Here is a 72,089-nt window from a genome sequence, read left to right as displayed (position 1 = left end):
AATGTAATTCGTGAGCATTTCAGTACGAATGAGAAAAGCAGACCTACTTTAAAAACTATTATTATTTAAAAAGTAAAATAAAGAATTAGCTCCCAACATTTAATTTTTGTAAAGCGATTTTTAAAAAAAAGAACAAAACCATAACAGGCAGAACATTGATGTATTTCTTACCCATGTATCTATTACAATGATTGTATTAAGTTACTCATGGGGTTGGCTAAAGAGGTTTATATGTAGATTCTCACTTCATATTTTCTTTTGTTCTTTGAAAATGTGCATGGAAGCCATATTATACCTTATTAGAGAATGAAAACATGAAAAATCTTGACCATCCTATCCCTCAACTCCTGGGATGACTTACCAAACATATAGAGATTGTATCCACACATTCGACTTGCTCTTAGTGGAGATACAGATGTTACATAAGATAAATAATCACAGAGAATAATTTTTTCCCTTTTTTGATTGTTTGTCAGATCCATCAAACATAGGGCAAAGCTTCAAGTATCTTTGTTTATGAGATTCTTGGATAATTACATGAACGCATCCCTTACTGTGAATAATCAACAGATTGAAATATTTGCAATGAATGACATGAATTTTAGACTTCTAAATCCTAAAAGTTGCATGCTTTTAAGGTAGTCATTTTTGCCTGATAATCTTTCTGTTAATAAAAAAAGGTACCACACTATTTTTTAAAGAACATGATAAATGTAAATTAAGCTGCTCCTGAAGACTTATTCCTGTCACCATGAATATCAGGTTATTATTTTTTGTTATCATGGCAGTTGTAGTTGTAAATATTTTCTCATATGTTCCTCACGGATCGTAGAATTGAATGAATGCTGCACCAGGATATAATCCTGAACTCAATTTGAGGGAGAACAAAACTAGCAACAAGACCCTTCAGCAACATACAAAAAAAGAATGTATCTTCTTTTAAATTTTGTCTCTTGAAGATGGAATAAAGTATATACTACTCTCTGAGCTATTGGGTAGTATCACGCGGTGACTTTTATAAAGAAATATACAATTAAATTTCAGGATTAAGGAAACATTTTTTCCCAGCCTTTTAGAAAAAATAATCTTTGCTGTCCTTATCCTTGGACTTATCAGATATACTCAAGCATTATCTATTATTTCTACATCAGCAACCACTGGTATTATGAGCAAGCTCTGCCTTTTTCAACCTACATTTTATCTCACTTGTATTTCACATGTTGAATCGATATGAAGGAGCACTACTAAGCATTGATCATTTTGAGAACAAATAGAAATTATTATTAGTTATCATAATAAAATTTATCTAATAGAAAAATGTACCATCATTGTTTGTAAATTAGCATTTTTGCTTTAATGCCATACCATTGAAAAATGAACATTTTTTAATATCATAGAGATAGAAGGTCCATATGTAACCTACAAAATGGAGAAACTTCCCTCTGAAATTATTTTGTAATAATACACCCTATTTTGAAAAATACCTTTCTATAAGGCTAGATACATTATAATATTATAACATTAAAAAGTAAGATAAAGTTAACAGTACTAAAAGGGCCTGACTAGTCCTTCTGTTTATTAATTATTTCAGTGATACAATCAACATATTCAATTAATTACAATTATCTTCATAATGTGATGTTAGGCACTCTGGGACAAAAACCAATAAAATTTGGAATTCCTAGCTCCCAAACTCATTTATTGGTAGATCCTGAATATACAAAGATTTTTTTAAATTAAAAGAAAGCGTTTGTAATGTAAAATAATAGAAATATAAGGTTAGTAATTATTAAGATTGGACAAGACCCAAGAATTTCAAAGAAATCGCTGGATTGGAGTAGTTAGAGAATTCATAAAGAATTCAGGGTCGATATTTCCCTTGAAGGACGGACTGGGTTTGGTGGAGGATAAAAGGGGCATTTTAAGAGTAAAGATATGAAAAAGATGCAGTTATAAATGTTAGCAGCATACAGCATTTATTTAGTATAGCTAAGCTGATTTACTTAAAGTTTAAGGTAGTTTCTTTACAACATTTTCTACCATCATGTAAAATTGAATTTGGCATTGACAGGCAGCATCCCTACAGCATACACATACAGACACACACACACACACACACACACACACACACACACACACACACACATAAATAATGAAATACAAGTTTTGGAAAATAATATTTCTCAATACTATGTACTATGTACACTGACATTTTTCCTCTCTTGTATTTGATTTTCTTAAAGTTGGTTACAATCCATTAAATTTAATTTATGACCTACATATGGATCAAAATCTATACTTGAATTGTTTTTTCTTACAGACATTTGACATTTAGTCACACTTTATCTCCTGTGCAAGAATTGGTGTAGATACTGATTTCAGGACACCTTTCCTTTAGGGAAAGAAATATACTGGTACAACCTCTGCCCACTGGAAAGACTTTTGTTTTCCACTGCTTTACAGAATCATCCGTAGTGAGACCAAGTTATGTGGGCGAGAACCTAGAGTTTTTCTTTCCTTGTCCACTGGGCAGAAGGAATCCCCAAAGGGGCCATAGAAGTGGGAGAGAGGAGAACCGCAGTCCAGCAGAAATTGATCATTCCTCTTACTAAACCTTCTAAGTCTGCTTGTGACCAGATATAAATATGTTATTTATTTCTTCTAGTGGATGGGTGTTTCTAGACATACCCTAAATATGGCCAGAGGGCTCATAATATGCCAAAATCATGCTGGCCAAGTCAGATCACATGGTTATCTGATGTCCTGTGGATAGTAATTCAGTTTCTAGACTTAAAAGCAATCTGGAGATATTCATCAAAAAGAGAATAGTTATTAGAGAGGTCATATTAAATGCCTTCCATCTGCCCATACAGGTCCACTCTGCACCATCTACATTCTGCTCCATGTCCCCTGACCCAGGTGAATTTCATCAAGGGCCCCCTTGCCCTCTATTTCCAGTTGGCTGTAGCAAATGAAGAGTATCACAAGGGAACAGAAGAAAGGAGGGAAGAGAACTTTCGTTCCATAGCTGTATCTCTTTTTTTTTTTTTTTTTGAGACGGAGTCTTGCTCTGTCACCCAGGCTGGAGTGCAGTGGCGCAATCTCGGCTCACTGCAAGCTCCGCCTCCCGGGTTCACGCCATTCTCCTGCCTCAGGCGCTCCGAGTAGCTGGGACTACAGGCGCCCGCCACCACGCCCCGCTAATTTTTTGTATTTTTAGTAGAGACGGGGTTTCACCGTGGTCTCGATCTCCTGACCTCGTGATCCGCCCGCCTCGGCCTCCCAAAGTGCTGGGATTACAAGCGTGAGCCACCGCGCCCGGCCAGCTGTATCTCTTAATTAAGTTCTTGGTACCTATCAGGAAGAATCTCTCTTCTTCTCTTCTCTTCCCTCCTCTCCCCTCCCCTCCCCTCCCCTCTTTTTCTCTCTCTCTCCCCCTCTCATCCTGATTGTGTTTCTAGTATCTTCTCCCTCCTTACACTTCTTTGTGCACAGAAGAAGTAAATAGCACTCCTGATTACTGCAGTTTCTGGGCATCACATTTATAAATAGCCCTTTGATTAAACTCTTTATTTGAGCATGCCATCTATTACCTGCTAGGACTGTGACTGACATAGGAGTGTGATTTACTTTCAAACTCTAAAATATTCCGCTAATTATCTTTTTTGGGGCTTTCCAGTAAAAGTGAAGTACCATGCCTACCAAGGAAAAGAAATCCTTCCTCATGTGGTGTGCTTTTAAGATTAGCAAACCCACATCAACTCAGAGTTAATTGCCCCCTCCTGGCCTGATTAGCAGAGTTTCTCCACTTCCTGCTAGGATAAAAGGGCTTATTTTGACGGCAACTTCAGTTGAACTTCTAGCATTCTAGATTCCAAGCTTTCCAGAATCATTGGATCTGCCAGGTCACACAAGACAAGAGGAAAATCTGCTTTTACCTACTGGAGTGCCTGCTTCTGATCTGGGACTCATTCAAATGTGTAGCTTTTCAGATACAGGTAAGTAGGGCGATTAAGACCCCAGATACTGCATATGTTCCCTTCAAAATCCAAGGGGGCCTATGAGATAATGTACTTTCTTTCCATTGTTAGGGTTTGTAAAGTCCGTAATTTGTTCTTCATTTTGAAGGGGATATCTTCACATGTCCCCACTCATTGTACCCAGGAAAATTTACTATGGTGACTGGTATTGTGAGTGATAGCACAAACTTTGAATATACAAATGAAACTTTTCCATTTAAAGGAACTGAATTGCAGGAAGATACTTCTTTAACAGCCAGTCCTACATATTTTATATTACATCCGAGTATAATACCTGATATACTCCTAGATTTACCTTATGGTCAGCAAGGGGATGAAGATCCTCATGACAGTTAAGGAAGATTAAATGAGGAAGATGCATAATCATAAATTAGCATACTTCAAAAATGCTCTTTGAAAAGGGTAGGCATAAGTATATGAGAAAAGACCTACTAGCAAAATATTTAGAATTTATACAGAGGTTTCAGTATTCATCTAGGGGAAGAAAGCATCAAAGATCTATAACAGAATCATAATGTTTGTCCTGGAGAGAAAATTACTATGACTTTTCACTTTGGGCATGTTACTTTTGCCATTACTTAAAAAAGAAATATCAAAACCCGCAATTGCTTTTGCACCAACCAAATAAATATGAAGTTCTGCTGACTATTGTGAAGCAGTCTTCATTTGTAACATGCTTCTTTATTTTTGCAAGATTTAACTCCTGCCATTTGCACATTATCTTACCAATCCATCTAGAATATTTATTCTTTCCAACTTAATTCATAGCAGCATGCTGCTGTAAATGCTGTAAAACTTTATAATGTCTGGAGGCATGTTGAGGGAGCCGATGAATTAGATTGCGACATGGAGTCAAAACATTGGTTTTTTCTGTGTCTAGGGTAAAAATGAAGTACCATGCCCACCAAGCAAAAGAAATCCTTCCTCATGTGGTGTGCTTTTAAGATTAGCAAGCCCGCATCAACTCAGAGTTAATTGCCTCCTCCTGGCCTGATTAGCAGAGTTTCTCCACTTCCAGCTAGGATAAAAGAGTTTATTTTGATGGAAACTTCAGCTGAATTTCTAGCATTCTAGATTTCAAGCTTTCCAGACCAAAAGAGAATAACCAATAATGGAAATTCTGATTTATTTAGAGAATCATCACTCTATTGTCTCATAGCAGAGATGAAGGGAGAGGTTCTGAGGTGTACTCAAGAGAAGAATGGGCAAGATGTGAATAATTGCTCTTACCTAGCATGCCTGAAATCTTTGACTGCCTTCCCTTTATATTAAGGTTAAATCTCTCTGGCCATCTAAGGTACTTTTTTAGCAATATTTGGGTTCAGTTTTCATTAATTAAATGAGGAAACTTGACTAGAGGTGGAAAATTGAATTCAGACTTTCTGGTGAATTCATCCTTATCAAGAAATTATAACATATCCCAAATAAGATTCCATCCTCTTAGAAATTTCATTCTCCAAAATCTACTTGAACAAACACAATTCTATGTTAATTATATAGATTATGGTGATTAATTCCTGAAACTCTCTTTGGGTATGTTTCCTTTTCCAAATTCTGATTATGCATTTCACCCCATAGACTATTACTAGTTTAAATTCATTAATTAATCAATGCTTTCCTTTAGTCAACATGTTTATTAAATGCTCAGCACTTTATAGATTCTGGGAATGCAGCAAAGAACAAAATTGACAAAAATCCGTGTTCATGGAATTTACATTTCTGTGGGGGACACAGAAGACAGTAATGTTTTGTTTATCTACTGCTGCATAACAAACCACCTAATGGTTTAAAACAACAATCATCTTATTCCTCCCTGATTCTCCCAGTGGTTTGACCATACTTCTTGTGGCGGTTCTTTTGCTTTATGAAATGTCAGCTTGAGGGGCTGGGATGTCTCCACCACATGTCTAACTTCTTCGTGGAAATAGTTGAAAATTGGACTCAGGTGGGATACTGAATGGCTAGGTCTCTTTCTTTCTCCATGTAGTCTCAAGGCTTCTCTCTTCCCACATGGCATCATCTCTCTCCATGGTCTGTCAGGGTAACCAACCATTTTATGTGGCAGCATAGAACTCTCCAAAGCACACAATTGGAAGCCACCAAGCCTTCTTCAGGTTTAGGCCAGGAACTGACCCCACACTATTTCTGCCACATTTTAATAATTAAATTGAGTCCCAGGTCCAGCCTAGATTTTAGGAGAAGTGACTACCCAAGAAAGTGAATCTTGGGAGGTATAGTTAATCAGAGGACAAGTTTTGGAACAAAGTATACAAAAAAGTAAAATGTATGTTGGATGGTGATAAATACAATAGAAAGAAAGCAGTGAAGAGTAATGCATAGTGTTGGGCAAGGGTTGGAATTTTAAATGCAGTAACCAGGCAAGGCCTCCTGAAGCAGGCAAATGCCAGTGATCAAAAGCCTGGGGCAGGCAAGGGAGCAACTTATGCGGTTACCTGGGGAAAAGAACATTACAAGCAGAGAGAGCCATGAGGGCAGTGAGTGCAAAAGCTGTGAGATGGAAGTTTCTAGCAAATTCCAGGAATAACAAGGAGCCAGTGAATGAAGTAAAGAAAGCAAAGGAAAAAAGAGGAAGAGATCATCAGAGCAATGAAAAATGAGGCCTCATTGAGGTTTGGGTGCTAGAGGAATCATTTTAGTTTTCTTGTGAGAGACACTACTTCCTCATACAAGGGACGCAAAGTACGAACGTTGATGAGAGGTTTGGTGATTCAGGTTTTCTGGTTCCTAAAATCCTTACTAATAAAACTCCTAAACAGCTGATATCCCATTATTATCCTCAAGATTCATGTGAGATATGTGTCAATTCACCTTATCAAATTTAACAAGCAACATGATTCATTTCTGAGTTTGGTTTTCATCAACCTCCATCCTATGACAGCTGTCAAAAGAGAGGCATAGGGCATGGTGACAGGAAGGCTCTAGATTTTAGTCCCTGCCTCAGGTTGAAAATTTTAACATTGAGCACATCATTTTCTCAGTTTAATTTATCCATCTATTGCAACAACTACTAGCTCAGAAGAATTTCATCCTTAGTATCCCAGGCAGTCCAGTCAATAACGTTATTTACCGGCTCTCCACTATATATCAATAGCCTCTTAATTTCTCAGCTTAAAACATTAATATCAGTCCTATGGCTTTTTTATGACATATTAGCTCAATAATTAATTCCATTCTCCACCCTTATGCTTTTGCATTCAGCATTTTTTGACTGCAAGCAATAGAAACTGTTATTCTCAAACTGAAGTTGCGTGTGTGTGTGTTTGTGTGTGTGTGTGTATAAAGAATTTTCCTAAAAGGATATTAGGTTGCTCACAGTATTGAGTAGAGAGCCGAAGGAGGGATAGAAGATCAGGAACATTGAGAAAGATAAAAGACACATGTACTCTGAGCATCTCAGCATCTCAAGAATTTCTCACATGACTCAGTTTCAATCAATTTTGGTCCCTGTGTGTCTTTGCATTCTTGGGATATTCCTCCTGAGAAAGCAACTCTGGTTGGCCTAACTTGGACTGTGTGGCACCCCTGTTGTCCAAACTTGATGGTCTTCAGATTGCCAGCTGTATTAGACTGTTTCTCACACTGCTAATAAAGACATACCAGAGACCGGGTAATTCATAAAGGAAAGACGTTTAATGGACTTGCACCACATGGGTAGGGAGGCCTCACAATCATGGCAGAAGGCAAAGGAGAAGCAAAGGCACATCTTACATGGCAGAAGGCAAGAGAGCATGTGCAGGGGAACTCCCTTTTATGAAACCATCGAGTCTCATGAGACTTATTGACTATCATGAGAACAGCACGGGAAAACCCACCCCCATGATTCAATTATCTCCCACCAGGTCCCTCCCACAATACGTGGGGATTATTACAATAAAGGCAATATTTGGGTGGGGACACAGAGCCAAACCAATCAGCAGCCCATCGGAATCAGACAGGAATGGATTAAGTAGGGCAGTTATTCAAAGAAAGGCACACTTATAGAAATAAAAATGAAATATTAAAAATGAAGTATTAACATATTAAAAAATTATTTTAAATATTCAATATTAAAATATTGACCAATAAGAAATAGTAGGAAGTGCACTTTGACATGAGTCAATGTCTGTCCTGTACAGAAATGTGAATGCAAAGAAAAGGAGCTTATTAGGCAATGAAGAGTTATTAGTATTTCTACTAAGACTGAAGTTAGTGACAGTGTTTACACTTGAAGAATTTTAGTCTGTCACCTGGAAGTGGCTTATAATATAAATTTGAATAGTGAAGCACTTAAGATGGGAAGGCAATTTAGGAAGTTATTGGAATTTTCCAACTGAGAAGTAATGAAGGCCATTTGGATCTGTCATAGATTTTGCCTCTGGCCACCCAATTATTTTCTCACTCGATTATTGCTTTTTCTCTGCTTCCATCACTGTTGCCATACTATTTGCTTTGTGATCCAAGGAGATCTGACTTAATAACACATTTTGCTTCATGCATTGGGGGCCTAATGTCATACAAAGTGGATACTGCTCAGAGAGTAAAGCTGATTTTGAGAGCTGACAAGTTGTCATAAACTTCCTGGTGTCCTGCTTCCATATCCCTCCATTCCCATTAACATAAATCAGGTCACCCAGACTAGAAGACTCAGTCACAGTGTAAGCTTTGTGAACCATCCTCTCCTCAGTTATTTAAAATGATCTGATTTAATGGAAAATTCAGCATCAAGCCAGTCTTCTGTCATGCTCACATTGTGCCCCAGGTATAAGAATTAGGGTCATGTCTTATACCTGAAGAGGATTCCAGCTTATTACCCTTTTCTACTCTGTCTTTAATTAACTTTCTTATATTCTGCCCAGTATTCTTTTTTTTTTTTTTTTTTTTGAGACGGAGTTTTGCTGTGTCGCCAGGCTAGAGTGCAGAGGCACGATCTCGACTCACTGCAACCTCCTACTCCCTGGTTCAAACTCAGCCCAGTATTCTAATCCTTATAAGACTGGACTCTGTTCCTTCTTTTAATTTCCCTCCCCTCAGGTACCTTCACCAACTCAGGGGCAGGTTTGTTCTGAATCCCTTACCAGCTCTGGACAGACTTGTGTGATGTAAATTTTATCTCCAGGTTTTAAGGTATATCTCTGCTGTATTTTTGCCTGATCTTAGAATACCTGCTGCCATGTCCTCTGGGTTACATTTCACTTCTTGTTGGACTTCCTTGATATCAGCTTCTGGGCAACCTCTGGCTACTCCTCCTCTATCTTCTAGGTGCTGGGTTCTGGGTTCTGTCTGCTCTGCTGGTCTTTCCTCCTACAGTACTGTCTGAAACTCCGTTTCCTCCCTCCTAATCTACCTTTCTTTTCCTTCCTTTTGGCAACTTTCATTCCTTTGTGGAGCTCCCTACTTCCAGATATAAGCTGTTCTGAATCTTCCCTAACTACTTGAATTTATCTCCTTCATCTTCAGTTGTGTGCTGAGATAGGGAATTTATTTTAATGGAATGAAAATGGACAAAAGAGAGAGTAAAGAAAAACAGAAAAAGGGGATGTAAAAATTATTAATCTTGTCCACAAATACAACAATAGGAACCATTTACCTAAGAATCCTAGAGATACATAATACTAATTAATAGCTGGAGCTCAGTGGAGACTTTTGGAGAACTAATTTGATAGAGAGAGGGGTGGGAGTTGCTAAAACCAAACTGCTAGTTGTAACGTATGAGTTCTGAGCAGTTTTTGCTCCATGATCCGCTTTGGCAGTCTGGAGAAGGCGACATACCCCTTCACAGAATAGTGTTTTTAAATGCTAGAGATAAATTATATCGGATTATAAATTATTTCAATGACATTGAAATAGAGTTGTCACCATATTAAGAAAACAAATTTTTGATAAGGAAATATTTTGCTTCACTATTAACACATGAAATGACAGGGTCTAGAATTACTGAAAGTAGTGATACGTACAGATGGTACTTTTATATATATTTGTGAAAACAAATCTTGTGTAACAAGATAATCTACAACTTCTAGGTATGAAAAAAATAAAAAATACCATCATGGTTTATTATCCACATTTGCAATGGAAGAAAATGTTGAATCTCAGTTTAGTTAGAGATGAGTGAAAATGAGCATGTTTTTCCCCCCTGCTTAAGTCATGTGCCCCAAATTCACTTCAGGTACCCATTAATTAAGAGCCCTGTTCTAACGAAGGCCACAAGCATAGGCAAGACTAGAGAGGTGTAATGCAGCTATGTCAATTGCATACTGTAGTGGTCCTATTCACTACGTTTTCAGACAGGGGCCTGCCTTTTTTTCCCCAAACACTAGCCTGTCTTCCATGCCAGGCCCCAAATATACCGCTTTCTTTTCTCCTTAGTGCCGTTGGTTCTTCTGTCCTCTTTGTACTAGATTAACCATAGTGTTTTTTCCCAATTCTTTTTTTTTTTTTTTCTTTGAGATGGAGTTTCCCTCTGTCACGCAGACTGGAGTACAATGGCACAATCTCAGCTCACTGCAACCTCTGCCTCCAGAGTTCAGGCAATTATCCTGTCTCAGCCTCCTGAGTAGCTGGGATTACAGGTGTGTGCCACCATACCTGGCTAAGCTTTGTACTTTTAGTAGAGATGGAGTTTTGCCATGTTGGCCAGGCTGGTCTTGAACTCCTGACCTCAAGTGATCCACCTGCCTCGGCCTCCGAAAGTGCTGGGATTACAGGCTCTTCCAATTCTTTAGCCAGCTTCCTTTATACTCATTATTCTGTGTTATATATTGATTTAGTTGTCAACAATTTTTTGCTCTAAAAAGGTATGTTAAAATCTCTGTTAAGGCTAGATTGCATAATCCAATCCCCATCTGACAATTCTTACACTTTACCATCTAATTGGTTAATTCTCAATTCTTAATTCTCAGTTGAACATTTCTCATGTTCAACCTTTTTAATATATAGAAAGTTAGTTACAATTATATATTATGTACATTTGCAGATGTGACAACTTCTGGTGGGTGGACATTAATAATAGTAAATAATAATATTTAAAAATACTTTTCCTTTCCTATAAATCAAATTCTATAATAAATTTCAAAAATGTAGAACGCTTTGAAAACAATAATAATAATAACTTTATTGAGTGCCTACTAGGTTCAAAGTTCTGTTATAAGTACGTATTGTGGATTATCTCTTTAATTCTAATAACAATTCTGAGATATGAGGGCTAATAAAACCTTCATTTTATAGTTAAGAAAACTAACATGCAGAGAGGTTAAGTAACATGTCCGAAGACACTCACAACAGAAGAACATAGGAATTGTATCAATAATAACATCTTGGTTGCTTTTCCACCCACCATTATGTGAAATAAAAATTGTATAAACTCAAAGCTATACAAATATATACTATAGTAATTAGCCATATTTAAATCAAGACCACTGGACTCCATTCTGTTAGTCACATATAAATTATTAGGTTGAATAACAGCTATAAAACACAGAATAAGAAAATGAATCTTCCAATGACCTTAAATAGGTAATATGTACAAATATCAACCTTCAACTGTATCTGTGCAGTAACTTCCACATTAATATGCCTTACTGCATACACTAATAGCAGCTATGAATTTTGCCATATTATATTTTCTGTTGTACTTTTTGTTTGTACTTTGTTATAAACATGTTTATGTTCTAGTTTTTAAATATAAAGGAATTGTCTTCACTTCAATGCTAAGGCAAAAATCATGAATTATTTTACAATAAAATAACAATGATTATTTGTTTTATTAGGTTAATTCAAGGATTGTAGACTAGGGAAACAAGATAAAGAAAAACTACCTACAAATTATAAATGAGAATTAGATTCTTAGTAGAAGTTCTGTCCTTGTTTCTTTCTCTTTTTTTATTCATTTCTTTTTAATGGATCTATCAAAATGAAAGTATATTCGGAAAAAGCTAATAACTCCTCAATATTTTCTTGAGGTAATGTTAACATTTTTATGCATATTCTTCCAAAATATTCCCCGTGTATACATATATTCAGTGGCCCTGAAGTATGCAGCCAACTCGGATTGGAACGGGACATTCTGCGAGATCCAGCCAAGTCATCCCTGTTCACACTGATTCACATCTTAAATATGAATTTATCTTCTCTGCTACCCTCATTATTCAAGGGCTCATAGAATTCCTGGTTTACTGACAATGCTTATAATATTGCCTCAAAAAATGGACACAATTCTTAGCAAAAAACAACAGGCACTACAATGGGTGAATCACCACAGGATTCAATGGTCCTAAAATATATACCATTGTCTGAAGCTGTTCATCCAATAGAAGCTTGTAATCACTTTTTAAAAGCTTAGTTAAGGTGTACACTTAGGGAATATACCTGTGGAGTTTTAGCACAGAATTCTAGGACATGTAAGGTGCCAGGTTTAGCAAATAAAATACAAGATGCCTAGTTGAATTTCAATGTCAGATAAATAACGAATGGATGTTTTAGTATAAGTATGTCCTCATTGTTGTATGGAACATATTTATACTAAAAAATTATTCATTGACTACCTAAAATGTAAACTTAACTGTGCATCCTGCATTTTGCCTGGCAACCATGGGATATAGTGTATAAATTGAAACCACGGTCTTTATATGGTGCTGTGCCTCTGTGGTGGCTGAGAAAATGTACTGCTCAGATACTCTGCTAAGGGGAACATGATGTAATACTGGATAAGCAAGATTTCAATAACTTGCGGGAACTTTCTTGGGACAAAGAATATAACATCCTGGCAAGAATCCCAGGAACCAAACTCACTGTTAGAATGGCTCTTAGAACCCTGTAGAAAGCAAGGGTTCAGTTCACAATGAGTGAAGCAAAAATGTCAGAGTTTTCAAGACAGATAAAAAAGAAAAATATTGAGAAGCTTAGAGAAGTATGAAGCTGAAATTAATATGATATGTGAGACCAGACAAGCCACAGAGGATCATGTTATGCTTTGGGCCCATGGGACATGCCATTCACCAAGGCCGTCATGAATGCACTGGTAAGAGGAACCAGCTTCACTGCAAAAGTCAGTGACTGCTCATGCTTAAAAGCCAATAGCCAGGAGGATGCAATTACCTAATGATGAGAGAAGCCCAAGGGGAAACCAATTGGACTCTACCTTCAGAGAATTTAGGAAATGGTTAATGGAACCTGGTGTGCTTAGCAGCAAAATTGTAAGGTAAGCCAGGTGACATCAGAGACACTGAATGTCTACAACCAGGAAAAGTTACGAATAGAAGAGCTGGGGGTGCTTGTCCCTCAAAATAGTTATGATTCCTGGTTCATTTCCTAAATCTCAGCTAATTTTTATATTTGGAACCCAATAACTGAAAACATGTTCAGGCCACTCGACTCACTTGAAGGAAATACTTTGCAACACTGTGGTAAGAAAAGACCAGGATGATCCCTTTAGTTTTTCCTCCATTGGACCTATGGGCACTTAAAAGGGTGACCATCATCATGGCCCCTTGCTTGAGTTGGGGCTTACAAAAACAAGTAAAAACTGGTACCCTGGATAAAGTCTGGGTCACAGAAGGACCACTGCATCTGCAGACCCACCCAGTGGTCATTTTCTGAGTCCCAGAGTAGAGAGTTAAAATGGATACCCTTAGCAGTTGAAGTAATCCCTACACTGAATTCTTGGGCTCAAGTAAACACTATTTGAAACTGCCCTCCCACCACCATCAATACAGTTGATCAAAACCAGAGTTACATTCTCAAAGGGAATCATAAAGAGTATTGCCACCATTGTAATCCTGAAGGACGTGGTACTGGTTCCTACCTCTCTTTATTTTGACAGTCTGCCCCACTCCCTGCTGCAAAATAAAAGGACTTTGAACAATTATTGTAGAAGACTGCAAGAAGTCCAAATTGAAGCTGGAGTGCCAGACCTAGGGTCATTGTAGAGCAGATGAATGAGGCCACATGTACATTGCAGGCAGCCATTGATTGGACAAAAGTTCTTTTTGATTCCAATTAGGAAACAAATTAGAAAGAGTTTGGATTTGTGGAACACATACTATTCATTTATAGTTTTGCCACAGGACTGTATAAATTCTCCCATTCTCTGTCATAGTCTGAAGGAGATTTGGACTCCCTGGACATCCCATAGAATATCAAGCCAATCTTTTATATCAGTGATATTGAGGAAACTAGGCAGGATGAACAGGAGGTGGCTAGCATGTGGGAAACCTGCTAAGACACTTATATTCCAGAAAGTTGGAGATATACCTTATGAAAATTCAAGGAACTGCAACTTCAGTGAAGTTTTTAAAGATCCCATAGTAAGGGGCTTGTCAGGATATCCATCATTCTAAAGTGAAACAAATTATTTCATCTTGCATCTGCTACCACACACACACAAACACACACACACACAAAAGAGAAAGAGACATGGTAGGCCTCTTGGGTTATGGAAAATACGCATATTCCACCTAGCAGTTACTGTTCAGGTCCATATAGCTAAGCCCTATTTATTAGAAAAGGGCTTAGTAACAGGTCCAGGGTGTAATGCACATGGCCCTGAAGCTTGGGCATTATAATCTTGTGGATGCTATGGCAGTGCAAATGTATGTCTAGAGTGAGAAAAGGTGTAGTAAGCACCTGTGGAAAACTCTAAGGAAAGAATTACAAGACAGGCCCTTGAGATTCTGAAGCAAGGAAATTCTTGCAAATTTGTCATATAAAATTTACGTCCTTACTGATAAAGTATGGAAGTTTCCATTACTCCTTTATTTTGTCAATGCTTGGTATTGTCAAACTTTTAAATTTTCTTAAGTTATGAATATAAACTAGACTTTAAAAAATATTATACTATTCACATAGAAAAATAGCAAATAAACTTATTATCCAAACATCTTTGTCTCTTGTAGATGGCAGTCTTTTATTAGATTGAGGAAAAGTAGCTAAGGTCCAAGATTCCTTCCACTAAAATAATAGTTGTTTTAATGAGGGGAATAACTTTTTAATATGGAAGGAAAGAAACTTCAGAAGTTTTTATAACCTTTATACTAATTGATACTTTATAATTGTTTCTTTTCCTATAGTGTATGATTATTCCTACCCCAGATTCCTTGAAATATACAATATCCCAATTCTTGAGGTTAGTTGCTAGGTAGTAAAATGGAAAAAAAGAAAATAAAAGAAGAAAAAGAAAATAAAAGAAAGAGAGAGAGGAAAGAAGGAAGCAAGGAGAGAGGAAAGAAAGAAATAGAAAAAGAAAGAAAAGAAAGACACAAAAAAGGAAGAAAGGAAGGAGGAAAGAAAGAAAAAGAAAAAGAAAAGAAAGACAAAAAAGGAAGAAAGGAAGGAGAGAGGAAAGAAATAGAAAGGAAGAAGAAAAAAAGAGAAAAAAGAAGGAAGGAAAAGAAGGAAAGAAAAAGGAAGAAAAAGAAAGAGAAAGGAAAGAAAGGAAGAGAGAAAAAGAGAAAAAAAAAAGGAAGGAAGGAAAGCAAGCAAGCAAGAAAGAAACAGGAAACTGAGTTGTTTGGCATTCAAGACATTCAGGCCTATTGAGGATTACTTGCCCCTTGCCCCAAGTATTTGGTTATGTCTATGAGATATGTAAGTCTAGAGGATGGTAGAACATCTGAAAAAAGTAAAAATTATATTCACATATTAAATGAGACAATAGATAAATGACCATATTCTTTACCTTTCCTTTTAATGCCTGTTTTTATATTGAACAACTGTTTTTGTGGCTGAGATTCTTCCACTTTGCAGGAATCTCTCTTCTCTAAAGCAGAAGTCCTAGACATTCCCCCAGGCTCTCACGGACCATGTTAACAATGACACTTTAATTAAGGAGCACACAGATTCTTTCTATGTGTGGGATATGGTTAGTTTAGTCTGAGGAAGTAGATATTAATCTCTACATAAGACAGAAAATTAATTTCACATCAAAGTGATTATTCTTGCTTGCAATATCATTATTTTTTCATTACAAAATAACACTAGTTTGGGAAAATTGTTTATAACATGTATTTATCACTTTTTATAGTCTACCGTCTACTGTTTAGTGTTGGTAATATGTCTATGGTTCTCAAAAGGAAATCATGTCATTCACAAGAGTCATAAAAATGTTTTCTTTGACATCCAGCTTAAACTCAGCTCCTTTACTGGCAGTCATGAACTCTGCTTTATAATTCATAAATGTTTCTCTTTTCAGGCTTATTTTAAGTTACCACATTTCAGTTTCTATCTCAATATCTGTTTAGTTAGGTACATTTGTTTATTACCTATTGTCAGTAGTTGGATTCTAAAGAGATATTTTCCAAGAATTGGAAAGTATATTTTAAAAAGAAATAGATTACTTTCTGAAAGTTAACCTACAAAGTCAGCGCTCAGTAAGTCACATGTAAATGCAATTGACAAGGAAGAACGGCTGTTAGATCAAGGAATTGAGTGGCATAAGATTGAAGTCACAATGTTGTCCAACAGGGGTGTTCCAATTAGAACTAGGAGCAAGGAGGATGTGAGAGGGAGGTGAGAAAGATGGCTATGACAGAGAAACAGGAGTTGCAGTAGTCCACACTGCAGTGCAAGCATGAGGAGGCACAGGAGAGGGAGACACTTAAGTCAAACACCTACCACATTCATATCTACTGACATGCCAGCACCGATTTCAAGGAGAATATATCCATACCGCATACAGGAAGAAAATCAATACCATGTCAAAGTTAGTATTACAGCCCAAGACGCAGTTATTTTCATAATGAATACATGGAGATCATTATTTTCTTAAGTCAGCTCTATAACATGGTAATTGTGAGCCCACACTGCCATATGTGGTCAATATGAATATGCTGATAATTCAGTCTTTGAGCTAGCCAGGGTCAGTTCTTGAGCCACGGAATATGAGCCAATGTAATGCTACCCCAGAGGTTAATTTCTCATGTGCAGACTGCTTTTTCCAAGTAATAATGATACGTCATGTAACTGTTTTTGAAATTTCTACAGTTGATATAGGTCATTAAAATTAACAGACTAGAAATTGCTTTATATTAAATCATTTAAGATATCATCAGCTTTATGGTAATACAGTACATATTCATAGAAATATTTCCATCTTTATTCTGATATCTGTTGAGATGAATAGAATTACACGCAAGTGAGGAAACATATCAAATTTAAATCACAAGGAAATTTCATTCCCAGTAAGTGGCCTATGAAACAAACTTCAATAATCTGCTGAAAGAAGCCTCTTCTCATATTTTATGGGAATAGAGAGGAAAGAGAGACTTCAAGATAATTAGGGAGAGAAGAGTTCTTACATATCAAGAAAAACCTTCAAGACTGAAATGGCACTTCTCACAGTACTCATATGAACTGCATAAAGGTTCATAGAAAACGTGTGAATGGATTGTGTCATTATCATCACAGTATTGGCTATGTTCTGGCTACTTAAGAGATCAGTTTAAGAAAGCAAATTCAATAGGGGAGAGATAGGGAACGTGTAGCAAAGGATGTTTTCCTTCTGCCATCCTGTTGCGTAATGGGTTCATTTTTAGGGATCCCCAATACAAACTAAGCACAGTAAGTATTATTAAAGAATAAAATATCTGGGTAACATGAAAAAATATGACACATGTTATTTCTATCACTATCTTGACTAGTTGGATAAAATCCACAGCAATTTTTATTAGCCCTCTGGGCTTTCCAGAAAAATCTCTTACATATTTTTCTTATCCAAGAACACAAATCAAACTGTCCTATTTTATTTATGTAAATTATTATTTATTTAATATTTCAATGTATTGCCAAATGAGTGTCTATACACACACACACACACACACACACACACACACACACACACACACACACATTTGGCTGCCTCAAAGAACAAAGCATGACCTATATTGCTGTCTTAGTCAGCTCAGGCTGTTAGAACAAATTATCATAGACTGAATGGCTTAAACAACAAATATTTATTTCTGATTGTTCTGGAGGCAGGAAAGTGCAAGATAAAGATTCTGGCAGACTTTTGCTATATCACTAATATCGCTCTTCTGCAATTGCTTTTTAAGGTTAATTGCAGGTTGTTTTGAACCCCATAATATCATTACCGCAAGAGGTACCCCCTTACCTGAAGTAGTTGAGAATGGTGTCTGTGCAACCGTGGTTCAGTTAAACTCTCAGCTTCATTTGGTAATTGTAGTGATTGTAGTCAGTGTCTTTTCACCAGACCTGGTTTTCTATTTACACAAATTGAGTAAAACTTTAGTAGGATGTCCATGTATATCTGTTCTAGGGATATCAGGATCAACTAGCCAGTACCAAAATTTTCTGCCAAGAAAACTCTTCCTGTTACTGATGTTGCCTCTGCTTCTCATCCCAGGATTCATATATTTCTTGTTTTGGGTAAATTAATGCCTCCATATGGCTCATGACACCCAGGAACCACATTGTCCTCATTGAAATCAGACTACCCAGTCTGATAGCAACAATTCTCACCACCAAACTTGGCCTGTAGAGAATAGTCACAACAATATGCCAAGACTCCTCTCCCTAATGTATTTTATACACCCCTAAGGTGGCTTATGATTTGACCAAATCCAAACTGTATTAATGGTGAGGTCCAATTCTAAAAAGAATCAAGTTTTCAAGGATCAATTTGATTAATTAATTTGCCCATTTGTTATTTTCGTGTGTTTACACCTACCACATACTAGGCACTTTTCTAGGTCCTGAAGATAAAGCACTGAACAAAACAGATAAAATACCCAGGTAAAATTTATTCTAGGGGATTCTAATACATAGTGGATCTTAGGGTGTAATGTGGTTTCTGGGGTAGAAAGAAGAGACTGTGGCAGTCAGGTAACATCAGGATTCTTTTAAATGGTGATAATTAGTGTTAAGTTATTGAAGTAGAAATCTAGATCCCAGTAATTCATTCAGAAGACCAATCATTTATATAGAAGATACTTGCAGAGTCTAGAATGATAAAAATCTGCATTTTCCCAACTGAAATCTTCACACCTCAAAATCAGAATCATGCTTAATTGAAATTTAGACCTCTCTCTTCATTTTCTTTTTTAGGCTATTTAAAAGAAAAAAAATAACGCATAACATGATTTTTGTTACAAAACAGAAGGTACTTCACACAACAAAATGTATTCATGTTTTCTCCCTGCTGATCTCGGTATATAGAAATCCCATTTATAATCAGTCGTAGTCACAATATCTTTTTTCTCCAGAGTTAAGAGTGTTTATATTTGTGTCTTTTCAGCTTCTACTAAAAATTCACTTTTTTCCCCAAATCCATTTGTCCTAATATTAATTTCTCTTATTCTCCTCTCATTGCATCATTGCCAAAACATGAAATTGGGGAAACTAGAGTGTTAAAAATACTTTTCTACTTTTCCATCTTTTGATGTGCTTCAGCCCCAAATAACTAAACAAATAACTAAACAAACCATTTAGAACAGAATAGGTAGGGGAAAAGAGTAATTATTAAGTGGTCCTGGGAAACTCGATTTACTATTTTGAAAAAAAAAAGGGACTGTTAAAGTTATATCCCCATCTCATATCTTAAATTATAATAAATAGTAGATTAATGAAAATCTTAAACCAGAATGATGTAGAGGGGATGGGGATAAATAAAAGTGTATTTACTAGAAAGGTGATATCCGAGGATTTCCTCACTATTGCTTATTCTGCTAGTGTAAATCTCTCCTGCTTCTACTTTATAAAGTAGTATTCAGCAAATTATACTGCCAATATTATACTGCCAGCAAATTATACTGCCAGTATTCAGTATTCAGTATCAGCAAATTATAAGCCCAGTATTCAGCAAATTATACTGCCATGATGAATGCTTTGACTGGGTAGATACATATATGCATAGATTTGTAGGGGTATAGGTATATACTATGAATATAGATGACAAAATGTGGCTGAGGTTACATTCTAAATTCTAACGCTATGGAGCAGGAAGTATATACAGAGGCAGGACCTGGAGACAGAAGGAACCACACAACTATGTGCTTCAGAAATAATTCTTGATGAAGGTTTTCTCGTTTGTATTAGATTCCCATGATGGCTGCAGCAAATTCCCACAAAACTGGTGGCTTAAAACAACACATTTATTCACTTGGAGTTCCAGAGATCCCAAATTAGTCTTACTGATTTTAAATCACAGTGTCACCAGTGCTGTGTCCCTTCTGGAGTATCTTAGTTGGCTTGTAAAGAATTGAAATTTGGGCCGGGTGCAGTGGCTCATACCTGTAATCCCACCACTTTGGGAGGCCGAGGCAAGGGATCACCTGAGGTCAGGAGTTTGAGACCAGCCTGGCCCCCATGGTGAAACCCCATCTCTACTAAAAATACAAAAATTAGCCAGGCATAGTGGCAGGTGCCTGTAATCCCAGCTACTCAGGAGGCTGAGTCAGGAGAATCGCTTGAACCCAGGAGATGGAGGTTGCAGTGAGCCAAGATCATGCCACTGCACTCCACCCTGGGTGACAGAGTGAGACCTTGTCTCAAAACAAACAAACAAACCAAAAAAAAAAAATAGAAATTTATTTTCTCACAATTGTGGAGGCTGAGACATCCAAAAACAAGGCACTGGCAGATTCAGTGTCTGGAGAGGGCTGCTCTCTGCTTCCACGATGATGCCTCTTGCCTCTTGTTGTGTTTGCACGTGGTGGAAGGGAGAAAGACAAAAGGACTCAAGGGAACTATCTAGTCATGGAGCCCTCATGAGTTAATCACCTCCTAAGGGACCCACCTCTTAAAACTATGTCATTGGGTCTCAGGTTCCAACATAGGAATTTTGAGGGGACACATGCATTCAACCATACGGTGGAGGCTCTATAGGACTATCTGTTCCTTGCCTTTTCTGGCTTTGAGGTGATGCCTGCAGCCCTTGGCTTATGGCCACTTTCCTGCAAGTGCTTTACCAGCTTCTGCTTTCATTGTCACGTCTCCTGTCCTGACTCTGATGCTGCTGCCTCCCTCTTTCACTTATAAGAACCTTTGTCATTAACCTGAACCACCCAATTAATCTAGAATAACCTCACAGTCTCAAGATCCTTGACTTAATCAAGTTTGCAAAGTCCCTTTTTGCCATGTAAGGGAGCATGTATACAGGTTCTGAGGATTAGGATGCAAACCTCTTTGAGGGGGCAATTATTTTGCCAACAGCACAAATTAAATACAGAAAGAAACATAGTAAATATAACACAATGCACCCATCGATCATAACATAAGATAATATGACAAAATTTAGATCAAGTTTACCAGAAATTTCAATAAAAATAAATGGTTTTTATAACCCAATTCTAGAATTGGCATGCAAATCAAAACACAACTCTGTTCTATATAAGAGATACACTTAAATTATAGCATTTCCAAAATGTTAGTACTAAAGGAGTGAACAAAGATTTGATAGAAACGGGGAAATAATAAGTGTTTTCAATCTTGATAACAAAGTAGAATTTACATTAAAAAGTATTACAAAGACAAAGTCTGACACATTTTAAATGCTAAAAAACCGCACTCCACAATATATATTCAATGCTAAAAGTCACTTTTCAAAACACCCCAGACATAATGGTTATGAATACTTGTGTGCCAAATAATAGAACAACTGCAATATCAAACTGACACAACATGAGACCAAAAGGATTTCTAAAAACCTATCAATAATATGGGATTTAACACACCATTGTCAATATAAAAGAAGCCAAGTAGACAAAGATTAATGTGGATATAAAAATGATCTAAATAACACAGTCAGTAAAGTAGAATTTTTCAGACATTTAACAAACATTATATTCTGACGATAGAGAATATATCTTCTTGAACACACCTGAAACATTTCTAAAAATCGACCATGTATCAAGAATCACCACTAGTTTTCACAAAGTGGAAATACTTTGTGTGATTGCAATGCAACTCAAATAGAAGTCAAATATAAAATCAATAATCAAAAAAATCTGTCTACTTGGAAATTCAACTGTTTTTCATAATAGAAATGTTTAATACTTGGAACTGAATAATTGTTATAACACTAACACTTATAATTTACTTATGTTACAACAATAACATATTGTAACAATCACAGTTATAACAATAAATGTGAGAAGTAGCTATAGTATTCTTTTTAAATTTTATTTTAATAGACGGGATACAAGTGCAGTTTTATTACATGGATAATTTGCATAATGGTGAACTCTGGGCTTTTAGTGTAAACATCACTCAAATAATATATGTTGTACCCACTAGGTAAGAAATTCAACTTTTTATTAAATAACTCTTGAGTGAAAGAATACAGATGTCATAAATTTAATTTATTTACAAAAATAATGATAATGAGAATCCTATATATCAGAAGTTACAGAAACTTGTAAAGTAGTAACCAAATGAAAATGCGTAACATTGTAGAATTATAGCAATAAAAGTAAAAATAAATGAAGCATCAATATTTAATAAAGAAAAGGAAATCAAAAGAAAGCACAAGGAAGAAAAATGAGAGAATAAAAGTAGAGAACAGAAAAACTTTAAATCAAATTAATATTCTATTAAAAATAATCAAAATAGACAAATCACTAGCTAGCAACCTAACTTTAAATAAAGGAGAAAACAGATTTGCAAAATGAGAAATGGCATGGGGAGGAAATCCACTTCTGTCATGGCTGAACAAGCCTGTACAGGACTAACCCTACATGAGATAACAACTACAAGCCATGAACAGATGACAAAACAGAATTATTTGAAGGCATTTGAGAGTCAACGCTTCAATATTTGAAAGAAAAACAAGGCACAGGTTAGTTCTTCATTTCTTACGCTTTTCAGCTTTTGGATATATCAGTCTTCACCATGCAGAAGGACATAATCTCTGTTGGAAAAGCTGCAGTTGTTTAAAACTAGGAAATTCAGAGAAACCACAGCCAATGGATAATAATGGTAGAAAGCTAGAAAGGAGAGAACCAAAGACAGTGATTCCCAAGATTTGTATAAATCTCTCCCCAGATATCTGACGGACACTTGCCTCTCACATGTATTGGTAGACTCAAAACAGCCCATCAAAAATGTCAAATAACTGTACTAAGATGTCAAATGGCATGCAAGACTTGGCAGTTTGGGTCTGATCAAGATAATTGGCTTCTAAAGTTTATGAACAAAAAGCTACTCATTGGGAGAATATTACAGAATATAGTCATAACCCTTATAGTGCCCAGAAAAAGATAGTTTAAATTATTTAATATTCAAAGAATGGAAAAAATTACTCATTCACAAAAGATCATCAACAGACAAGAATACTCAAATATTGGAATTAGCACTACACAGATTTGAAAGCAATTAAAACTAAACTCATGGTTATAAGGGAAAACATGGTTAACAATGAAATGGACTTTGGAAAATGTAATTTTAAAATGCTATTATTAACATAAAAATTTTACTCTATAGGATTAACAAAAAAGTGAAGATAGAGCAAAGAGTATACTAGATCAATAGCAATTAACTAAGCTGAAAATATAAAGGAAAAACATGGTTGAAAACAACCTCAAAACCTGTAGAATAACAACAAAAGTCTAACATATATGTAATTGAAGTTCTAGAAAGAGAAGAGAGAAAAAAGACTGAAGGGAAAATGTTTCAATTGCTGTAAAATTTTGCTATTTAGTGTAAAACATATTTTTTGTGTGATTTATTGTTCTAATTTTAGAAGGTTAGTAAACCCAAACAAGATACAGATGAATTAAATCACTAAGTACATGACAGTAAAACTAGTGAAACCCAATACAAAAAGAACACCTTGATATCAACCAAAGGAAAATAACACGTTACATCCAGGGAATAACTATTCAAATAGCCACTGGATTCTCGTCTGACTTTATGGAGGCCAAAAGATAGTGGAAAACATTTTCAATATGCTGACAGAAAAAAAGACCCAGAATATTATTATGAGCAAAAACATTCTTCAAGAATTAAAATTAAACATTTCCAAGTGGTGGGTAGAGAGAAAGAAACAGAGAAAGACACACACACACACACACACACACACACACACACACACAGACATAGAAACACAGAATGAATTTGTCTCCCGCAGAATTTCATCATAAGATATGCTAAAGAAAAGACTTTGGGATGAAGTAGAATGATATCAGATCAAAATCTGGACCTTCAGGAAGAAATAAAAAGCACTGGAAATGATAAATATTGGAGGGAATATAAAAGACTATTATTCTTCGTATTTTAAAAGCTTGTTCTGTTTAAAACAACAAAAATTATTGTCTATTTAGTCTGTAATATATGTATATGTAATGCATATGAAAACTATAGCATGAAGTAGGATTGATACTTGCTTTCTATAAAGGAAAAAATGGTAAACATTTTGGCATTTCAGAGCACGTGGTCTCTGTCACTCTTGGTGAACTCTGCCATTGTACTATGAAAAGTCATAGGAGATACACAAATGAATGACCAGTGTTCTAAAAAAGCCTTATATGTTACAGCCAATTCGGGGAATACGGATTAGATATACTTTTCCCTAATCCTCCTGCTAAGTAAACTGAACAAATCTGAACATGATACATAGAACAAATGTAAAAATACCCTGAAAAGTGGAGAGAAGCCAAATTTCAGGACTTGAAGAACAACACGGTGGTGAGATCTGTGGGTTTTCTATTTTTCTTTTTTTCATATATCCCAGACTTGAAGCTGAAGAAGCCAACAACCAGGATGGGTACAGACAAAAAAGGGAAAGAAGGAAAGGACAGGACAAGAAAGGAAAGGGAAGGAAAGGACAGAACAGGAAAGGACAGGAAAGGAAAGGAAGAGAGCAAAAGCATGCTTTATATAGCCAAAGCACCAGGAGCAGGACAGCCTAATGAAACAGAAAACATTTAGACAACAGCTGGTTTACTCCAGCCAAACATCACTGAAAACACTCTGATCCCACCCCTGACCCACACCCGCAAATGTGGACTGAGAAGCCCAGACTTGTGTGCTTGCAAGGCTATAACAAAGCACCCCAACCTGTCCCATAAGTGTTCTAGAACCAATAAGTGGGTCCAGGAATGTCCCAGGATACAAGATAAATATACACAAATTTATTATATCTATATGGTAGCAGCAAACTTATATAATGTATATATACAGATACACCATACATATGTACACAAATTAAAAATATGATATTGTTTGCAATGACTCAGCAAATCTTTATTCCATGGATATCTTTATTATGCAAATAATAAAGCAAATCTTTATTAGATTGATTCAGCAAATCTTTATTACATTCATTTCATTCTTAGGTGTGAATCTAATAAGGAATATACAAGACATATGCTGCAAACTATAAAATAATGATGAAAAAATAAAAGATCTGAATAAATAGAAAAACATACTGTGTTCATGGAATATAGAACTGAATAAATTAAAAATATTAATCCTTTTTGAATTGATATACAGGTTTAATGAAATTTCTATCAAACCCCCTGCAAGAGTTTTTGTAGATATATGCAAGATTATCTTCATACTTACATGGAAAGGCAAATAAACTAGAATAGCTATTTTTTTTTTCCTGGAAAAGATAATAAAATGAGAAGAATCACTCTACCCAATTTCAAGATGTATTATTTATCTACGATAATCAGGACTGTACCGTATTTGTAGATAGACATATAGATCAATGGAACAGAAAACCCAGAAATAAACTCACAAATACATGCCCAATTTGTTATATATATATATATATATATATATATATGACCTTCATTAAAATATAAGTAAAATTGTACAGTTTACTCATTTAAAGTGTATAATTCAATATTGTGGGTTTTTTTTTTTTTTAATATTCACAGGGTTGTGAAATTGCTAATACAACACATTTTGGAACATTTTCAACTGCCAGGAGCGGTGGCTCATGCCTGTAATCCTAGCACTTTAAGAGGCCGAGGCAGGTAGATCATCTGAGATCAGGAGTTCGAGAGCAGCCTGGCCAACATAGCGAAAGCCTGTTTCTACTAAAAATACTAATATTAGCCAGGCCTGGTGGTGGGCGCTTATAATCCCAGCTGCTCGGGAGGTTGAGGCAGGAGAATCACTTGAACCTGGGGGCAGAGGTTGCAGTGAGACGAGATCACGCCACTTCACTCTAGCCTAGGTGGCAGAGTAAGACTCTGTCTCAAACCAACAAACAAAAAGAAACCCCATTTTCATCACCCCAAAATAATGAAACCACATACCTATTAGCAGTCATTCCTCAATTACCCCAAATATCCCTCCCCTCCCCACCATGAATAATCACTAATCTAGTTTATTATCTGTAGATTTGCCTAGTCAGGATATTTTATATAAATGGAATCCTATGATATAGAAATTAACATATAGAAAATGTGATTTTTAAAAGATATAGGTGTGGATATTTTAAATTTCCCTCCAAGCCCTGCTTTTGCTCTATCCCATAAGTTTTGATATGACGTGTTTTCACTTTCATTCTTTCAAGAGTATTTTCTAATTTTCCTTGTAATTTATTTGACTCATTGGTTATTCAGGAGTGTTATTTAAGTTTCACATATTTGTAAATTCTCTGAATTTCTTTCTGATATTGATTTCTTACTTAATTCCATCGAGTGAAGAGAACATATTTTGTATGATTTCAGTGCTGTTAAACTTACTGAGACTTGCTTTATGGCCTAATAGAAGGCCTATCTTGGAGAAGGTCTACCTTATGTTCACATAAGATGATGTTCTGCTGTTGTTGAATGAAATATTCTATAGATCTTGTTTAGGGTTAGTTGGTACATAGTGTTATTCAGTCTTCTATTTCCTTATTCATTTTCTGTCTAGTTTTTCTATCCATTATTGAAAGTAGGGTATTGAAATTTCTGATTATTTATTTTTCCCTCCAGTCCTGTCAGTTTTGCTTCATATATTTGGAAGCTCTGTTGGGCAGCATGTATGTGTTCATAGTTGTTTTATCTTCCTGATGGATGATCCTTTTATTGCTATACACAGTATCTCTTTTCTCTAATAACATTTTGCTTTTGAAAATCTATTTTTTTCCTGATATTGGTATAGTCTCTTCAGGGTTGCTATGATTGGTCTTTGTATGGTTATACTATATGCATTTTCATCCTTTTGCTTTCAAATCTTTGTATCTTTGGATAGAAAGTGTGTTTCCTGCAGGCAATGTATAGTTAGGTTTTGTTTGTTGTTGTTGTTGTTGTTTTTGAGACAGAGTCTTGCTCTGTCGCCCAGGCTGCAGTGTAGTGGCGTGATCTCTGCTCACTGCAAGCTCCGCCTCCCGGGTTCACGCCATTCTCCTGCCTCAGCCTCCCGAGTAGCTGGGACTACAGGCGCCCGCCACCACGCCTGGCTAATTTTTTTTTTTTTGTATTTTTAGTAGAGATAGGGTTTCACCGTGTTAGCCAGGATGGTCTCGATTTCCTGACCTCGTGATCCGCCCGCCTCGGCCTCCCAAACTGCTGGGATTACAGGCGTGAGCCACCGTGCCTGGCCGGGTTTTATGTTTTTAATCAGACATATGCATTATCATTGGATTGTTTAATCTATTCACATTTAATGTTATTGATAAAGTTGTATTTATGTCTCTCATTTTACTTTTTGTTTTCTATGTGTCTTATTTTTTGTTCCTCTATCCCTCCTTCCCTGCTTTCTTTCACACTAAGGGAATATTTATTGTGTAATTTTTAAATTTATTTAACGATCTTTAAGCTACATTTTAAAAGTTATTTTCTTTATTGTTACTTTGGGGCTTATCACATACATCTTAGCTTCTCAGAATTTACTCTCAGATTTATAGTATCTTAATTCCAATTAGATGTATAAACATTACTCCTATATAGCTCTATTCCCTTTTCACAATTTTTGTGATATTATTGTTATGTACAGCATGCCTTTATAGTTTACAAATCCCAAAGTATATTGCTTTAACTATTACTTTGTACGATTTTATATCATTTAAGAAAGGTAAAAGAAGGAAGAAGAGCAAGTATATATGTATAAGCCTTTTACTACCAGCCTTCTTATTTACTATTTGTTGTTTTATTTATTTGGTCTTGTGGATTCAAATTACCATTTGGTTTTATTAGTTTCTTCCATAGAGCTTTGTTCTTGCACACTAATTCTGCGCTATTGTCAAATACATTACATTTCTATTTGTAATATTCTCCACAATACAAATATACATATGTACTTCTATGCAATTGCTTTTTAAATCAGTAAAGAGAAATAAAAAGAGACCTCTACGTTTATGTTGCCTTTTAAGTTACATAATCATCTTTACCAGTGCTGTTTTTTTCTGTATATTTGAATTACTGTCTGGTGTCATGTGCTTTTAGCTTGAAGAATTTCCATTAATATTTATTAAAAGATACGTCTGCTAGAAACCAGTTCTCTCGGTTGTTTATCCAGGATTATCTTTATTTTGCTTTCATTTGTGATAGTTTTGCTAGCTATAAGACTGTTAGTTGAGGATTTTTTATTTTAGTACTTTACATCTGTTTTCCTGCTGCCTTTTGCTCTCCATTGTTTCTGATGTTAATTTTATTGGGGTTCCTTGTATGTAACAAGTATTTTTCTTTTGTTGCTTGCAAGATTTTCTCTTTGACTTTTGACAATTTTGTTATAATATGTCTGGGTCTGAATTTCTTTGTGTTTATCCCATTTCTAATATCTAGAATATATAAAGAACTTTCAAAAGTAAACACTCAAAAAGCAAACTATCTGATTAGCAACGGGCAAAAGAAATGAATGGGCCAGGCTTGGTGGCTTACCCCTGTAATCCCAGCACTTTGGGAGGCCGAGGCGGGCGGATCATGAGGTCAGGAGATCGAGACCATCCTGACTAACGGTGAAACCCCTTCTGTACTAAAAATAAAAAGAATTAGCCAGGTGTGGTTGTGGGCGCCTGCAGTCCCAGCTACTCGGGAAGCTGAGGCAGGAGAATGGCATGAACCCGGGAGGTGGAGCTTGCAGTGAGCTGAGATCTCACCACTGCACTCCAGCCTGGGCAACAGAGAGAGACTCCGTCTCCCCCACCGCCAAAAAAAAGAAAGAAATGAATGAATGGACATTTCACTTAAGAGGATGGGACATAAGCACATGAAAATATTCAACATCACTAGCCATTAGAGAAATCTGAATTAAAAACACTATGATACATCACTCTGCACATATCAGAATGGCTAAAATAAAAATAGTTGTAATCCTAAATGCTAGTAAGAATGCAGAGAAACTGGGTCACTCATATGTCGTTGATGAAAATTTAAAATATTACAGCCACTCTGGAAAACAATTAGGCAGCTGGTTAAAAAACTGGACATGCAGCTACCATTCAATCCAGCAATTGTATTTCTAGGTATTTATTATACAGAAATGAAGATTTAGGTCCACACAAAAACCTGTATGTAAATGCTCATAGGTGCTTCATTTGTAACTGGAAACAATTCAGATGTCCTTCAATGGGTGAATGGTTAAACAAATCGTTGTAGCCACAGCACAAAATACTGTTCAGCAGTAAGGAATAATGAACTATTTTTACCTGCAACAACCTGCATGAATCTCCAGAGAGTTATGCTGGGGGAAAATGTCCAGTGGCAAAAGTTTACATACCGTATAAGTGTATTTATATATCATTCTAGAAAAGACAAAAATCATAGAAAAAGAAAGCAGATTATAGCATGAATGGATATGGAAAGGATAGAAGCATATGGGAACTGGGCAAGATTATAGAAGGGCAACATGAGGGATCTTTGCTGTGTGATAGAAATATTCTCCATTTTGACTGTTAATGTCAATATGTTGTTTGTTCTATTCTACTATGGATTTGCAACATGTTCCCCTTGGGTAAACCACGGTAAATCATGCATGGGACTTCCTTGGATAATTTCGTAAAACTTCATATGAATCTAAAATTATATAAAAATAAAAGTTATATTTAATACAAAGCATTTCTTTTTTATTTTTTTCAAAAATAGAAGGTGGGCCAGTTATATGGAGGAAAACGAAAAAGTAAATATAGAAATTTAACAATAGCTAAATCTGGGTTAAGTGTTGTATCAGTGCTCTTAGTACTCTTTCAACTTTTCTAAGGTTTTACAATTATTTCTCAATATAAGAATTAAAAATAGCCGAAAAAAAAAACAAAATAGAAGAGCAAAGAGGTGTTGATAAAGCAAAAAAATTAGCTCCATATACAAGCTCATTGTCAGGAACACAGAATTATGCAGAGAAGAGATGGAAAATAGCATTAGAAAATATTTTGATAGATTGTGCAGTGTTTTGACTTGTGGACTGAGGAGGCTTGGATATCATGCACTAAACAGTAGAATGTTATTAAATACTTTTAAGCATGTGAATGACATGATCAAAGTGGAACTTTGAGAAACATTGATCTAGCAGTGGTGTGCAAAGGAAGAGATATCAGGGCAGAGAATAAGGCAGGTGGGAATGCAAACTGCCTATCAGTGTAGTCAGAGGCAAGAAATTATGTGAGTGAACACTATAAACAAATAGAAAAGCTTTTATGGTGTGTAGAAATCAATTTCGTGTGTACAAAATAGGAGAGAAACTAGCTTGAACAGCTACTGATATAAAAATAAATAATTAAAACCCTAGGGATTTTAAATTAAAACAAGTTCAATATGAACCAGGAATATCAAAAGATTCCTAAAAAGTCCAATACTAGAGTCTTCGTTGATTCTAGTAGAAATGCATCGTCTGTGTAAGAATGACAAAATTCCACCATATTTTACCTTTATCAGACAAAAACCTAAATAAAGTGCAAAGTTCTTGCAGCCCATTTTAAATCAGTATTTTGTTGCTTTTACTTTGTCTGTAGTTTTGAGTTTATAAAAGAAATATAGGGTATTGGGAAATCATGACCTGACTTTTAACAAGCATTGTAAACATGACTTTCACATTCTGAGATCAAAGAGAGGGGAGACAGAAAGAGAAGCCTGATTAGTACTAACAAGAGATTGAATTTACTTCGGATTTCAGTATGTGTTAAGGAAGCTCTGAGGTAAGGCTGACAGATGAGGAAGACGTCTTACGTATTTTCACGATGAAATTATTCCTGCAGGTACCTCCACAGGGAAGTTATTTGCTTGAAAAATTTTATCCACTTTGGGAAGCCACTTGCTTAGACAGTCATCCCAGCTCTTGGTCTCTCAATCTATTTTGGGAGACACAACTCCCATGTACGTGTGATGGGCTGTCCTACTCATCTTTTTTTTGTTTTCTGTCTTCCTCAACTGATTTGACAAATGGTCCTGTTTATCAGTTTAGATAACTTTCTTCTGGCAATAGCTTTGCCAGCCACTGATATTTTAACCTCCAAACATTCCTGGTTAATGTCTTCTCTGCTACCATCTTAAGTTCTGCATAATATATACATACTGAATGATATGATTAATTTATAGTTATAGTATTTACATGAAATTCTCTGTTTTCATAGAAATCATAAACCAAAGTGTGTCATTATACAATTTAGTGCCTATAAGGAGAGAACCATTAATGGTGGTTTTTATCAAAACAACGTACATTTCTGTGATCATTGTACCAATATACCCCAGGGATTCAGGCTCAAATTTCAGTGTCAGGTATCATTCATCCTTTTCCCTCATCATTGTTATCCATTTTTCATGAACTTTTTGGTAATAATGTAATTTCTATAACATTTAAAATATACAGTGTCTCTCATCGTCAAAAATGTGATTTTGGGGAGCTTTCTTACTTACTTAAGGTAAACTTACCTGCTTATAATAAATATAAAATTTTCTTAATTTGTGGTTTACAACTTTAAAAACTGGCATAAAAGTGATGAACAATACAGTCTGGGTTCTTCAGTGGTTGGATGGTTGACACGACTGGAAAAGTCAACAAAAGAAATTAGTTGGAAACAAAGATGAATAGGAAAATTTGAATTCTAGTCAGATGGTTAGCAAAAACCATGACGAAGGCCGCACGTGGTGGCTCACTCCTGTAATCCCAGCACTTTGGGAGGCCGAGGCTGGCGGATCACCTGAGGTCAGGAGTTTGATACCAGCCTGGTGAACATGACAAAACACGGTCTCTAACCAAAAATACAAAAATTAGCCAGGTGTAGTGGTGTGCGCCTGTAATCCCAGCTACTCGGGAGACTGAGGCAGGAGAATCACTTGAACCCAGGAGGTGGAGGTTGCAGTGAGCCAAATTGTGCCACTGTACTCCAGCCTGAGCAACAGAGCGAGACTCTGTCTCCAAAAACAAAAACAAAAGAAAACCCACGATGAAATGTCTTAGTGAGATCACTTGAGTCAGCATTTCAAGACATAATTAAAAATAGCTTCTCACTTCAACCTCAAACCTCCATTATCCTCATGTTCATGGTTGACTCAAGAATAGGGATCTCATAGAATATTTCTGCATTCTAACTCTAATGAAATTGCATTAGTGTGCTTCTCTTAAAATTCCTATTTGCTCCTCTAGTAAAATTTTCCCGTGTTACTTTGTAACATCACTATCATAGGACTTATATATTAACCCACATAGATTGGTTCATGTGTTTATCTTTCTCCTAATTCAGGCATCTCTTAAGTGGAGCATATTTTTATTACTCAAGTGTTTGTAACATATTTTGTAATTTGGGTCAATAAAATACTGAAAGAAAATATTTCTAAATAAATAGCAAAAAACAGTTTTATATAAGTTATTTAATTACATAAACATCATATCTCAGAACTATTCATTTGTTTACATATTCTCTAAAAGAAATACACATATTGTGGGTATTAGTGTTTCCCTATTTTTTTTTTTGTTTCTTTTAATTTTGGCTTATAGAAATTGATAAGAACAATATGATAAACTCCCATGTATCTTTTATACAGATTCACCCATGATTTAAATGCTGCCTCGTTTGTTTCATCATCTATCTATCTATCTATCTATCTATCTATCTATCTATCTATCTATCTATCTATCTATCTATCATCTATGTATCTATCTATCATCATCTATCTATCTCTTATCTATCGTTATCTGTTCTTAAGGTCTTTTTCTCCATCTCAGGGATATTTTAAAAAACAAAACAACTTTTGAATTTTTTCCTCCTGAGATTGAATCAGTGTTCTTCTCTGGGAATTCCCAATGGTTAACTTCTGAGTGGTATAGTTCATATCTTTTCACTTTTCTCTCATATTTCCATTTTTAGTTCTAATTTCATCTCTATATTCTAGAAAATGTCAAGGACTATGTTTTACATTGTATGATATTAATGGATTTCTTAACGTTGTGCCAAACTTGCATTCCTGGAACAAATCAGATTTGGTTTTCTTCATGTAGTGCTGAATCTGTAAACATTTTATTTTATATGTTTGCATTGAAATTCATACATTAATCTGTATTTTCTTTACTTTTATTCTTTTTACTAGATTGACTTCATAACTTCATTAAAAAGTTGAGAAAATGTCTTCATTTTCAGTAGTCTGGAAAAATTTATATAGAGTATTGAAAGCTTTAGTAGAATTTCTATGTGAATTCATCTGAACAAGGTGCTAAAATGCCTACAAAGTTGAGTAGTTTTCCAAGAATTTTATTGATTTCTTCTATATACTTTGGTCTGTTTAATCTTCCTCTATCTGATGGAGTCAATTTTTGTGCTCACTTCGTTCACACATACTCTAATGGAGTCAATTTTGTAAATATATATTTATTTAGGAAATTATCCATTTCATCTGAGATTCAAAATATTTGCATAGAATAGGCCCTTGTAATTTTTAAAATTAATATTATTTTTAATTGACAAATCATATGTATATACATTCGTGAGGTACAATGTGATGCTTAGATATATGTGCACACTGTGGGATGATTAAATCAAATTAATTAACATGGTCAATAATAATGTATTATATATTTTAATAGAACTAAGACACTTAATTTTAAATGTCTGACCATAAAAATGATAGGTAAACAAGGTGGTAAGCATGTTAATTGCACTGCGGTAATTTTTAAATTACCTCATGTTAATGCTTTAATTAAAATAGATTTTTGTGGTAATTTTTAATTTCTTGTTTCACTGGATATTTCCTCCTTATAATTTCTTAATTTGTTCATTTGTGCTCTTTCCTCATTTCTTCTTGATCAAGTTAGCTAATAAATTGCCGATATTTGTAGTTTTTTTTTAAAAAATAACTTGTATGACTTGGCTTACTGTTTTACTATCACAGTAATTTTTGCTTTTAACTTATTTTTATTTTTTTATTTTTATTTTTTGGGTTCCATGTTCTTTTTATTTTATTTTATTTATTATTATTATTATGCCTTAAGTTTTAGTGTACATGTGCACAATGTGCAGGTTTGTTACATATGTATCCATGTGCCATGTTGGTGTGCTGCACCCATTAACTCATCATTTGGCATTAGGTATATCTCCTAATGCTGTCCCTCCCCTCTACCCCCACCCCACAACAGTCCCCAGAGTGTGATGTTCCCCTTCCTGTGTCCATGCGTTCTCATTGTTCAATTCCCACCTATGAGTGAGAACATGCGGTGTTTGGTTTTTTGTCCTTGTGATAGTTTACTGAGAATGATGGTTTCCAGTTTCATCCATGTCCCTACAAAGGACATGAACTCATCATTTTTTATGGCTGCATAGTATTCCATGGTGTATATGTGCCACATTTTCTTACCTTGTTTCTCGTGTTTTCTTCTGATTTAATTTGTTGTTAGTTTACTAGATTATTGAGCTGCTATTTAACTTTACTAGATTATTATTATTATTATTTATATATATTTTTATTATACTTTAAGTTGTGGCGTACATGTGCACAACATGCAGGTTTGTTACATACGTATACATGTGCCAAGTTGGTGTGCTGCTTTACTAGATTATTGAGCTGCTATTTATTTATACATATTCTTTCATTTTTACTAATAAAAGTGTTTTATGTATTTAATTTTCTTCTGATCATTGCTTAAAATATATTCAATAAATTCGATAGGTAGTGTTTCTCTTGTCATTTATTTTTGAAGAAATTCTGTACTTTTTGTTTTCCCTTGTCACCAAAGAGTTGTGTAATAGGAGATTAAAATTTTTTGTTAATTTTTGATTTTATTGAATTGTGATAGGAGAGTACTATATCTCTACTTTACAAAATTTTCTGACTTTTTATTGTGAACTTTGATTTTGAACTTTGTTTGATCATTTTTGTGAATTCGTGTATTTTAGGGTGTACATTTTGATACATACCCATATGTAGGTTGTTTATGTTCTTTAGTTTTTCTTCTTTTTATTTATTGACCAATTGCTCTGTTTTGTACTGAGAATGGTACATTAACCTCTCGCTATTTTATTTCTAATTATGTCATATTGAATATCCTATAGTTTTTGCTTCACGAAAGTGGTTGATATGTTGTTTAGTGCCTAGAGATTTGTAGGCATTATACTTTCATTGTGACTTTCATTGTGGTGTTTAGCATTAAAAAGTACTCTCTCTGTCACAACTGATGTACATTGGCTAAAATTCTACACTTTCTGATTTCAGCATTGCTTCCCTTATTTTCTCATTGCTACTGCTATTATATCATTCATCTTTGGTCTTTCTAAATCATTTTGTTTAACGTATACAGCATACAGTTAATTCTTGCTTTGTGTAATAAATTGAAAAATTTTTTACTAGGTGAGTTAAGCCATCCACATTTATTAGTATGATCGATATGATTTGACTCAGTCTGCCATACATTTTATAATTGTTTGTATTATACTTGCTATCTTCCTTTTTCTACAAGATATATATTCTTTCCTCTTTGATTTGTAAGAAAAATAAGATATCTAGGAAGATTTGCATTTTTTTCTAGTGGTTACTTTTGTACTTATTTTCATTTGTTAAATTTTTTATTTTTAATTTTTGTGGGTACATAGTGGGTGTATGTATGTATGGGGTACATGAAACGTTTTGATTCAGCCATGCAACGTGAAATAATCACATCATGGAGAATTTATCCTTCATGTTACAAACAATCCAATTACACTCTTTTGTTATTTAAAAATGTACAATTAAGTTATTAATGTATTAATGTAACAATTAAGTTATTATTGACTATAGTCACTCTGTAGTGCTATCAGATAATGGGTCGTATTCATTCCTTTGAACTATTTTTGTTTTTTACCCATTAGCCATCCTTACTTCCCCCTCATACCCTCACTACCTTTCCCAGCCTCTGGTATCCATCCTTCTACTTTCTATATCCATGAGTTCAATTGTTTTGATTCCTAGATCCCAGAAATAGGTGAGTACATGCGATGTTTGTCTTTCTGTGCCTGGCCTATTTCACTTCATATAATGACCTCCAGTTCCCATCCATGTTGTTGCAAATGATAGGATCTCATTCATTTTTATGGCTGATTAACACTCCATTGTGTATATGTATCACATTTTCCTTATCTATTCATCTGTTAATGGAACATAGGTTGCTTCCAAATCGCAGCTGTTGTGGATAGTACTACAACAAACATGGGAGGGCAGATATTTGTGATATACTGATTTCCTTTCTTTTGGGTATGTACCCAGCAGTGAGATTGCTGGATCATATGGTACCTCTATTTTTAGTTTTTTGAGGAACCTCCAAACTGTTCTCCATAGTTGTACTAATCTATATTCTCACCAAAAGTCTACAAGTGTTCTCTTTTATCCACACCCTTGCCAATATTTGTTATTGCTTGTCTTTTGGATATAAACCATTTTAACTGGGGTGAGATGATATCTCATTGTAGTTTTGATTTGCATTTCCTCAAATCAGTGATTAATAATTGTGATGGTCAATAATTATTAGTGTGATGATCAATAATTTTGAATATCTTTCCATATGCCTGTTTGCCATTTGTATATTTTCTTTTGAGAAATGTCTATTGAAATCTTTTGCCCATTTTCTAAAACGGGATTATTAGATTTTTTTTTTTTTTTGCTATAATGTTATCTAAGCACCTTATATATTCTGGTTATTAGCCCTTGTCAGATGAGTAGTTTGCAAATATTTTCTCCTATTCCGTGTGTTGTCTCTTCACTTTGTTGATTGTATACTTTGGTGTACAATCTTTTTAACTTGATGTGATCACATTTGTTCATTTGTGCTTTGATTGCCTGTGCTCGTGGAGTATTACTCAAGAATTTTTTGCCCAGACCAATGTCTTAGAGTGTTTTCCCAATGTTTTCTTTCTTTCTTTCTTCTTTCTTTCATCTTTTCTTTCTTAATTAATTAATTAATTTTAGACAGAGTCTCACTCTGTCACCCAGGCTGGAGGGCTGGAGTGCGGTGGCTGGATCTCTGTTCACTGCAACCTCCACCTCCCAAGTTCAAGCAATTCTCCTGCCTCAGCCTCCTGAGTAGCTGGGATTACAGGTGCCCATCACCAGGCCTGGCCAATTTTAGTAGAGACAGGGTTTCACTATGTTGGCCAGGCTGGTCTCGAACTCCTGACCTCAGGTGATCCACCTGCCTCGGCCTCCCAAAGTGCTGGGATTACAGGCATGAGCCACTGCACCCCGCTGGCTCCCCAATATTTTCTGGTAGTAGTTTCATAGTTTGAGATCTTAGATCTAAGTCTTTAACCGATTTTCAAATATGGTGAATGATAGGCTTATAGTTTCATTCTTCTGCATATAGATATCCAGTTTTCCCAGCATCATTTTTAATATATTTTTTATATGGTAACTCTATGTTTTTTTTTCTTTATTCCTTCTTAAAAAGAAAAAAAACCGGGATATGTATGCAGAACATGCAGGTTTGTTGCAGAGGATACGTGTGCCATGGTGGCTTGCTGAACCTATTGACCTGTCCTCTAAGTTTGCTCCCCTCACTCCCTATGCCTCAACAGGCCCTGGTGTGTGTTGTTCCCCTCTCTGTGTCCATGTCTTCTCAATGTTCAACTCCCACTTATGAGTGAGAACATGAGTTGTTTGGTTTTCTGTTTCTGTGTTAGTTTGCTGAGGATGATGGCTTCCAGCTTCATCCATGTCCCTGCAAAGAACATAGTCTCATTCCTTTTTATGTCTGCATAGTATTCTGTGGTGTATATGTACCACATTTTCTTTATCCAGTCTATCAGTGATGGGCATTTGGGTTGGTTCCATGTCTTTGCTATTGTAAATAGTGCTGCAATTAACATATGAAGCAGCATTAATTGAAGAGACTATCTTTTCCTCAGTGTATGTTCTTGACACCTTTGTCAAAAGTGAGCTCACTGTAAGTGTGTGGATTTATTTTGGGGTTCTTTATTCTGTTCCAATGGTCTATACGTTCATTTATATGCCAGTATCATGGTGTCTGGGTTACTATAGCTCCATAGTATAATTTGAAGTCAGGAAATGTGATTCCTCCAGTTTTGCTTTTGTGCTTAGGATAGCTGTGGCTATTCTGAGTCCCTTTTCATTCCATAAAATTTTAGATTTTTTTCTATTTCTGTGAAGAATGTCATATTTTGATAGGGACTGCATTGAATCTGTAGATTGCTTTGGGTAGTATGGACATTTTAACAATGTTTATTCTTCCAATCCATGAACATGAAATATCTTTCCTTTCTTGTGTCCTCTTCAATTTATTTCATTAGTGTTTTGTAGTTTTTATTGTAGAGATCTTTTACTTCTTTGGTCACGTTACTTGTTAGATATTTAATCTCATGTGTGGCTATTGTAAATAAGATTACTTTTTAATTCTTTTTCATATTGTTTACTGTTGGCATATAGAAATGCTACTGATTGTTCTATGTTAATTTTATATTCTTCAACATTGCTAAATTTTTTTATCAGTTCAAATAGTTTTTTTTTGAAGTCTTTAGGTTTTTTCAAATATAAGATTTCATAGTCTGCAAACAAGGATAATTTGACTTCTTCTGTTTCTATTTGGATACTCTTTCTTTCTTTCTCTTGCCTTATTGCTTCAGCTGGGACTTCCAGTAGTATGTTGAATAACAGCAGTGACAGTGATTATCCTTGTTGTGTTGCAGATCTTAAAGGAAAGACTTTCAATTTTTTTCCATACTCAGTATGATACTATCTGTGGCTCTGACATGTATGGCTTTTATTATGTTGAGGTATATTCCTTCTATATCTGTTTTTTAGGGTTTTTATGATGAAAGAAAGTTGTATTTTATCAAATGCTTTTTCAGCATTAATTGAAATAATCGTATGGTTTTTATCCTTCATTCTGTGGATATGATGTATCATATTGCTTGATTTGTGCATGTTGAACCATCCTTGCATCCCAGGGATAAATTCCACTTGGTCATGATGAATGATCTTTCTAATGTATTGTTGAATTTGGTCTGCTCATATTTTGTTGAGGATCTTTGCATCAATATTCTTCAGATATCTTGGCCTAGATTTTTTCTTTTTTTGATGTATATTTGTCTGGTTTTGGTATCAAGGTAATACTGACCTTGCAGAATGAGTTTGGAAAGTATTACCTTCTCTATTTTTCAGAGTAGTTTTGGTAGGAATGGTTTTAGTTCTTCTTTAAATATTTGGTAGAATTCAGCAGCAAAGCCATCAGGTCCTGGGCTTTTCTTTACTGGGAGACTTTTTATTACGGCTTCAATTCACTTACTTGTTATTTATCTGTTCAGGTTTTGGATTTCTTCCCGGTTCAATCTTGGTAGGCTGTATGTGTTTAGTAATTTGTCTATTTCTCCTAGATTTTCCAATTTATTGGCAAATTGTTGCTCATAGTAGCTACTAAGGATCCTTTGAATTCTCCAGTATTAGTTGTAATGTCTCTTTTTGCATTTATAATCTTATTTATTTGGATTTTCTCTCTTTTTTGTCTTAGCAAGTCTGGTTAAAGTTTTGTCAATTGTGTTTAACTTTTCAAAAAACAGCTTTTTGTTTCCTTGACCTTTTGTATTGTTTTCCTTACTTTCATGTCATTTATTTCTACTCTCATCTTTATTATTTATTTTCTTCCACTAATTCTGGATTTGGTTTGTTCTTGCTTTTCTAGTTCTTTAAGATGCATTGTTATATTTTTATCTGAAGTTTCTCCTCTTTTTAAATGTAGGCACTTATAGCTATAAACTTCATTCTTAGAACTGCTTTTGTTGTATCCCACTAGTTTTGGTCTGTTACGTTTTCATTATAATTTATTTCAAGAAATTTTTCAATTTCCTTCTTAATGTCTTCATTGGCCCACTAGTCATTCAGAAGCATATTGTCTAATTTCCATTTCAGGGTAGTGGGCTCCCTTCTGGCCCAAGGCAAGTCCAGAAATGCCATCCAAGAGTCAAGTCCTAGAATCAGTTACCTCAAAGACCTGCTTGGTGCTCTACCCACTGTGATAGACCTAGTACTTGAAGCCAGCAAGTCTTAGAGGGGCACCCAAGACCCTGGTGTAGAACCTGGATACTGCTGCTTTTAATTCAAGGTCCAAGGGCTCTTCAGTTAGCAGGTGATGGATATTGCCAAGACTGTGTCCTTCCCTTCAAGGTGGTAGGTTTTCTTCTGGCCCAGGATGTATCTAGAAATGCCATCTTGGAGCTAGGGCTTAGAACGGGAGCCTCACAGCTCTGGCTGGTGTCCTATTCTGCTGTGGCTAATCTGGTACCCAAAATGCTAGAAAAAGTCCTCCCCACTCTTCCTTCTCTTCTTCTAAAGCAGAAGAATGGGGTATCTTTGGAGCCACAAGTTGTGCAGCTAGGGTTAGGGGAGGGGTGACATCAGAATGCCCTTAGTTGCCCTAGCTAGTGTCTCAGTAGGTTGTATGCCCTCACCCCCCACCCCCACTCCACTGTCTCTGGGCCCAGTTTAGACCTAGGACTCACCTAAGAGTTGCAGTCTTTGTGACCTGTACTGCCTTTTAAGTTTACTTAGAGACCCAGAGCCCTTTCACCCTTGGTGGCAAGGTTTGTGGTAACTCAAGTTTGGACCCCTGGGATCAGCAATTCCCCTCTAGCTAAGGCTGATTTAAATGTGCCCTCCAGGGGAGGGCGTCAGCTGAATTTGATCCAGTTTTCCTTTTTGCTCCAATATTAATAGGATAGCACTGAGTTCAATGCCTCATATTGCTGTGGTCTCCCTCCCCCAGCACCCAGGGACACTCTGGGCACCACCCGCGATTGCCAAGGGTTGTGGTAGAGTGGTGTCAGCGATTCAAGGCTGTTTTTTCTACCTCTTTAGTGCCTTTTTCAGTGATACAAAGTTAAAAGCAGATATTGCTTTCAATTTGATTTTTGATTCTTATGAAGGTGCTTTGCTTATTTGGATAACTGTTAAATTCGTGTCCTTTTAGGTGGGACAATGGGTGGAGCCTTCTGTTCCACTATCTTTACTCCATCTCTCCAAGTTTGAGCATAATCTTGATCAAATTATGCTGAGGAATGCTATTGTGTAGTTTTCTTCTTTCTTTTAAAATATTATTTATCCATTAAATAGGAAACTGAAGTAGCCTCCAATATAATCTTAGATGTGTTTTTAAAAATATAATTATCTGTTATATTTTAAAAAACTTGGATTTCTATAGAGAGATGCATGCAGTCAATTCTTATTATTTGTGGTATTTATGTGCTGTAAAGGTGCCATGGACACTGACCATTGCTCCCAGAATAATTATAGAGACACATTATTGTGAGCCTCTGTTCACAACATTTTCATCAATCAATCTATAAATAATCTTGTTTTATGTTTGTTTCTGTTTAAAGACACCTTCTTCAATATGGATTGTGATTCATTAACGTTGAACTCACAGTCAATGATTGCTACAGCTCACGCTTGAATAAAGAATATCTAACACACATATTTTCTCCAGAAGGCACATCAAAACTTCTTGTGCTTAAGAACAGTAGACAGCAGTTCAGCACTATACTAGGGGACCATTTAAACAGTGAATTCACCAAGAAAAAACTCAATCAGGTGAAAAATGTAGCTCTAAATATGCTGTGAAAAAGGACATGTTTTTATTAGAAGAGAGAAAACAGGAAAGCAAAGCGTCACCTTTTTCTACCACAGTTGGGAACTTTATGTTGGGCCACTCAAACTTTTCACTGCATTAAGCATGCACATCTATGAATGACTGTGAAAGTGCTGCAATTATTTATTTTTGGGTTACAAATAAATTTTAGGGAGTAGACAAATTCACACATACAGAATTTGTGAATGAGGATTGACCATATATGTGGTCAGTTTGCCCTGTAAACTGTAGATCCTCAAGCAATAGAAAATTAGTTTTTATCCCAAGGCGGGCAGATCACGAGATCAGGAGATTGAGACCATCCTGGCTAACATGGTGAAACCCCATCTCCACTAAAAATACAAAAAATTAGCTGGGCGTGGTTGCAGGCGTCTGTAGTCCCAGCTACTCGGGAGGCTGAGGCAGGAGAATAGCACGAACCTTGGGAGGCATAGCTTGCAGTGAGCCGAGATCATGCTACTGCACTCCAGCCTGGGCGACAGTGAGACTCCGTCTCAAAAACAACAACAACAAAAACAAAAAACCAAAAGAAAAAAGAAAATTAGTTTTTACCTAAATAACTTTAAAATATATTTTTCTTTATTGTCTTAACCTGAGGTCTTTAAACAGAATAGAACATTGTGATTACCTAGAGAACAAAAACAAGCAAACATTTCAAACAAAAAAGTAATGATGTCAGGACATATCTTTGAACAACTGAACTAGAACAATGTGGCTTTGGGCCAGGAATTAGTAGCTGTAAATGCAATTTTGTTACTTACAATATTGGTTTAGAACAAATGGGGTTTTGTGTCATTCAGGGGTGTTGGGCGGGTATACTGATTGAGCAAACATCTGACTATACAAGTACACATTGCAATTAGTAAAGTAGATATAAGCCCAGCACTATAGTCAAAGAATATCAGCCTGTCCATATCTATTGTATGCTGAAAATAAAAAGTGTAATTCCCTTGGGGAACATCTGTCTTCCATGCAATTGCTTTGTTCTATCCCAGTTTATGAAGCAGAGTTTGAAGAATATACATGATGCAATGAATTATGCCTGGAATAACCAATGTCCTCCCAATCGAGTGCACTCTTACAGTCTTAGACATTATAGTCACTTTAGCTTGGAGATTGTTATGATTAAACTTGTTCTAGAATGTTCTACTGTTGTCTATTTACCAGGATTCAGTACTGAATACATTTGCCTTTCTTGCCAAGGTTCCTGAACCAGCCTGCATTGTATGATTGTCCCTTCTTGAAAGAGAAAATAATACTGACACCAGAATAGAGGTGCAGAAAGGGAAGAGTGAAATAATAAAAACTTTGCTGTTGAGTTCACATTTTTGTCTTTAAAGTTGTGGAACACATATATATTGTAAAGTTGTATTTGGTTCTGTGACCTATAATTTGGAAGTAACTCAACTCCTGAAAAATACATGCAAAAAATGACAATAATTTCTTTTTTTTTCATTCTTTGTGATGTCAATCCCATTACTTCACAAGGTAAGGAAACTTTTGCTCTGATCCATGTTGGATGATTAGTATGTTTTCTTTTTATAAAGCCAAGCAAATGTATTTTCTTTGTACAGTCTTCAATGGATTTGGGAATAGTGCCACAAGAAAACTTGCATTAACATCCAAGCTGTTGTAGTTCTTGTGTGACTTTGAACTTAACCTCAATGAACCTAAGTTTTTCTATAAGCAAAAATAGTGACAATAATATTACCTCTCCTAAGCAATTCCCGAGAAATAATCTATGAAAAGCAGTTAGCACTACTTGTGATAGCTAGTAGGTGTTTAAAAAGTATTAGTTAGCATAGTTACTATTAGCTTTTTATATTATATTGTTTTCTGGATTTAAAACTATGTATTTCAACAGTGAAGACAGTATTCTAAATGTCCTTCATCTGGTAATCTTCTGGCAAAAGAGCATTTTTTGTGTGAGAGACCTTGCTCATCTATGGAGGCAGAGACCGTTTTAATTATTTTTTGCTTTATCCTTAACATCTGACACATATGTAGGCACCCATATTGTGAATGGCCAGGTAAGGTAATGACTGGATCAATATATAAATCAATATAAATCAATTGAATTGAATATAAATCAATTTATAGAGGTTTAATAGAAAAGTATAATATTTAGCAGAATTTCAATTTAGTTCTGCTAAATATTTATACTTTCCCATTAAACGCTGTTTTTTTCTAATGAATTCCAGCACCTCTTCTTCAGGTGATACGTAGAAGTGCCCCAACTACCCCATCAAGTCTGTTGGCTGCTTCAAATTCACGCATTTTACTTCTTCAGGAGCCTCTTTCCTAAGAAAACATGTTAAATGAAGATTTATCAGCTTCAAAATATAGACAAGATGTATTTAAGTAATGGAGGGAAAGGCTTGATGGCTCTCCAATCTAAAGTATGTCCAATGTATGTAATTTTTAATTATGGGATAATAAAATATTAAGAAGAAATTCCATGTAATTTTCATAGTTATATATCAACCTCTCACACCATAGGGTGAATTGATTTATTTTTCATTTACATTCATGTTCTGATTAAATAATTGAACATGCCCTGCTCTGAAACACCAGAACAACTCTGGAATACAGCTGAAGGTGCCAACCTTCATTCCACTCTTGTTCAACCCGTATGTCTTGGTAGCCCCCTAATAATCATGTTCCTTTCACATCAGTTTCTTCAGGCAACAGATTATTTCCCTACATGGATATCACTCCTACTTTATTGGTAAAGCTATAGGAGAGGAAGAAAACGAGAAAGAAAAACACAGAGCAAAATATCAACAACCCACATTTATTGAATCAACATATCTGTAGAGGGAATAATAAATAAATTATAATGCTTTCTCCACACAATTCTGATGATCAGTTATAATCATGAAGCTTTCTTTGGGCACCTTCTAAAATGTATCCATTCCAGAGCCACATCAAGGCCTCCAACAATTCCTGAAAATTCAGATTCTGGGGTACATCTGATAACTACACTGAGGAAAAATACTGCGAAGGAATACAAGAACTCTCATTATTTAGTAAACATCATCAAGGCTTCTAGACAAGCTTGGTTCAACAGAAATATAATGTGAGTCACCAAAGCAAGTAACCTATAATGTGAAAATTTCTAGTAGCCACTTAAAAAAAAAGTAACAAGTAACAGGTGAAATAAATTTTAGTAATATATTTAACCCAATATACCCAGAGTATTATTTTTTCATATTAAAGTATAATTTTTACATAATCTTTTTCATATTTAATCTTTGAAATTTCATGTGTATTTTACACTTACTGCTGATCTCAATTCAGACTAGATCTTAAGTATTCAGGAGCAACATGTGGCTTGTTGGCAGTATTGGAAAGCACAGCTCTAGAGACAGGTAAATGATTAGAAGTAAAGCCCAATAAGCAAAGTATAGAACACAGCATTATTTAAATTTTCACTATGCACCTCAATGCTCCATCCTCAACGTTTGAATTGTGTTAGGAAAATATTCTACAGAAAAGTAAAACTCAAAACCAAACGTGCTTGAGTAAATTAGAATTTGAGAATGTTCAGACAGTCCCATTGCTCTTCGGCAAGCGTCCTCTCTCTCACAATCCCTGTATCTTAGCCACAGGTGTTGGATGTAGCCCAAGTTGAGAATCCCAGCTGTTTCACAGGGGCTCTGGCAAGTTGACAGCTGCTTTATTACCAGAGCTTGAAATTGAGGCCAATAAACTTAGCACACAGGGACCTGAAGTCCGGTTTGCGGAGACAAGGCCACCATCATGTGGAACCTGACGGAACTGCAGTAACATTCACGTTCCCATTGCATGGCAAAGACTCAAATGACCTAAGTCATCAGTGCATCCCCACTGGGACAACACTTCAAGAATGCCTAATTAACATACCTAAGAAATGTGCAAAACCTTGGAGATCCAGAGAAGGTTCAGAGAAGGCCAATTCCTATTTCAAAAGAAACAAAAGACTGAAATAGCTAAATCATGCAAGGTCAAAATCAATAAAAATCATAAAATGTAAAATGAGGACTTACACACATCTGCCTGCTGAAACCAAGGCTCACTGAATAAGAGTTCAAATATAATATTGGGTTAAATCTACGATTTTGATTGGAAAACTTTTAAAAAATCCTTATTGTAAGAGGAGATAGATTTTAAAACAAACTACTATAGGATGATGAGTTTATCTTTTTGAAGAATAGGCCAGTATAGTAAGTTATTAGGAAGGTTTGAAATGACAAGATGTATTTTGAATGGCAAATTGCTTTGGCAATATTAAGGAATTTAGACTGTTTCTATGACAGTTCTATATAGTCTGACTTCTGGTTTCATAACACCCTTACATTGTACATGTGTAACACAATGAGAAAGTTTCAAAATATTCAAACATATAAAAGATAGGCACATATTATTGTGAAGTTGATAAAATAGTCAGGGTGTGTCTGTTGACAAAAATGAAAGACCATCATGTAATACTAAAAAACATGGTACCGGCTAGGCGCGGTGGCTCACGCCTGTAATCCCAGCACTTTGGGAGGCCGAGGTGGGCAGATCATGAGGTCAAGAGATCGAGACCATCCTGGCTAACACGGTGAAACCCCGTCTCTACTAAAAATACAAAAAATTAGCCGGGCGTGGTGGCAGGCGCCTGTAGTCCCAGCAACTCGGGAGGCTGAGGCAGGAGAATGGTGTGAACCCGGGAGGTGGAGCTTGCAGTGAGCCGAGATCGTGCCTCTGCACTCCAGCCTGGGCGACAGAGTGAGACTCCGTTTCAAAACAACAACGACAACAAACAAACAAAAAAACGTGGAACCACAAAGAATATTAGCGTCTTTTCATTGTATCTTCCACTGAAAGACCTGTGTTTTCCTTTCCCAGAAACAAGATCCCCAAGCACACGATATTTGCTCCCTGAAAACTTCAGGGTGTATTATTAACCCTATGTTTTCTGAGCCTGTAGAAAAGATGATGTGAGCAGGAGCCAATATGGGTTTATTAATTAAGAATATGTCAGAACAAATTATTCTGTTTTGAAAGGGTTGACATGTAGGGTATGATGATATCTACACAGCATTTAACTAAAGGTTACTCTTGTTTCTTGGTTAATAATATGGCGAAGTATTGTCTGGATTACCGTCCTACAAATTTGAGCAATTTTTCCAGAGAAGTTTAGTTCTTTTTGTACTCGGGCATTTCTAATAGAATATTTGTAACCTCTCTGATTTATCTTGTCTTTTTAGTATCATAGCAATGACATGACTTAATGCTTAGAAAACAGGTTTATCAAATTTGCAGATGACATAAAATTTGGAGACTAGCTAATATGATAGATGTCACAATCAAATTTTAAAATTATTGTGCAGGCTTAATACAAAATGATGACATTTAACAAAGATAAATGATCTTGCATTTTAGTTAAAACAATAAACTTTATAACTAGATTGGGAAGACCTTTCTTTGAAGAAATTTATATAAAAATAATCTGAAACTTTTGTTTATCACAAAATACAAGTTTGGTAACACCCATACAATTTTAGTTTACTAAGATAGATTTCTGGGGTCCAAACAAAATTTGGTGATAATCCCCCTGAACTCTGTCTTTAACTGACAACATTGTGTTAATTTCAGGGCCACATTTTGAGAGAGAAACTGACAAATTAAATGGTATATGGAGAAAGAATTTTGAGATTTATAGTGCTGTAGAAGCCACTTATAAAAAGATGCTTTCAAAGAAAATGTAGTTATTTTCAGGACAGCATAGCGTTTATGTTCATAAATTATGAAATAAAAGAGATCTGAGTTTAAGTCCCAGAATAGCCATTAACCCTGGCAATCTGACCTTGGGTGAGGTGTTTAATGTTTTTCAGCCTCAGTTTCTGCATCTGTAAATTGTTTATAATAATGATAACAAAGAGGATATATGCTAGCAGAAGTTAGATTTTAAAGAGACAATGCAAAGTAGATATATTCCATTTAGCTTTGTGTGATAAAACCACTGGAGGAAAGGGAATTTTGTTTAGTATATTGTAATAATTTGAATTACCCAATTGAGTAGTTGAGTTAATCCATTAAATCACCCAAATTGTCTGTATAGGTAATGAGCTCTTGGCCACTTGAATAGCCACTGAAGCTATTCAAAGGTGTCTCAGTTAAGAGCTTGCAGGGGATTTCTGCTATTAGTTGGAGGTTTGAGGATACATATGACAATATTTATGACCAGTAATTTTCATGAGGAAGTTGCACAACCAAGAGACAAGCAGGTGACCCGCCTCTGAGTCTCTGAGTCTAATGAAAATATACACACACCTTCAAACAATTACATTACAATGTGTTAAGGAATAAGTGTGGAGCACTAAAACAGAAGAAATGAAGAGCACCTGCGAAAGCCACAGTTTATCTGTCTGGTAGGATTTCTTTAGCTCCATTGCTCATTTTTGTTCTTCTTTGGAATGTCACCCTTTAGAATGAAAACAACAGAAAACCTTCAAAGTATTTATTGTCCTGCAACACATTCTCTTCTCCCAAATCTTCTTCTGGTATTCCGTACATTTCTTTCTCCCCTAAACCCTTCCTGGGCTCTTCCTCTTTAAGTTTCCCTATCTCGTATTCATAAAGAAGTAGAAGGAACAACAAAAATGCAAAAATTCTTCCCTACATCCTGTTTTCTCTCAAGGCCTTCATTTTTTCTTAATAGACCAAATGTCATTGTTTGCTTAGGAGTAGGAAACAGCCACTTTGGGCCTATAATGGAGATCTAAAGTCTTCTCTTTTGCCAACAGTTTTTTTCTAGTTATGTGACGTTAATATAGTTTTATTTTTCCGGCTGATTTCTGAGCTTACATTTTGACTGGACTTGAATGTTCTACAGCTGCTTTGCTTCTTTGGAAAAAACACAACCAGTTTTCTAGCTTTATTCCCCGGTTGTATGAGTATCCAGTCCTACCCTGTCTCTCAGATTGCTACTCCTCTAGGTGTTCAGTCATAGGTGCCACACCATAACATTCCATTTTGGAAGGGACAGAGGGAAATTATCTGTTTCTCTTAACGTAACCATTTAATTTATTGTTTTGGGGGGACATTTGCGAAGAGGGGTGACTTGGCTGCTGATATCTCTCTCTGTAAAAAACATATTTCTAGCATTTGAGAGTACTCTGCATTTGCATGCAAAACAAGAGAAGCTCACCTCTTTGTACAGCCAAGTGGGATTGCTATAGACTTAGGATGCTGCTGTTTAAAACGGATTTTTACCTAAGCCGTATCATATCTTGTTTTTCCACTTCTTCCTTTGACTGCTGAATCCATTCCACATTCAGTGTACAGATTGACTTGGTAATAAAGATAGATAATCAATCACTAAGCTGGCAGAAAGACAAGGAAGGCATCCCGGCACAGCCATCTGATCCCTGAGGAGAGAAGGATGTATGGAAGTTGGTGGCTGGCCAGAAGGAAACATTCCCTTGAGCATGAAACAGTTAGGGACATTTTTCTCTTTGTACAGTTCATATTATCAGTTTACATTTGAATCCTTGAAGTATTACAAGAGTTCGTGAGCAGTAATTTACCTTCCAGATGTTTTGGTTATTTTTGTTTCAATCTTGGTTTAATTTCTGGGTTTATTTTCTAAGTTATCAAAGCTTATTGCATTATAATGTCTGCATTTTGCAATTTATCAAAGCTTTTTTTATTTTTTGAGCAAAAGAGGTGTGTTTTTTTTTGTATGATCAGTCTTTGCCAACATACCAAGGACTCGTAAATAAATGTTCCTTAATTTTCATTACTCCAATATGACTAAAGGAGATAGGTAGTGCGAAGAGGAATTGGATAATTTTAAGCCGTGGCTAACACAAAAATCATAGCCAAATTGAATGATCCTGTAGGTGCACTAACCAGTTTACAGAATAATGTAACTAAAACAACATAAACCTGGGGAAGACATCCTACAGCCCTTTTAGTTTCTGAATTCTCCTTGTTTCTCTAGTAAATTTTCTGTTAATTCACCTGCGGTTTCCGAATACACAGTTTTACTGCATTCAAATGGCTAATGAGTTTGCTTCGTTGTTTCCTGACACTATAGCATTAGTGCAAGTAAAATCAGATGTTGTTGTTTTGAACATAGGTAGATTTTCTATTTTTAACATTTTCTTTTTCTTTTCTGTTCTTTTTTTTCATCATCCAAAATCTTTAATAAGAGGATAGGATCTAGAGTTAGTTTTTGTAGCCTCGGCTGGCCAGTAGGCCTCTGGTGCGCTCGAACTTCCAGCCCTTGGAGTGGATGTATGGTTTGGTGTGGCTGTGCGGGGTTCCCGGTGCCTTGCCAAAATGCCGGTACACCTCTCGGCCCTTGCGAGGACCAGAGAGCAGGACGGTGCCACAGCCTTTGGGGGCGTCAGTGGCCAGCTGGTCAAAAGTGAGGATCTTGCCCCCGGCCCCGAGCATGCCGCTGCTGGCCCGGCTGGTCATGCGCAGTGCACACACCTTCAGTTTGGGCACTTCCTGAACCCGTACATCATCCGTTATGGTCCCCATGTGTCCGGAAGTGGTGGGTTCTTGGTCTCACTGACTTCAAGAATGAAGCCGCGGACCCTCGCTCTGAGTGTTACAGCTCTTAAGGGAGCGCGTCTGGAGTTGTTCGCTCCTCCCTGTGGGCTCGCGGTCTCGCTGGCTTCAGGAGTGAAGCTGCAGACCTTCGCGGTGAGTGTTACAGCTCTTAAGGCAGCGCGTCTGGAGTTTGTTCCTTCTGATGTTCGGATGTGTTCAGAGTTTCTTCCTTCTGGTGGGTTTGTGGTCTCGCTGGCTTCAGGAGTGAAGCTGCAGACCTTCGCGGTGAGTGTTATAGCTCTTAAGGCAGCGTGGACCCAAAGAGTGAGCAGTAGCAAGATTTATTGCAAAGAGCAAAAGAACAAAGCTTCCACAGTGTGGAAGGGGACCCGAGCGGTTTGCCACCGCTGGCTCGGGCAGCCTGCTTTTATTCTCTTATCTGGCCCCACCAACATCCTTGCTGATTAGTAGAGCCCAGTGGTCTGTTTTGACAGGGTGCTGATTGGTACGTTTACAATCCCTGAGCTAGACACAAAGGTTCTCCACGTCCCCACTAGATTAACTAGATACAGAGTGTTGACACAAAGATTCTCCAAGGCCCCACCAGACTAGCCAGATACAGGGTGTCGATTGGTGCACTCACAAACCCTGAGCTAGACACAGGGTGCTGACTGGTGTGTTTACAAACCTTGAGCTAGATACAGAGTGCCGATTGGTGTGTTTACAATCTCTGAGCTAGACATAAAGGTTCTCCAAGGCCCCACCAGAATAGCTAGATACAGAGTGTCGATTGGTGCATTCACAGACTCTGAGCTAGACACAGGGTGCTGATTGGTGTATTTACAATCCCTGAGCTAGACATAAAGGTTCTCCAAGTCTCCACCAGACTCAGGAGCCCAGCTGGCTTCACCCAGTGGATCCTGCACCGGGGCTGCAGGTGGAGCTGCCTGCCAGTCACCGGCCGTGTGATGCACTCGCACTCCTCAGCCCTTGAGTGGTCGATGGGACTGGGCGCCGTGGAGCAGGGGGTGGTGCTCGTCGGGGACACTAGGGCCATACAGGAGCCCATGGAGGGGGTGGGAGGCTCAGGCGTGGCAGGCTGCAGGTCCCGAGCCTCACCCCGCGGGAAGGCAGCTAAGGCCCGGTGAGAAATCGAGCGTAGCGCCGATGGGCTGGCATTGCTGGGGGACCCAGTACACCCTCCACAGCCACTGGCCCGAGTGCTAAACCCCTCATTGCCTGGGGCCGGCAGGGCCGGCTGGCTGCTCCGAGTGCAGGGCCCACCAAGCCCATGCCCACCCGGAACGCCAGCTGGCCCGCAAGCGCCAGACGCAGCCCCGGTTTCTGCTGGCGCCTCTCCCTCCACACCTCCCTGCAAGCTGAGGGAGCCGGCTCTGGCCTTGGCCAGCCCAGAAAGGGGCTCCCACAGTGCAGCGGTGGGCTGAAGGGCTCCTCAAGTGCCACCAAAGTGGGATCCCAGGCAGAGGAGACTCCGAGAGCGAGCGAGGGCTGTGAGGACTGCCAGCATGCTGTCACCTCTCACCCACAGCCACAGCCTTTCTGTTTTCCCGGTCAGAAAGCTTTATCTTCCGGATCATCCGGGAAAGGGACAGAGGTGGTCGGTTGGTGCGACTCATAAACAGCCTCTTCAGCACAACCTGGTTGAATGTGGAGTTGTTCCGTCTGAACAGAAACACGTACAGTTTGACCAACAGCCTCAGGTAGACCAATATCCTGGCTCTTGGGCTCCTTGTGCCGAGCCTATGGGTCCTTGTTGGGCAGATGTCAACTCCCATGATGGCGCCTTCTGTTTTGTGTGTTATTATTTTTTCCCTTGAGCATGGATAGGAGTTTCTCTTTTGCCCTGTAACTAAAAGAAAAAAGTTACATAGATTTAAGTGTGGATTTCTTTTCACTGAGTTAATCTGGCATGTGATGATCCCACCTCATTTTTACATTTTTAAATGTTTTATTTTTAATTATTATGGGTACATAGTAGGTATATATATTTACGTGGTACATGTGATGTTTTGATATAGGCATACAGTGTGTAAAAATCACATCAGGGTAATTGGGGCAACCATCACCTCAAGTATTTATCATTTCCTTGTGATAGGAACATTACAGTTCTACTCTTTTAGGTATTTATAAATATGTAGTAAATTACTGTTGACTGTAGTCACTGAATTTTGCTACCAAATACTATCTAACTATATTTTTGCACCCAGTAATCATCCCCACTCCCCCAGTCCTTTCCCCCTACTACCCTTCCCAGCCTTTGGTAACTATCATTCTACTCTATCTCCATGAGTTCAATTGTTTTAGTTTTTAGCTCCCACAAATAAGTGAGAACATGTGAAGTTTGTGTTTCTGTGCCTGGCTTTTTTTCACTTCACACAATATCCTCTAGCCTCATCCATGTTGTTGCAAATAACAGGATTTTATTCTTTTTATTGCTGAACACTAGTCCATTGTGGATAAATACTACATTTTGTTTATCCATTCATCTGTCAATGGACACTTAAGTTGATTCCAAATCTTGGCTATTGTGAAGAGTGCTGCAATGAACATGAGAGTGCAGATATCTCTTATATATATTGATTTTATTTTTGGGGGATATATACCTAGAAGTGAGAATCCTGGATCACATGATAGTTCTGTTTTTAGTAGTTTTGAGGAACCTCCATAGTGTTCTCCACAGAGAACATTTATGTTTTTCTTTTCTTTTCTTTTCTTTTTTTTTTTGAAACGGAGTTTCACTCTTTCACCCAGGAGTGCAGTGGGGTGATCTCAGCTTACTGCAACCTCTGCCCCCCCCCGGGTTCAAGCGATTCTCCCGCCTCAGCCTCCAGAGTAGCTGGGATTATAGGTGCCCACCGCCACGCCCTGCTAATTTTTATATTTTTGGTAGAGATGGAGTTTCACCATGTTGCCTAGGCTGGTCTCAAACTCCTAACCTCAGATGATCTACCCACTTCTGCCTCCCAAAGTGCTAGGATTACAGGCATGAGCCACCACACCCAGCCACATTTATGTTTTTCTAATTGTTTGTTTGATTTTTAGCTAAGGAAATAGCAATTGTGTTTTTTTATTATTGTGTTAGATTCCATTCTTTTTTGCATATTGAGGAACAACTGTTATCCTTAGTTTGCATCTTTCTTATTTCTTCTCATTATCTATTGTGTTCTTCACTGTTTTCTCTTTCCCTCTAGAAACTTGTCAAGTTTGACCAGTATGTCACCAACTCAATATTCTATAATGCCAATTCTGCTTCTTATTGCTGCCAAAGAAGATTGATATTTGTCTTTTTAGCTGTGTTTTCAATTTTTATGAAATTATTTCTTATCCCACCTGTCTCTTATCCATTGTACCTCATTATACCCTTGAACTAGCCTTTGCTCTCTTTTTGGTTTTCTTACTTGTTTCATAAAAGTATTTTTATTTAATTTCAGAGAAGTAGACTGCTTTGTAGTTGTGTGTGTGTGTGTTTCAGGATGCACGTAAATTTGTAGAGGTTACTCTTTCTATAAAATTCTTTAAGTTGAAATCCATTTTTAAAAACCTCAATATTTTTATAGACTCCATGCAATAGTACATATTTAAATTTTCCATTCCTTCATCTAGAAATAAGAGTTGTTTTCCAGACACAGTTTTTTCCAGGTACAAAATACCTTCTCTCTATCCTATCTCCAAAAGGCATTTTTTTTTTTTTTTTGCTTCATAGTTGGAAGCCTGAAGTTTCAAACTCTGTTTCAAGTGCCTAGCAGAATTTTATAATAATAATAGCTAACATATACATAGCATTCACCATATTCTAGGCATTGTTCCAAGAGCTTTACATATTTTCATTCATTTGATCCTCCCAAAAGCCCTATTAGGTAGATACTAATATTTTCCCTATTTTACAGATAAGAAAATTTAGGAATAAGGAGTCCAAATAACCTTTGGATACCACATGGCTGGAAAGTGGGAGAGCCAGTATCATAACCCAGGATGTTTTGACCTTAGACTCTACCTCCTTATCTTAGACTTTACCTCCTTATCTTACTACCTCCTTACTATCTTACTATAACTTGTCTACTGTAGCTTATGTTCTTGTGTGTGTTTGTTTTCCATACTAGAGGTTCATAACCTTTTTGTATCTCAGTTATCTCAATGAAATAAAACTTAAAGTATAATAATAATAAAAAAGAGATAATACAAAAAAAAAACAAACGAAGTATTCACTAATGTGCATTCAAAATTTTGCATACAGTCTTACACGATCTTGTATACTATAGATCTCTGGTTCCCCTGGGTTTAGATTCTCTGCTCTAATGGATCAAGTACACTCTGAACACCCCAGTGCCAGGGCTGTTCCTGATGCTCTTGAAGATTCCTCAAAATATGTCATCCATATTCCCCTTACATCCAGATTAATTGTTTTCTGGAAATTGTATCCCACTAGCTGAAAGAGAGATCTTGGCCAGATAAGATGGGGAATGACAGTCAAATAGGCTGGAAACAAAGTACTCATGAGATAAGGAAATTTTTGGCTCACTTTCTGGGGATTATTGATTCAAGGGGGTAAACAAGTTGACAGCATATTAATGTTCTCCCAGATTACTCAGAAACTCTTGTATTCTTTCTAGTAATTTTGTGGCAGTTTGTAACAAGTCATATGTTTCATTAACTACAAGAACAGTGGAAAAAATCTGTGGTTTCAGTTTTACTGTGTTGTGAATGTGTACACTGTTTCTCATGATCTCATAAACATGTTAGTAGAAATGAAGGCAATCATTGCTCACGAGGAAGAATCCAGGTTTTAAGGGGCCTAGAGCTTTTGCAATCTTAAGGATCATTTTAAGTTTGAATACTAAATTTTGAGTAATTAGGTATAAAAGTGAATATTTATTTAGAAAGAGAAAGGAATCACAGTAATTAAGCATTAAAAAGCTGACAATGATTGATTAAATAATCATGATTTTTCATTATGGAGGTTGATGTCAGCCTTCTGCTTGTCAATTTTTGACATTTCTGGTTAAGCGAGTCATACAACATCTATGTTTACTGCTCATTCATCTTGCAAGTAGAAACATTGTGGATAGACATTTGTATATGTACCATATATCAGCTAGGCACTCACAGGGTATAAATGTTATAATGCAAGTTATATTTTTTCTTTTTACACTGAGCAAAGAACCATATGTAGCAATAAAGCCATTTGTTCAATAGAACTATATGATCATAAAATTTTAGAGCAAAGATGAATAGAGTGGATATGACTGTATCAGTGATGTTTTTCATTTCAGTATGAGTGAAAGAGTGTTAAACACTGTCATCAAAAGAAAAAGTGGATTGTTTAGTATTACAACTAGGCTAAGTTAGATATGAAGTAATCCAGATACAAGTTTATTGCTATAAGATGAACTTTTTAGTTTTTTTATGTTTTGAAAGTAATTTTAACATTTGCATTATGATGAGAATTTTTGCTTATTTAAAGCTATGACCTTACTTGATTTATATTTTAAAATACACTGCCATCAAAATATTTGAAGATGTTATTTCTTTTAATTATAAATAATAGAACTAAATATCAAAATTTCAAGATAAAACTTTAAAAGACAGATGTTTTACAGAGTACAAATATATTTCTGATTTGTAGAACTAGTGACTTTTACAGCTGTCCTTCAGCCTTTTTCTATTTAAAAGTTGTCAGGCAAACAAGTTTAAATTGTAAAAAAAAAAAAAAAAGTAATAAAATACAGGCAAACCCCAAGCCTTTATTTTGGCTTCGTTTCTGTATATTCTTCCATATTAATACTTTCTTTCATCTATTTTTTATAAAATAAATGAAAAATCTGGTGTATGGACAAAGCAGAAGCCAAGCATCCAATGCTACAAGAAAATTCAGCTCCATCATTCTTCTGTCAGTTAAATTTCTTCTTGTCCCCATTTTCAAAGCACTGACAGTAAGTAGAGGACAAAGAACTATGGTAGTTCAGACACTTTAGAAAAAGTTCTTGTTATTTCGCTATCTCTTCCCATTAAAGCTACTGTAATTCTCAGCTATTCTACAGCTAAATGACAGAAGGTAGCGGTAGTTTAAAGCAGTTTTAGAAGATTTAGTAGCAGTTAGTGTTTAGCAATTGGTCTCACACTGGTCTTTGAAATGCCAAAAGTAAAGCTCCAAGAAAATAAATAATTCCTTCTGTTTTTTAACTGAATAAATATTTATTGTGAATCTTAGTGATGTTGTGGGAGATTCAAAAGAAATATTACAGGTGTTTAGAGGCTCGTTAGAAAAAAAAGACACATAGGAAACCAAAGTTAACAATTCAAGATTTCAGTCGGGTGCAGTGGCTTACTCCTTTAATTCCAGTGCTTTGGGAGGCCAAGTCAGGTGGATCGCTTGAGTTCAGGAGTTCAAGACCAGCCTGGCCAACATGGTGAAATCCTGTCTCTACTAAAAATACAAAAAGTAGCCGGGCATGGTGGTGCATGCCTGTAGTATCAGCTACTCGGGAGGCTGAGGCAGGAGAATCACTTGAGCCCAGGAGGGGGAGGTTGTAATAAGCCAAGATTGCACCACTGCAATCCAGCCTGGGCAACAGAGGGAGACTCCATCTAAAAAAAAAAAAAAAAAAAATCCAAAATTTCATTTATCAAATGTGTATTTCATGAAGGACAGTGTACAAGGTTGGGAATACAATGATGGAAAGAGACAGATCGCCAGCCCTTGAGTCTCATGGTCTGATGGAGATTAATAAAGAGCCTGACCTCAAGGTGGGGCTGGTTGTGAGAAGGGATGGGTCAAGAGTGCTATTCACATTTGGTTACTTGGGAGTGAAAATGGGTGTGCACCAGGAGTGATAAGAATGAGGTCTTCAAAGCAGGAATTTCTGCTGAGACTTTGAAAGGTCTAAGTGACATGTTTGGTATAGCTTGATGATGGAACTTTCAATGCCAGAATAGTCTGGATTTGAGCTGGTAATGAGGACCTTTTCCAGTTTTGAGTAGAGGAAAATAACATGAAGATATTGAGGACATACATTTTGATACTCCAAAATCCATTAAAACACATTAGGTGAATATGGAAAGTCAGGTCATCAATAACATTCTTTTTCAAAGTTTCTTTTGATAGGAGAATTACACTTGACAAAGGGAAAAGGCTTAAAAGCTTACAAAATGGAATTCACTACTTTAAGGTCAATAATTCTACATTCAGCAGTCAACTAAAATTTGAGACAGTACTATCATATGCCAGGCACTTGCCAGTACACAGTAGTAAACAAAATAAAGGGGGGATCTTCTCTCATGGAGTTCAAGAGTCTAGCAGAGTTAACCACTATTTGTGTGCTATGCTAAGCAACTGATAATGCATTTTAATTACCATTGAGGGTAAAGCACCCTTATTTCTGTTTTACACAAGAGGTTAAAAAGCTTACCTATGGTCTTACAGCTAGAGACAAAGGTAGAGATTTTTAATATTATAGTATGCTGTCTACAGCAAAGCTGTGGCTTCAGAAATTTACTAGTACACATTTAATTCCCTTTAACTGGGTTATTTTAAAGGCTATTTAAAAGCAGAAAATTGTTAACCATGGCTTCTCTTCCAGCAGTGGCATGGGAAGGAGCAGCAGGGTTTATGGAGGAGTCTTTGAATATATTACATATACATATACATACACACACACACATATATATGTATATATATGAATAAATTTCAAAACTCCATGTCTTTTGAGAATTTGATTATGTCTAGGTGAACATATCTTTAATATATTTGGGGTTCTCTGGGCCTCATGGAATCAGATATTAATTTCTCCAGATTTGGAAAGTTTTCTTTAGATACACTTTCCGCCTCTTTCTATGTTCTTTCTGAAATACCCAAAACATATAGGTTCTCTTGACAGTGTCTTATAGTTCCCATTTCTTCATTATTTTTTATTTTTAGTTTTTGTTCCTCTTACTGGGTAATTTCAAATGACCTATCTCAAGTTCATTGATTCTTTCTTTTTGAGAGTCTACTGTTGAAGCTCTTAATGGAATTTTTAGTTTACCTATTGTGTTCTCTAGCTCCAGAATTTAATGATTTCTATCTCTTTGTTTTACTTCTCATTTTGTTTATGTGTTGTTTTTCTGATTTCATGTAGTTCTCTATATTTATTCTCTTGCAGGTCATTGAGCTTTTTCAGTAGGATTATTTTGAATTATTTGTCAGGCAGTCCATACGTCTCCATTTTTAGAGTTGATTACTGATGCTTTGCTATGTTTCTTTGATGGTGTTACATTTCGTTGATCATTCATGATTCTTATGGTCATGCATTACTGTCTGTACATCTGAAAAAGTGGGCACTTATTCCAGCCTTTACAGATTGCCTTCAGTAGAGAAAACCCTTCATCAGTCAGCTTATTCAGAGATTCTGTTCACACAATATGGTGTGATCAATGGCCCGGCTAGCCTGTCACCTGGTTTGTAGCAGTGAACTTAGAGCCTATATGTTAAGAGCCAGCCTGAAGTGAAGATTTACAGGTGCTTGAGCCTGACCTAGTTGGATTCTAAGTCTTCAGATACCAGCCTGGAGTATGAGGCTGTGGGGACTTGCCTATTACTGAGTTTTACTGAGGTGAGGCTTGTGTTGGGGTAAGAGGAAAATCTGGTTTTCATTTCATTCTCCTTTCCCATACAATAGGTATCTGAGCCATGCTGTCTGGGATGAGTGAAAGAATAATGTGGGTGAGTGAAAGAATAATGTGGGTAATGAGAAACTGTTTTTATTCCCTTCAATCAGTCTTTTCTTATTTATTTGTTACACCCAGATGCTGTAATCTTTCACTTGGTTTTCTTAGCTCTTGTGAAGGTATTATTTTGTGTTGATAGTTGTTCAAATTGATATTTTTGTAAAGTGCTGAGCACTGGACTATCCTATTCTACCACCTTGCTGACGTCATTACTTATCTTGGTGTCACATAGCTCTGTCAGACATCTGAGGTCCTGTTAGAGGCAGGTTTCTCATTCAGGTGAAGGTATCTGAAAAACCCCTATGCAGACTGTTGTGTGCCACTATTTTCTCTCTTCAGATGGGTTAAGGATGCCCTACTTTCAAGGCATCCTGGAGAAGCATCTGCCACAGCTGGCCCCTTCACACATGTTCGGTGCTCCACAGGGTACACCAGCCTAGGCATAGGCCACAGGGGAAAAGCCAAACTGCTCCTGGAAGAAGTACTTGGTAGCTTTAATTCTGGAACTGTCCTCTATCTATTTATCTATCTAAATACGTGGTAGCTTAATTCTGGAACTGTCCTCTACAGATTTATCTATCTATCCATCCATCATATATCTCTTTACTAAGTATTAGTAATAAGATTAACTTTTATTGAATTTAATAAGCCTCTGTGCCTTTTCATAAAAATAATATTTTATATTGAAACTAAATGTATTTTAACTTGAAGAGTTTACTTTAATATCTAGTGGGCACAAAGAAATTTGTTTAACTTACTACTTTTTTAATATTATCTGATTTACCAGATATCTGCATGTTCATGACCTGCTTTTCTTCTTAAATGAAAACAGCTTCATTGTATTTATTATGACATATGTTTATTGTAAACGTTCAAACTATAAAAATATGAATAATAAAAAACTGCCTGAAGCCCACCAGTTATTAATTTATGATAGTAATAAATATCTAATAGATGAGTGTGCATACACATTTATACATATTTAAAACTATAGTAGTTATATTTTGTAACCTGTTTTATACACTTTTTAATTCAAAACTATGTTACGTAAGACATTTAATGTCAGATGATAGAGATTTACATTGTCATTTTCAATGACCATAGAGAAATGTATTGTTTAAAATATTTAAATAAACTGATCTTATACTTTCATTTTCAAAATGAAACAACTTGAGAGTGAAAGGGAACTCTGTTTACAATCATCATGAAACAAGAGCCATGAACTGGAATTGTGCTAGGAAAACCAGGATACATGACTGCACTCTATTTAACCAATTCTGTAATGCTGGACATTCAAATTGTTTCTAATTCTTGAAACAATTTGAATGTGATGAATTATCTGCATATTATCTGCATATTTGCATGCTTATCTGATCAGCAATTTAGGAAATGTTCCTGTATATAACTTCTGAGTCAAAGGATATATATAACTAAAATATTGGTAAATGTTTCCAAAATACTTTTCAAAAGCTTATGCATATTTATGCTCCCATTAAAAGTACCAGGGAGGATATTTCCCTCACTTTATCTTCAGAGTAGATAAATCACTTTTCTTAATCTTTGCCAAATTGATAGGTAAAAAGCCATATCTTGTTTCTAATTTTTATGTTTTGTTTTTGATTAGTAAATATTTTCTTTGTTTTTACTATTTAGTGCCAATTTTTATGTATATGGCAATATATGAGTAATAAGGGGTTAAAAGAGAGAGAGAGAGAAGGTGTCATCTGTTCTTACACTTCATCCATGTTTCTCTGTAACATACTTTTTTTTGGTTTTCACTGATTGTAGGCATTTTTGTGTTAATGGATATTTATCCTTTTATGATTTAGTATTATAATTTTTAAGTACGTAGGCTTTGGAATCAATCCAAGCTTAGTGCAAACTGTAGTGCAAGAATTACTAGCTCTAGGACTTTCAACAAGCTCACTGAGATTTATATATCTTTCATTTGTAAGATAGGAATACAGAGTTATTGAAATGATTAAATGATGCCTATAAATGATAAAAAACATAAAATAATAATAATAATAAAGGTAACTACTAAATTCATTGTTATCAGAATTATGTTGCAGGTATATATTTCCATTTTGTCAATAGCACCTTAAGTTTTTTAAGCTACTTATATCATTCAAAATTTCTTGCTCTTCTTTTAAAAGTCGTCAGGATGTTCAACATTTTTCTTTATATTTTCTTACCTTAGATGTCATGTCTTATAGAGGACACCACTAATAAGAAAATGATTATCTATATTTTCTTCTAAAGACTTTATGGTATGATTTTTGCATTTTGAGTCACCTGAAATTTAATTTGCTGTTGTAAGTAAGATAGAGCTACAGTTTTTTCTTTTCTTTTTTTTTTTTTTTTTTGCTCTAGATGACTTCCCAGTTGCCCCAGCCACTATTGAAAAGTCAGTTGCCTTTCTCATATTTGAACTAACAGTTTTGTCATATACTAAGTTATATTTGAGTCTATTTCCGAACTCTCTGCCCATCAGTTTATTTACTTCTGTTCAATTGCCATACGTTCTTCATCTCATTCTACTGCTCGTATTGCAATCTCCCTCCACACTTCTGTATACTTTCCAACTGTACCAGACTCTAATTTCCCAAATATGTCTTCCTATATTTCACACTTTCATACCTAGTACTGTCATTCAATTTGCCTTAAGAGTGTTCTACTCCCTTCCAACACATACTTATCATGTAGCTTTTTGGCATCTTCGAAGCTTCAGTACAAGCATCACTTCTACTAAGCAGTCTTTCCTTAGAATCTAGTCATGTTTTGTTATCCTTTTTCTGTACTCTCATGGAACCATATCAATATTTCTACCAGGATAGTTTTCACATGGTAATCCATGATTTACACACATTGATTGTATGTCTTCTCCCCTAGAAAGTGTCCAGAGACTGTCCCTTATTCAACTTGTATCCCCAGTGCCTGAAGCATAGGAGATGTCCAATAAATATATTTCTGTGAATGAGTAATTTTGGTTTACTAAATGTTGTAAAATGTTCAGTTAAAGGAAAACATGTTGTTCCCTTTAATAATTTAAAGCAGTTTCAAACAAAGGCCTGAACCGCATAGTAAATTATAGAAACAAGAGAAGTGAGCAAAAGTTCCACTTTTGTTAATTTTGCTACAGTTGGAAGAAGAAGTGGGTGATTTCATGGACAAAAGTAACATCTTTCTAGTAAGGAACAAGCAAACACACACACACACACACACACACGCTCGCACACATATACATATATACATATATATGTATGTATATCTGTATATTCATATATATGTATATATATGAATGATATATGCTCAGGGGAATATATATATTCATATATACATGAATGAGATATGCTCGGGGAAAGGAGTAGGAACAAGGTTCATCTGTCTATTTTACTTTTTTGTTTTTGTTATTGGCCCTGAAAACAAAATTTAGATATTGGAGCAAAGAATATGCATTTGATGAAAAATTTTATACTATTTTAATGGGGAACAAATGGAAAAATTTGTTCCCCATTAGGGAACACGGAGGGATATTTGACTTCAGAGGCATATGGCATTGTGGAGTAGAAAAAGCTCTTCTATGTCCCTGGTGATGGAATGAAGTAGACAAGACATGAAGGGTTTTTGCGCCATAATCACTTCTTGGAATAGTGAAGCTTTCACAGCTAAACAGAACAGAACAAAAATAAAAAAATTGTGTCTAAGTCAAAGAAGTTATAACCCAAAATTATTTCTGATTCTGAGTACATAATTATTTTGTTCAAATATTTAAATTCATATTACATGCCCCAAACTGAAAATACAGCAAAGAGTGCAGCAAGGTCCCTACTCTCACTGAGAATACAGAGTTCCCTGTGTTTAGTCTGGTGAGGAGAAATGTGTCAGTCATGGTCTAAACTAAAAGTGAGAGTAGATAGAGGATAAATAATGTGTATATTTATATTTTCCCTTGGTATTTCTATACTATAATTAACAAGTTATTAAATGACTTGTACTTTCATGATTACTTATTTTCCAACAGCATTTATTACTGTTTTCTTCCCATTTTATATCTCCATCCTGCACTGTACATGTCCATTCCCTAGTAATGGCTACTGATATTATAGATCTGGCTGCTCAGAGAGATCAGGAGTCTTCTCTAAAGTGGTTCTCAAACCCTGGTATAGATAAGAATATGTTATGGGGTTTTGAAAATGGGCTTCTCTTCTGAGTGTTCTGATGCAGTAGGTCTGAAATGGAATTCTGTCTTCTAAGGGTATCCCAAGTTGAGAACCACCACTCTGTGGAATTGAACAAGTATACTTAGTGATTGTAGATGACATCATTACTTAGAAAATGAGGTGGTGGTGTTTGAAGAAAAGTAATTTTTTATTACCTCTGCATTTTATATACAATATATATAATTTTGACCATCAACAGCTAGTAATAGCTATCATCCCCAGGTAGTCAGACCTAGAAATGGCTGGCGTCTAGTTCAATAGCTATATTTTAAGGTCTGATCCATCAGGGTGTAAGTGGTATGCTGAATTTTATATATGTTCCACTCTCCAACCTATTTAAAGAGCCATTAAATCATTAACAACCAAATGAATCATGCCAATGATGTCATGCCTTTTCCCGCATGTGTGTATACCTTTACTCTTGCCTGACTGGCAAATCTCTCTCTCTCTCTCTCTCTAACACACACACACACACACACACACACACACACACACACACACACCCCAATATGCTCATGCATACTCACACAGGCACAAAATTATCCTATCTTTAGATTTTTGTTGGACTCTTCTCTTTTGTAAAACAATCAGCATAACAACTGAAAAAAGAATTTGAAAGAAAGAAATATTTTTCTTCCTCTTCTCCTCTCTGGCTACCTCCCAGCAAACTAAGCTATGCGGTTCTGGATTCTGTCTGACACATCTTAACTACTGACATTTAGCAGATGCTTCTCCAAGAAATGGGGGAGGGTGAAGGTGAAGCAGGGGTGTGATATAAGTAATTAGACTAACGATGTCTCAATTATCAAGATGTTCCCACAGTGTCCCCTTCTGTTAGCAAATCTGGAGCAGGAAGCCTGTCTTTAGGAAAGGAAAGGTTGAGTAAAAAGATACATTAATTTGAAAGTTAGAAGTTCTAAATTTAGTATTTATACCCCCCAAAAGGGCAGATAATTGCAAGCTTTAATCTATACAAGATCACTAAACTGGTAAAAATAAAGTTAGTTTATAATAGCCCCCTCACCTCCAGCCCTTTGCCATGGCTGAGAGGATAATGTGATTGTCTCCATTGATGTTAACTGATTCACCTCCTTCTTTCTCTGCGGGCCTCACTAAGTAGTTATTCTTTGGTAGAGCACAAAGAATTCCAGATTATGCTGCTCAGGTCAAAAATTTAGTGTATTCTGTTCATTTAAGAGTAATTGTACCCTCAGGGTTGGGTTGCATCACTGTAACGTAGAAATTGGAAATGTTGGCTGGCCTTTTCAACATATCACATATAAACTTGAGAGTAATTAGTTCCTTACCATTATCCACTATTTGCATTTGGAAAGAGAGAAAATAAGTACTCAGCAAGAGAGAGCAAGCATGTAAAAAGCCAAAGTGGAGGCAAAATATATTTTAAGTTCAATAATGCATGCCAGTCCAGGTCTGTTCCTGGAGTCTTGTTGAATCCTTTACTTGTGGTCTAGGAAATCTTTCTATGTACATGGGCAAGATTTTGAAATGGGCAAAAGAGATTGCTGGATATCATTTCAGTGAAATGCTGAAACTTCCAAGGATTGTCTGGTCCTATGGAGGTGTCTGCCTTCATTTTATTCTGTTTTTAACTAGGCTATTTCACAATGCTGACAAGAAGTTAACCTGTAGAAATCCAAAAGCAATGCAAATGATTCCTGTCCATAGAAATCCAAACTATGTCTGGTGGAATGCAATTGATTATCAATCTGTGGATATTAGATATGAAACAGTTTTATTAGTTTTTGCATCCATTGTAAATGTTTCAGCATTTCTAATAAGACTATGAGTGTGTGATACTTTGAGTGCCTTTTTGAAATAGTTACAGCATCTATGATTTCTTTTATTAATTAATGAGTTAAATAAAATCTTCCATGTGTTTAAATCTGTATGTCATGTTTATATGTCTTTTTAAGAATTGTCCTTTGTCATCCTTTTAGTGAATGCCACTTTAATTTAGTTAGAAGAAATTTGTTTGTTGCAGCAGCAAAGGGTTGTAACTATCGCATAGAATACCTTTCTTGCTTGCTCTTTTTGTTTGTCTGGTTTTTTTTTAACTAAGACAATCTACTTGACAAAACAAACCATCATGAGAAGGTGGTTTTGACACTTTAAGCTTAGAATAAATTGAAGTGTGTCTATAAAAACATGAAATATTCTTTTTGAAAGTACCATATAAATGTTAGTGCCTATTGCTAATGAACAGAATTGAATGGTATTAAGAGAAAAGTTATTAAGCTTCAGTGATACTCTTTCATATTGTATGTAACCACCACAGGTATTGCTTTCTTTTTTTAAGTCAATGATTTTGAGTTTCATTGTCTTTAAATAGTACCAGAGACTGTGAAATTCTAATTTTTGATGACTTCTTCTCTAGCATTTTTTATCCATGTTCAAACCTCCTGTTATAACATTACCTAGTGACAGAACTATTATGATTTCTAAGATTGTAGTTTATTTCATTTTATCTTGGTTTTTGGTGCCTTAGTTTCCAAAGTAAATTATCTAAAAGACTTCACTCCAAGAAGTGTTACAGATGCTGTCATGCATTGTGCTATGTGTCCATTTTGTTAGTTTCAAAGTCTGACTTCTCCTGACTTCATCCTAAGATTATGTGCTCTATTCCATTTACAGTCCCATAACTACTGGGTGTAATGAGTATAATTCCTGCAATCTAGCAGTGCCACAGTAGAAAACATTGATGAATCTGAATTTGATGCATGAAGGCTCTACAGACTGTTGTTTTGGCATTTTAAGATCAAAACACCTCTTAAGAGAGATGATTCTTCCTTCTCTGAAATTGAGGGCAGAGTCCGGAATGGAATCACTGAAGTTCAACATAAATGAAATGTAACACATTTTAATTAATAGTATTACCAGGCAAACTTTTTAAAGAGAGTAGCAAGACAAGTCCATAGAGCAATGCATTTTCCTTGTGTCTTTTTATCAAGTGTTGACCTCTGTGGTAGTGAGAATTCTAAAATGCACCCTAAATTCTCATCTGAACATACATGCCAGGTGTAGTCTTCTCGGCTTCACTGTTGTTGGGACCAATGAACATAACAGGATACCAGGCCATTGATTAGGCTATTAATCAGTTGGCTTTGAGCTAATCAAAAGGGAGATTGTCCTGGGTGGGCCTAACCTGATCAGGTAACCCTTTTAAAAGAAGGTCACACACTGGAATCTCTCTCCCGCTCCTTTGGAAGAAAACAAATGTGGTGAACTGCCTCTGGTGAGCTCCATGTGGCTAAGACCTGAGGCAGCTTCTAGGAGCTGTGGGCACTTCTTGGCTGACAGCAAGAAAATAGGAGCTTCTGTCCTACAACCACAAGAAATTGAATTCTGCCAGCAACATACCTGAGTTGGAAGAGCACCTTGAACTCCAGATGAAAACGCAGTTCTACCAACATGTCGATTTCAACCTGGTGAGGCCTTGAGCAGAGGACTCAGTTATGTGTGCCCTGTCTTCTGACCTGCAAAAACTGTGAGATAATAGATAGGTGTTGTTTTAAGCCAGTGAGTTTGGGCTAACTTTTTACACAGCAAGAGAAAACTAATGCAACCACTCTTCAGAAGTGGTCATTACAGACCTTGAAGGATATGTTGGTGTAAACTCAGGTTTCCTCAGAAAATGATATGTAGGGGCTCTTCAGAGAGAATCCACGGGAAGCCAATTCAATGGAGTGGAACACAGCTTGTTAAGGATGCCCTGAGGAATTTGAACACAGATGCACTCTCTAGCTTGGCAAGGTGAGTCTCCCCTGAAGTAGAGCTTCTCATGCACGCAAAACTGGGAGAGGAACCATTTTCTTCCCACAATTTGTTGTGGGATGCTCCTTTTGTAAAATGCAATAAACATAAATGAATACAAATGTAAAACTTTTTAAAAAGGACATTCAAAATATAAACTCCAATTTTTTGTCATTCAACCAGATACAGATTTACTCTGTGAAGTTGCCATGCCACATTCCAAATGCTTACTTTCCATGTTGGCACTTATCTCCTTTGAGACCAGTTACAAACAGCAGACCAACCCAATATGTGAATCGCATTCTAAGGCGCACTGCTCAGAGAGGCACCAAATTCCACCAATGCCCTCTCTGCTTCTATGCCTGGAATGTACATCTAGCGTTCAGCAAAGATAACTTGCTATGCTCAGAGAGGACCATGCCTAATTATAGGTATTTTCTATTTTGGAGCTAGCTGGTCATTTTTTAGTTCAGTGTAGGTACTCCCCCACACTTGCAATAAAAAATATAAATGGTAGCTCCAACTCCACTTTTTAATAGCCATGTGATCCTGTAAAGTTATTTATGCTTCCCAAACCTCCTTTTTTTCTTCTTTGTAAAATGGCAATAATATCAGTAACATATCTCTTATGGTTGTGAAGATTAATGAGGTAGCAGGTATGCATGTGTTTTGCAAGCTGTTAAGCACTTTACACATGCATGAATTAATGGTATTTCTATTCTTAGAGTTTCCCTCAATAACTCATTCCAGCATGCTCTGCACAGAGGTTGGGAAATGAGAAAAATCTGACCATGCGCTCTAAACAACTTGATTTTACCATTACTAACAATTTCTGGGAATCACTGAGAACCATGTTTGTGTAAATGGCAGATACTGAAAAGATCTCTTTGTTACATTAATAACAGGCTCCTCTGAAGCTCTTGTTTATGTGTAGAATGTTTCTAATTAATAACATAAGCAGGAACAATGGTCATTGAATTCCATCCTCTAATCATGGCCTCCATTCTGCAGCTATTCTCATGGGTATGTGAGGCAGGCAGGACTTGTTGTATTCAAGGAACATCTGCAATACTCTGTCTTGGACCATCAGCAGGCATTGTGGCATCTTAACATTACAACTTCTAGAAATGGAACAGGGAGAGGGAGACAGCCACATCAGGCTCACAACAGGAATCCCAGCTCTGCCCGTCAGTAACAGGAATTTGCGTGGTCAGATTGCTCCAGCAATGCATTTATTTTACACATAAATACAAAAACCATTTTAAATTATTACTCATAAGGTTAAAATACTTTCTTCTCTGTGGTTACCTTCAACTTTTTACCTTTAAAAGAATCACTTTAAAGTAGATTTATTACATGATAGTCTCGTTTCACTTAGAGAATTAAAATTAAATATTATGACGTCCTAGCTGTTTTTTTTTTTTTTGCCACTGGATAGAAATCGAATTCTCTCTTCAAATATATTTTCCAGTTCACTATCCCATTGCCTATTTCTTTTAATCTTTATGAGTGAACCTACAAAAACAAAATCCCTCAGAGAGGAGGCAAATCCCTGTGGCTAACATTCCATGAGTCACTTTGAATATTTGTTATGACCTCAGTATCATACTATATCTGTGCCTTCTGTATTATCTAAACTTTGTCTTACAGAGTCATTAAGAAAATTGAGTATGTTTTGAGTGTGGGGGAGGCCTAGAAATAATATATTTTGTTTAATGAGAAAGCACATTCCTTAGACACAGTGGCTGCAATTTGTGAGACCTACAATTCATTAAACAGTCCAAGTGGGCACATTCTTGTGCAAAGACCAACGGAATGTTTCTTATTGGTCAGGACAGCTGAATTTCTGCTGTTGATGGTGACATCTTCCCGAATATATCTGCAAGGAAATGTCCTTCTAAATTATAACCTAGTAGCCAATAAATTCTGTAGTAAGACTAAATATAAACAGAATTCAGGAAAATGGTGAAATGGGAAAAAATATTAATAAGAAAAAAGTGAGAGATGAAATTTTAAGGGTAAATTTCTGTGTGTATTGTGTGGTGACAGGGAAGAACAAAGAACCCAGAGATTCTCTAGATTCTCTCAGCTTTTCTGAACTCTATGTATCTTTCTGAAATCAGAACTTCTCTTCCTGACCTAACTCAAATTATTTTATTTTGCTCAGAATTTCATTTCATTCAAGTGATAATTCTATTAAGAACAAACAGGACAATGATGACTAGAGATACAGTTCAACAAGCCCAGTTGGACAAGAGCTCTTAACTCTGTTGCCTAAAATACATTCATTGGAATCCTGGAATACTCTTTAAACACTATTGCTGTATTAATAATGATATTATAATCCAAGACATACTTCTAGTGAGCACTTTCTGTAAGTCTTAGAAAAGTCTTCTAAACAATACATCTTGTCAATATGTGATTGCTACTACTGTAAAATAAAGACTGGGCAGAGTGAGAAGCCAAGGATATGCAAAATTATAGCCACATTCTTATGTAGGCTACAATTCTAGTCTGCTATCCATGGAGCTGAATCAGGGGATGAGAAAGGAGAAACCAGTAACAGGGCTTTTCAAGGTGATACCAAGAACACATCAAAATGGTAAGAAAAGCCAAAGCATAGATAGAAACAAAAATTTCAAGTAAGAAAGCTATCTGGGGCTGGGCGTGGTGGCTCACGTCTGTAATCCCAGCACTTTGGGAGGCCAAGGAGAGTGGATCACTTGAGGTCACAAGTTCAAGACCATATTGGTCAACATGGTGAAACCCTGTCTCTACTAAAAATACAAAAAAAAAAAAAAAAATTAGCTGGCCATAGTGGCAGAGGCCTATAATCCCAGCTACTCAGGAGGCTATAAGAATCACTTGAACTGGGAAGGCAGAGGCTGCAATGAGCTGAAATCATGCCACTGTCCTCCAGCCTGGGTGACAGAGTGAGACTCTGTCTAAAAAAAAAAAAAAAAAAAAAGGAAAGAAAGAAAAAAAAAGAGAAAGAGAGAAAGATATCTGGTTGAGATGTAAATGCCTTGAGAATTCAGCTAAAAATGTTATTTTAATTACACTGCTTGTTCTGATTCTCCTCCCTTCATTGCATCAGTCCGTTTTCTGGTCCAAAGTATTCCAGGGCCAGAAGAGCAAGGCCTATGTGAGTATGGGCATATTGGAGGAGCATTTGATTAAAGTTAGTGATCGTAGACAGAAACTTGGGGGTAATTATCTGCAAATAGGTGCTTTGATCCAGGCATACTTTTTCAAGTTTAAACCTTGTGAATGCTTCCTATTTCATTTTTGTTTTGATTCTGAAGATCCCAGTAATTCGCTGATGTATTAGTCCCAAATTCCTCTACCTTTGTTGACATTGCTCTCAAGTCTCTGATTCTTGGTTTGCAGTTATCTGCAACCCTTAATTGTCAATTTTGTTCTGACCCTGGGTTTTCTATCACCTGCTCTAATTTTCTTGTTTTTATTTTTTTTGGTACGCTGGGACTACATTCTTGACTCTTTTCATTTATGTTGCATTAAGAAGCCCAAATAGCTTCAGCTCTTTATGCTAACCTCTCTCTATTGTCTTACCTGGAACTGTATAAAAATATCAATAACTTCTGCCAGCTTTTAGTTTCAGCAAGACTTCAGGTTCTGCCTGGGGACGCTATAATGTAATAATGATAAGATATTCTTGCTAATCATTTTGGTGTGGCAGTGTAAATAAAGTGTATAAAATTCTCCAGGGGAAAAGCAAATTGTAATAACCAGGGGTGTTTGTTTATTAAATGGAAGAAATAAAATAATTAGGAGGAAAGATTTGACACATACGTAGAAATGGGTTGTTATAATATTTTTGATGCATAAAATTTATGTCATTGTGAAAGGTCTGAAAACAAAATATGACGAATTGTTGGCAGGAAGATTTCACTGAAGAAAATAGATTACAACACTTGGGAATAAATTACATAGACACCATTCTTCTTGATGAAAGGAATAATTTGTCATGATTTGTGTTTTAAAATGGAGTAGTTTGTGTGTGGAGGAGGGGATGAGAAGCCCCTTTCAATAAAAATTTATAGGCGATGTTCTGATAATGATTAGTAGCGTGCAAGGTAAAATAACATTCTACATGAGAGATTTTATAATGTAACTTTTCACCAGATTCACTGAAATATCACTTATATAAAACAAAATTTACTGATTTTAGGCATGCAGTTAGATGGATTTTGTAATGGAATACAGGCCTGTAATCAGATCCAAAGTCATAACGTAGAACTATTAATTGTAAGTTTTTCACACATGCCCTTCATTAAGTTACAGAAGTTCTCTTCTAATTCTAGTTTGCTGAAAGTTTAAAATTTTATTTTTAATTTTTTCCGGGTACTCAGTAGGTTTATATATTTATGGAGTACATGAGATATTTTGGTAGAGGCATGCAGTGTATAATAATCACATGGAAAAATGGCTATCCATCCCCTCAAGCATTTATCCTTTGTGTTACAAACAATCCAATTATACTCTTAGTTATTTTTAAATGTACAATTAAATTATCACTTAATTTAACAAGTTGTGTTATCAAATACTTAATTATCAAATACTTAAGAAATGGATGTTGATTTGGTAGGCTGAGGCAGGAGGATAGTGTGAGCCCCAGAAGTTGAGACTTCAGTGAGTGGTGTTCACACTACTGCAGTCCAGCCTGGGTGACAGAGTGAGACACTCTCTCAAAATTAAAAAAAAAAAAAAAAAAAAAAGAAATGGAAGTTGAATTTGGTCAAAAGTATTTCTGCATGGAAATTATCATATGTAACTTGGTTTTTTGTTTGTTTTTTTTTGGCTTATTAATATGGTGATTTGCGTTGACAGATCCTCTGATAAACCA

The 72,089-nt window shown here is 36.2% G+C and overlaps 1 protein-coding gene across 1 annotated transcript; it reads right to left on the bottom strand.

The window, feature by feature from the left end:
* Positions 1 to 50,171: 50,171 nt before the first annotated feature.
* On the bottom strand, positions 50,172 to 52,300 carry LOC116809685 (large ribosomal subunit protein eL18-like). Its single transcript, XM_032753548.1, has 2 exons — positions 52,048 to 52,300; positions 50,172 to 50,512 (listed from the first exon to the last, which is right to left on the bottom strand). Exons 1-2 carry the CDS (start codon positions 52,298 to 52,300, stop codon positions 50,172 to 50,174), a joined length of 594 nt encoding a protein of 197 aa, XP_032609439.1.
* Between the last annotated feature and the right edge of the window lie 19,789 nt (positions 52,301 to 72,089).

Source organism: Hylobates moloch, unplaced genomic scaffold (assembly GCF_009828535.3).
Source record: "Hylobates moloch isolate HMO894 unplaced genomic scaffold, HMol_V3 SCAFFOLD_1, whole genome shotgun sequence".
In the NCBI taxonomy this organism is placed as follows: domain Eukaryota; kingdom Metazoa; phylum Chordata; class Mammalia; order Primates; family Hylobatidae; genus Hylobates; species Hylobates moloch.
This window is presented reverse-complemented; position numbering and strand designations above follow the sequence as displayed.

Coding starts and splice junctions, on each gene's coding strand:
- LOC116809685 (XM_032753548.1), bottom strand. CDS start 52,300: ATGGGAGTTGACATCTGCCCAACAAGGACCCATAGGCTCGGCACAAGG. Junction 50,513..52,047: donor CAGAAAGGCTGTGGCTGTGG/GTGAGAGGTGAC, acceptor AGTGAGACCAAG/AACCCACCACTTCCGGACAC.